At 50.7% G+C, this 71584-nt stretch overlaps 1 protein-coding gene across 2 annotated transcripts; it reads left to right on the top strand.

Annotated features, from left to right (window-relative positions):
• The first annotated feature begins 16612 nt into the window (after positions 1-16612).
• On the top strand, positions 16613-59507 carry LOC127566695 (leupaxin-like). Of its 2 annotated transcripts, none has more exons than XM_052009261.1 (9): positions 16613-16757; positions 26989-27185; positions 30735-30817; positions 34725-34824; positions 35462-35644; positions 40694-40867; positions 43412-43493; positions 45289-45437; positions 58490-59506. In XM_052009261.1, exons 1-9 carry the CDS (start codon positions 16745-16747, stop codon positions 58754-58756), a joined length of 1248 nt encoding a protein of 415 aa, XP_051865221.1. In that variant the 5' UTR covers positions 16613-16744; the 3' UTR covers positions 58757-59506. The 2 variants fall into 2 exon arrangements, with proteins under 2 accessions (XP_051865221.1, XP_051865220.1); XM_052009260.1 differs by lacking the exon at positions 16613-16757 and adding an exon at positions 23982-24076 and having other exon boundaries at positions 58490-59507.
• The last annotated feature ends 12077 nt before the right edge of the window (positions 59508-71584 follow it).

Raw genomic sequence — 71584 nt, 5'->3', positions numbered from 1 at the left:
CCCTGTCTCTCTCTCTCTCCCTGTCTCTCTCTCTCTGTCTCTCTCTCTCCCCCTGTCTCTCTCTCCCTGCCTCTCTCTCTCTCTCTCCGTCTCTCTCTCTCTCTCCCCTGTCTCTCTCTCTCTCTCCCCCTGTCTCTCTCTCTCTCTCTCCGTCTCTCTCTCTCCCTGTCTCTCTCTCTCTCCGTCTCTCTCTCTCTCCGTCTCTCTCTCTCTCCCTGTCTCTCTCTCTCTCCGTCTCTCTCTCTCTCCCTGTCTCTCTCTCCCCCTGTCTCTCTCTCCCCCTGTCTCTCTCTCTCCCCCTGTCTCTCTCTCTCCCCCTGTCTCTCTCTCTCCCCCTGTCTCTCTCTCTCTCTGTCTCTCTCTCTCTCTCCCTGTCTCTCTCTCCGTCTCTCTCTCTCCCCGTCTCTCTCTCTCTCTCCGTCTCTCTCTCTCTCTCCCTGTCTCTCTCTCTCTCTCTCCGTCTCTCTGTCTCTCTCCCTGTCTCTCTCTCTCCCCGTCTCCCTCTCTCTCTCTCCGTCTCTCTCTCTCTCCCCCCTCTCTCTCTCTCCCTGTCTCTCTCTCTCCGTCTCTCTCTCTCTCCCCGTCTCTCTCTCTCTCTCCCCGTCTCTCTCTCTCTCCCCGTCTCTCTCTCTCTCCCCGTCTCTCTCTCTCTCTCTCCCTGTCTCTCTCTTTCCCTGTATCTCTCTCTCTCCCCTGTCTCTCTCCCTCTCCCCCTCCCTCCCTCTCCCTGTCTCTCTCTCTCTCCCCGTCTCTCTCTCTCTCTCTCCCTGTCTCTCTCTTTCCCTGTATCTCTCTCTCTCCCCTGTCTCTCTCCCTCTCCCTCTCCCTGTCTCTCTCTCTCTCCCCGTCTCTCTCCCTTTCACTCCCTCTCCCCGTTTCTCTCTCCCTCCCCTCTCTCTCCCTCCCCTCTCTCTCTCCTCTCTCTCTCCCTCCCCTCTCTCTCTCTCTCTCTCTCTCCCTCCCGCCCCCCCCCCCCCCCCCCCCCCCCCCGCTCTGTGCCTGCCCGGAGTGTGTGCATGAAGGCCCCACAGCTGCCCTCTGCCCGGCTGCGGCGTGCCCGGGAGCGCGGTTAACCGTGAGGGGCATGCGGACCCCCCACGGGATGGCCGGGTTAAATCCACCCCGTGAGAGTGTGCGCCCAACCCCTGCTGCCTGGGAGAAGCGGACAGTGCGGTGCGGAGGAGGAGGGCAGGATGTGGTCAGGGGTGAGTCTGCACACCCCTCCTCCCCTTCCCCTTCCCCACCCAGACATCCCGCGGCGTTAGCTCAGGGGCGGTGTAAGCCTGCTGCTTCCTTCAACCAACTGTCCCCAAATCAACCTCGCCAAAAATAAATGATCTGCTCGTTTACTCTCACACCGGCCGTGCATGTTTGCGTGGATTGCTTTGTGGGTTGTGGCACGGAGCGGGCATGCCGTCTTCCCTCAGTGATCGACCAGAATCACTGCCCCCCCCCACCCTCTGCCCTCGACCCCACCCCCCTCCCTCCCTGGGCGCCCTATCACGGCAAGCGACCGGCTCACAGCTGCGGACGAGAGGCCGGGGAATCCCAGTCGAGTCCTGGCGAAGGAAAGGTCCCGGCCCGGAATGCCGAGGGTATGTGCTGCCCGTCCTGCTGAGTTCCTCCAGCACTTTGCGTGTGTGCAGGGAGGGGTGTCGTCGCTAGGAGATGTTGGCAGGGCAAGCGGCAGCTGGGGAGGCAAAAGGGGTGCTCGGTCGACATTTGAGGTTGAGACTGCTCCAGGAATGGTAAATTGGTTCATTGTTGTGGAAAAACCTGGGGAAATTGGTTTATTCCTGTCACAGGTACTGAGGTACAGTGAAAAACTTGGGTATATTGGTTTATTGTTGTCACTTGTACCGAGGTCCAGTGAAAAACTTGTCTTACATGCCGATCGTACAGGTCAATTCATTACACAGTGCAGTTACATTGAGTTAGTATTGGCATTGGTTTATTACTGTCACTTGTACCGAGGTTCAGTGAAAAACTTGTCTTGCACACCGATCGTACAGGTCAATTACACTGAGTCAGTAGAGGGTGCATTGATGTAGTACAGGTAAAAACAATAACAGTACAGAGTAAAGTGTTACAGCAACAGAGGAAGTGCAGTGCAGGCAGACAATATGGTGCAAGGTCACAACAAGGTAGACTGAGGTACAGAGTGCATTGATGTAGTACAGGGTAAAATAATAACAGTACAGAGTAAAGTGTTACAGCTGCAGAAGGTGCAGTCCAGGTAGACAATAAGGTGCAAGGGCCATGACGAGGGAGATTGTGAGGTCAAGAGTCCATCGTCTTACTAGGGGACAAGTTCAATAGTCTTATGACAGTGGGATAGAAGCTGTTTTTGAGCTTGGTGGTACGTGCTTTCAGGCTTTTGTATCTTCTGCCCGATGGGAGGAGGGAGACGAGAGAGTGCTTGGGGGAAGCTGTTAAATTGGCTTATCATTGTCACTTGTACCAAGGTACAGTGAAAAACTTGTCTTGCATACCGTCCATACAGATCAATTCATTACACAGTGCATTGAGGTAGTACTGGGTAAAAACACTAACAAGAATGCAGAGTAAAGTGTCACAGCTACAGAGAAAGTGCAGTGCAGGCAGACAATAAGGTGCAAAGTCATAATAAGGTAGATTAGGTCAACAGCCCATTTTATTGTACAAGGGGACTGCTCAATAGTCTTATCACCGTGGGGTAGAAGCTGCCCTTAAGCCTGGTGGTACGTGTCCTCAGGGTCCTGTACCTTCTACCTGGTGGCAGGGTGGGGGAGAGAGCTGGCAGTGTGGGGCAGGGGTGGGATCAGATGGGGAGGAGATGTGCAGATGAAAGCTGGCAGAGCGGAGGGGAGCATTGAAGATGGCACCAAGGTGGAGAGGCCACTGTGCGTGGGAGAGGCCTGAGATTTCAATGTGCTGTTCGACACCCCCTCTGTGGACCCGTTCATCTCTGCCAACGGGACGTCAAACTGTCTTGACCTCTCCGCGTCCCTTTCTCCCTCCTGACATCGACCGTCCACCCTGTCTCTGCCTCTCATAATGTCAAACGCTTCTACAAGGTCGCTCCCTCATTCCCCTCTGTTCCGAGGAATCAGAATCAGGTTTATCCCCACTGACGTGTGTCGTGAAATGTGTAGTTTTGTGGCAACGGTACATTGCAAGACGTGAAAATTACCGTAAGTTACAAAACTAAATAAATAATGCAAAAGAGGACCAGGGAGGTGGTGGTCGTGGACCGTTCAGAAATCTGACGGCGGAGGGGAAGAAGCTGTTCATCGAATCGTCGAGTGTGGGTCTTCAGGCTCCTGCACCTCCTCCCGCCCCGCCGATGGTAGTAACGAGAAGAGAGCACGTCCTGGGACAGTGAGAGGTCCTTGGTGATGGATACCATAGAACAATACGGCACAATACAGGCCCTTTGGCCCACCGTGTTGTGCTGACCTTTAAACCACGCCTAAGGCTATCTAACCCCTTCCTCCCACATATCCCCCCTATTTTAAATTCCTCCATATGCTAATTGAACAATCCCTTGAACTTGGCCAGCGTACCTGCCTCCACCACCACCCCAGGCAGCGCATCCCATGCCCCAACCACTCTCTGGGTAAAAAAAAATCCTTCCTCTGATAACTCCCTTGAACTTCCCACCCATTACTTTAAAGCTATGCACTCTCGTATTGAGCATTGGTGCCTTGGGAAAGAGGCGCTGGCTGTCGACTCTATTCCTCTTAATATTTTGTACACCTCTATCATGTCTCCCCTCATCTTCCTTCTCTACAAACAGTAAAGCCCTCGCTCCCTTAGTCTCTCCTCATAATCCATGCTCTCCAAACCAGGCAGCATCCTGGTAAATCTCCTCTGCACTCTTCCAAAGCTTCCACATCCTTCCTATAATGAGGCGACCAGAACTGGACACAGTGCTCCAAGTGTGGTCTAACCAGAGTTTTTTAGAGCTGCATCATTACCTCGCTGCTCTTAAACTCGATCCCACAACTTATGAAAGCGAACATCCCATAAGGTTTCTTAACTACCCTATCCACCCGTGAGGCAACTTTCAGGGATATGTGGATATGAACCCCCAGATCCCTCTGCTCCTCCACACTCTGCAGAATCGTGCCATTAACATTGTCCTCTGCCTTGGAGTTTGTCCTCCTCGTTTAGCCAGCCTCTCCCTGTAACTCACGCCCTTTAGTCCTGGCAACATCCTCGTAAATCTGCTCTGCACGCTTCCCAGTTTAACCGCATCCTTCCTGGAACAAGATGACCAAAACTGTGCACAGTACTCCAAGTACAGCCTCACCAACCACTTGTATAACTGTAACATAATAGAAGCCTACAGCACAGTACAGGCCCTTCGGCCCACAATGTTGTGCTGACATTTCATCCTGCTCTAATATCTATCTAACCCTTCCCTGCCACATAGCCTCCCATTTTTCTATCATTCATGTGTCTATCTAGGAGTCTCTTAAATGTCCCTAATGTATCTGCCCCCACAACCTCTGCCGGCAGTGGGTTCCACACACCCACCACTCTCTGTGTAATAAAACTTACCCTTGACATCCCCCTTATACCTTCCTCCAATCACCTTAAAATGATGTCCCGTCTTGTTAGCCATTTTTGCCCTGGGAAAAAGTCTCTGACTGTCCACTCGATCTATGCCTCTTATCATCTTGTGCGCCTCTATCAAGTCACCTCTCCTCCTCCTTCCATACAAAGAAAAAAGCCCCAGCTCACTCAACCTATCCTCATGAGACATGGTCTCCAATCCAGGCAGCATCCTGGTAAATCTCCTCTGCACCCTCCCTAAAGCTCCCACATCTTTCCTATTATGAAGTGACCACATAATGTCCGAACTCCTTCACTCAGTGCCCTGACTAACGAAGGCCAGCGTGCTAAGCGCCTTCTTCACTGCCCCTGCCTACCTGTGAAGCTTCCAGGAGGAAGGGAGGGGAGAAGGTGCAGTCCTGGGAGCTCTGGGAGTCCATGGGTTTACAGCGGATATCAATGGGAATACTTATCGCCTGATGTGGAGGCAGAGGCATCCAGAAGAGGGGAGAGGGATGTGTCGGAGGGTCTGGGTGAGTCTAATGGCAGGGCGCAGACCGGTGACGAGGGTGATGCAATTGATTGGTTCCACACCAATGCGGCCGTTGAGGTCATACAGCATGGAAACAGGGTCTTCTGCCCAACAGGTCCATGCCGGCACATATTCCCAGCTCAGCTGGTCCCATTGTGCCTGCGTCTGGGCCCACAACCTTTCCCTTTTGCCTGTACCAATGTCCCTTTAAATGTTAACGTACCAGCCTCGACCACTTCCTCTGGCAGCTCTTTCCATGTACCCACCATCCTCTGGGTGAAAAAGTTACCCCTCGGGTCCTATTAAATCTTTATCCCCTCGCAGCTCAAACCTGTGCCCTCTAGTTCTTGATTCCCCAGCCCTGGGAAGAAAGACTGTGCATATTCACCCTATTGGTGAATTGGTTTATTATTGTCACTTGTACCGAGGTCCAGTGAAAAACTTGTCTTGCAAACCGATCGTACAGGTTAATTCATTACACAGTGCAGTTACATTGAGTCAGTATTGGAGTGCATTGAGGTAGTATCATAGCTACAGGGAAGTGCAGTGCAGGTAGACGATAAGGTGCAAGGCCGCAACAATGTAGGTCTATGCCCCTCGTGGTTTTATACACCTCTATAAGGTCACCTCTCAGTCTCCTATGCTCCAATGAAAGCAGTCCCAACTTCCCTCCGTAACTCAGTCCCTCGAGTCTGGCAATGTCCTCCTAAGTCTTCCACTGCACTTTTTCCAGCAGAAAGGCATTTTTCCTGTAGCGGGGCGACCAAAACAACACAATACTGCAAATGCAGCCTCACCAACGTCTCGTCCAACTACAGTATAACCTCCCAACTAATATACTCAGTGTGCCCTGACTGATGAAGGCCAGCGTGCCACAAGCCTTCTTCACCACCCTGTCTACCTGTGACACCACGTTCAAGGAACCAGGAGGAAACAAAGGAGTTCAGCCACTGGAATGTGGATGGAAGTCACGATGATGCTGGGGGAACTCAGCAGGCCAGGCAGCGTCGGTGGAGAAAAGCAGGCGGTCAACGTTTCTGCTCAGGGACCCTTCCTCAGGACTGAAGATAGGAAAAGCAGAAACCCAATATATAGGAGGGGAAACCAGAGCAGTGATAGGTAGACACAAGAGGAGGCGGGGTGGGCACAAGGTGATGATAGATGCAGGTAAGAGAGTGATGGGCAGTTGCGGCGGGGGGGGGGGGGGGAGGAGGGGAGAGCAGGTCCACCGGGGGCTGGGTCACAGGTAAGGAGAGAGGGAGGGGGAAAGGGGGGTAGAAAAAAGAGAGAGAGGCCAGGAAAGACAAGGATCCGATAGAGGTGTTCAAGAGGCATAGATCGAGTGGACAGTCAGAGACTTTTTCCCAGGGCGACAACAACTAACACGAGGGGGCATCATTTTAAGGTGATTGGAGGAAGGTATAAGTTTTTTACACAGAGAGTGGTGGGTGCGTGGAACTCACTGCCTGCCGAGGTTGTGGGGTCAGATACATTAGGGACATTTAAGAGACTCTTAGCCACACGAATGATAGAGAAATGGAGGGCGATGTGGGAGGGAAGGGTTAGATAGATCTCAGAGCAGGATAACATGTCAGCACAACATTGTGGGCCGAAGGGCCTGTACTGAGCTGTAGTGTTCTGTGTTCTGAGAAGCTCCTATATATTGGGCTTCCCCTTTTCCTACCTTCAGTCCTGAAGAAGGGTCCCTGACCCGAAACGTTGACCGCCTGCTTTTCTCCACGGATGCTGCCTGGCCTGCTGAGTTCCCCCAGCGTCACCGAGTTTTTCATCAAGGGACCATGTACCTGTACTCCCGAGGTCCCTCTGTTCCACAGCACTCCCCGGCGCCCTCCCTTTCACTGGGAAAGTCCGACCCTGATTTGTTTTCCCCCGAAATGCAACACCCGGCGCTTATCCGAATTAGAACCATAGAACCATAGAAAACTACAGAACCATAGAAAAGCCATTCGGCCCTCCTAGTCTGTGCCGAAATATTATTCTGCTAGTTCCATCTATCTGCCCCCAACCCATACCCCTCCAGACCTCTCTCGTCCATGTATCTATCCAATTTACTGTTAAAATTTAAGAGCGAGCCCGCATTTACCACATCAGATGGCAGCCCATTCTCCATTTAAACTGCATTTGCCGTTCCTCAGCCCACTTTCCCAGCTGATCAAGTTCCCTCCGTCATACCCGGACGACCACCTTCATTGTCAATGGCACCATCTGTGTTAGCGTCGTTCACCTGTCCCCAGTAAACCTTTCACCCGGCGTGTATCCAGCATCTGCCCGCCTCTGTATTCAGACATCCGGAGGCTCTGCTTCCACCCCTCTCGGGTAAAGGATAGTTCCACACCACCGTGAGGGAACTAACTCGCCACACGATCATCTTCAGTGGGCGATCCTTGACTTTCAGGTCTCCCCGGTCAAACAGCCGTCCGCTTATTTTCTCATCGGCACATCTCGGGACGTGACCGGCGGTTCTCTGAGCAAAATCGTTGAAATAGGTTGTGAATAGCCGAGGGCCAAGCACCTCGACGTGTTGTCCCGATTTTAAGTTCCCACTCCTGTCTACTGCAAAGTAACACAGTGCCACAGATTACTTCTGTTAACACGCCTCTGTTAGCCGTATACTGCGGGAGAATTCTCCTCAAACTCTCATGTAGAGTCTTTAACGGAGGTCTCCGCAGTGCAAAGGAGCGGACAGTAATTTATACAGATATTGTCACGCACACTTAATGAATTCGGCTCCACGAGTTTCAGTCAGGCCTCAGAGATCCAGAGACAGACATCGCACCTATTGTCCAACATAACTGGGTTATAATCAAGAGATTCAAAGACAGGTCTCACCCTTATTGTTTAGGACAAGCTTCCCACTCGTTTATTGTGTAGTATAACTGGCCTGCAACCAAGGTTCCGGACACAGTAACTAACAGCTATCCCTGAGTCAGCAGCTTGCGTGCTCTTGCTTGCGAGGTATTTTTCCATCAGCTATATGTACAGTTACAGTCAGTCACAGTTTCTTCACCCTTTACTTCCTCAGATGGCCCTCACCAGTCACAGCCCGCTCACCTGAGAAGGATGCGTTCATTCCCAATTCTCAATCCGTGCGCTCCAAACGCAGTGGACAACCCCCCGGGACGGAGCTCAACAGAAAGCTTTCTGGGAGTCCAAAGGCACCACAGTCACCGATGGGCCCCTTCCTTATTCCCCCAGTCACATCGTCAAGGACCCCCCACCCCGGATAATCCATCCAACGCCATTTCCCTCTTATAACCCGCACGCCGACTCTGCCCAATCCGTGGCTCTCTCCTCTTACACCCTTCATTGTAGATTCCAGAATTCCTCCTACAACCCCCCCCCCCCCCCGAGGCCTCCTCTCGCCACCGCCCTCTTCCCCTTCCGAAACAGCCGGGGTCACGTTCACCACTCCGGAATCCACAGGAACAGATCTCAATGTGAGGACAGGCAGCAATTTCTCCAGCACGATTATTCTCAACACTGGTGCCCCACAAGGCTGCGTCCTCAGCCCTCTACTCTACTACCTATACACTCACCAGATTCTGTTCTAACTTCGTCTACAGGTTTTCTGGTGATACCACCGTTGTAGGCCGTATCTCAAACAACAATGAGTCGGGGTACAGGAAGGAGATAGAGAGCTTAGTGGAATGGTGTCATGACAACAATCTTTCCCTCAATGTCAACAAAAGAGCTGATCATTGACTTCAGGAAAGGGGGCGGTGTACATGCACCTGTCTACATCAAAGGTGCTGAGGTCAAGAGTGTTGACAGCTTCAAGTTCCTGGGAGTGAGCATCACCAATAGACTGTCCTGGTCCAACCACCAGATGACACGACCAAGAAATCTCACCAGCGCCTCTACTTTCTCAGGAGGTTTAAGAAATTTGGCATGTCCCCTTTGACACTCACCAACTTTTGTCGATGCACAATAGAAAGCATCCTATCTGGATGTCTCACGGCTTGGTACGGCAACTGCTCTGCCCGGGACCGCAAGAAACTGCAGAGAGTTGTGGACACAGCCCAGCGCGTCACAGAAACCAGCCTCACCTCCTTGGACTCTGTCTTTACCTCTAACTCTCTTGGTGAAGCAGCCAACATAATCAAAGACCCCACCCACCCGGGGCATTCTCTCTTCTCTCCTCTTCCCAGGTAGAAGATACAGGAGCCTGAGGGCACGTACCACCAGGCTCAAGGACAGCTTCTACCCCACTGTGATGACTATTGAACAATGTGGAACCTTGACCTCACGATCTACCTTGTTGTGACCTTGCACCTTATTGCACTGCACTTTCTCTGTAGCTGTGACACTTTACTGTGTACTGTTACTGTTTTTACCTGTACTACCTCAATGCACTCTGTACTAACGCAATGTAACTGCACTGTGTAATGAATTGACCTGTACGATCGGTTTGCAAGACACTTTTTCACTGTACCTCTGTACAAGTGACAATAATAAACCAATACCAAGAAGGGAAGGAAGCGTAGGGACCCGTGCTAATTAGCGATTGGTAACCAATGATTTGGATGCGAATGCACAAGGCTTGATCAGCAAGTTTGTGGATGACACGAAATTGGGAGGTTTTGATAGTGAAAACGGATATTGTAGATTACGGGGTGGGGGCGATCTTAATCAGTTCGGGAAGTGGACCGAGGAGCGGTAAATGGATTTCAATACAGATGAGTGTGAACTGATGCATTTCGTAAAGGCAAACCCGCGTAGGACTTATACCATGAATGGTAGAGCACTAGGTAGTGTAATGGAACAGAGGGACCCAGGAGTACAAGTGCATAGTTCCCTGAAAGTGGCTTCACAGGTAGACAGGGCGGTAAAGAAGGCGTTTAGCACGCTGGTCTTCATCAGTCAGGGCACCGAGTAGAGGAGTTGGGACATTATTGTTGCCGTTGTGAAAGTCGTTTGTGAGGCCAGACCGTGTGCAGTTCTGGTCGCCCTGTTACAGGAAAGACGTGGTTAAACTGGAAAGAGCGCAGAGGAGATTTACCACGATGTTGCCAGGACTGGAGGGCCCGAGTTATAGGGAGAGGTTGGCCAGGCTAAGTATTTATTCTTGGACTGTAGGCGAATGAGGGGAGACCTTATAGAAGCCCCCAATGATATTTGCCTCCACCACCCTATCAGGCAACGCATTCCAGGCATCCACCGCGCTCTCAGTAAAAAACGTACCCCTCACGTCTGTTCTGAACCTACCCCCTCTTACCTTAAACGCGTGCCCTCTGGTATTGGATCGCTCAATAATGACGGAAAAAATATTGCTTGTCCACCCTATCTATGCCCCTTATAATTTTATACACTTCCAGCAGATCACCCCTCAGCCTCCGCTGCTCCAGAGAAAAGAGCCCAAGCATGTCCAGACTCTCCTGATAGCACATGCCCTCTAATCCAGGCAGGCAGCGTCCCGGTAAACCTCCTCTGCACCCTCTCTAAAGCCTCGATATCCTTCCTATAGTGAGGTGACCAGAACTGCAGGCAGTGCTCTAAATACGGCCTAACCAGATTTCTACAGAGATGAATCATAACTTCCTGACTCCTGTACTCAGTACCCCGACTAATGAAAGCAAGTATTCCATAAGCCTCCTTAACCACCTTATCTACCATTGTAGCCACTGACTTGCACCCCAAGGTCTCTCTGCTCTTCACCACTGTTATGGGTCTTGCCCTCAAGGGTGGACTGCCTCTTGACATTAGCCCTACCAAGGTGCAACCTCACATTTATCGGGGTTAAACTCCAGCGTAGGACTTGTACCGTGAACTCTAGGGCACTAGGGGAATGTCATGGAACAGAGGGACCCAAGTGCATAGCTCGCTGATGGTGGAATTTTGTTTTGTTTGTTAACACAGACACAAAGCGCGGTTTACCCCTCCTTCAGTAAAGCTTTCTCGCAGACGGAACAGACAGCAGGTACTGGAATCCGGAGCAACTATCTGCGGGAGGAACCGAGCGGGTCGGGCAGCATCTGTGTGTGGAGGGGAAAGGAACTGTCGAGGTTTGGGGTTCAGGACTAGTTTCCTTTGTCTGTGGGGGATGCACATTTAACGGCTTTTCCTTCCAACAGACGGCGCCACAGGTAGACAGGGTGGTGAATAAAAGGCGTTGGGCACGCTGGCCATCAGTCAGGGCACCGAGTACAGGTGTTAAGGAAATTATGTGTGTATGTGTGTGTGGGGGGGGGGGGGGGAGCGGTGGCAAGTTTTGTTTACACAGAGAGCTGTGGGTGCATGGAATGTGCTGCCAGGGGTGGGGGGTGGAGGAAGATACGATACAGGCGTTCAAGAGGCTCGTAGACAGGCAATGGGTGTGTGGGAAATAGGAGGGTGTGAACATTGTGTAGGCAGAAGGGATGAGTTTAGTCGGGCATTTGATTCCAAGTTTAACAGTAACATCGTGGGCTGAAGGGTCTGTTCCTGTGCTATGTTCTTTGTTCCATAACGTTGCAGTTGTACCCGTCGTTGGCGAGGCCGTCCTCGGAGCACTGTGTCCGGTGTTGGTCGCCCCGCTATAGGAAAGACGTGGTTAAACTGGCAAGTGTACAGAGAGGATTTACGAGGATGTTGCCGGGACTGAGTTACAGGGAGAGGTCGGCCGGGCTCGGTCTTTATTCCGGAGCAGAATGAGGGGCGAACTTGTAGACGTGCGTAAACATAGAACATAGAAAACCTGCAGCACAATTCAGGCCCTTCGGTCCACAAAGCGGTGCCGAACATGTCCCTACCCTAGGAATTACTAGGCTTACCCATAGCCTTCTATTTTACTCAGCTCCATGTACCGATCTAACAGTCTCTGGAAAGACCCTATCGTATCCTTCTCCACCACCGTTTCCGGCAGCCCATTTCCCACACTCACCACTCTCTGAGTAAAACAAATTACCCCTGACATCTCCTCTGTACCTACTCCCCAGCACCTTAAACCTATGTCCTCTTGTGGCCACCATTTCAGCCCTGGGGAAAAGCCTCTGACTGTGCACAAGATCAATGCCTCTCATCATCTTATACACCTCTATCAGGTCCCCCCTCATCCTCCGTCTCTCCAAGGAGAAAAGGCCGAGTTCCCTCAACCTGCTTTCATAAGGCACGCTCCGCATTCCAGGCAGCATCCTTGTAAATCTCCTCTGCACAGTCTCTTCCACATCCTTCCTGTAGTCAGACGACCAGAACTGAGCACAGTACTCCATGTGGGGTCTGACCAGGGACCTATACAGCTGCAACAATACCTCTCGGCTCCTAAATTCAATTCCACGATTGATGAAGGGCAAAAATATGGGCAGAGATAAGGTCTTTTCCCCAAGGGTAGGGGAGTCCAAATCTATGGGGCAAAGGTTTAAGGTATCAGAGGTTTATTATCACTTACGAAGCACGGAGGTGCCGAGCTTGGAGCACAGGAAAATGAGGGGCGAATTCACAGAAATGTATCAAGTCAGGATGCGGTCAGAATTATTTCCCAGATGTCAGAGTAGTTGGGGTGTCCGCACTTGGAGTTCTGTGTGCAGTTTCAGTCACCCTGTTAGAGGAAAGACCTGGTTAAACTGGGAAGAGCACAGAGAGGGTTTACAAGGACGTTGCCAGGACTGGAGGGGCTGAGTTATAGGGAGAGGTTGGCCAGGCCAGGTCTTTATTCCTGGGAAGGTAGGAGAACGAGGGACGACCTTATCGAAGTGTTCAAAATTATGAGGGGCAGAGGTAACAGTCTTTTCCGCAGGGTGGGTGGGGGTGGTTCTAAAACTAGGGGCAGAGGATCAGGGGGAGAGGAGAAAGGGACCTGAGGGGCAACTTCTTCACCCAGAGGGCGGTGAGTGTATGGAACCAGCTGCCAGAGGAAGTGGGTGATGTAGGTACAACAGGATCATGTAAGAAGCACTTGGATCGGTACACGGAGGGGCTGGCCTTGGAGGGATATGGGCCGAATGCAGGAAATTGCGACCGGCTGGGGTGGGCACCGTGGTGGGCAGGGACTGGTTGGGCCGAAGGGCCTGCATCCGCGCTGTGTTTGCTCTGTGTCTCCATTTTCCAGAAGAGCTCTTGATTCTTTTCACAGGACAGAAGGAGACGTTCGGCCTATCGTGTCCATGCCAGCAGTCTACGTTCCTGAATCCACCCCCGCAACCCTCAGGTCCCCATCAATCCACCCACAACAAGGTCACAACAAGGTAGACCGTGAGGTCAAGAGTCCATCTCATCGTATAAGGGAACCGTTCAATAATCTTATCACCGTGGGGTAGAAGCTGTCCTTGAGCCTGGTGGGACGTGCCCTCAGGCTCCTGTATCTTCTACCCGATGGGAAAAGAGAGAAGGGGGAATGTCCCGGGTGGGTGGGGTCTTTGATTATGCCGGCTGCTTCACCGAGGCAGCGAGAGGTAAAGGCAGAACCCACGGAGGGGAGGCTGGTGTTCGTGATGCGCTGGACTGTGTCCACAACTCTCTGCAGCTTCTTGCGGTCCTGGGCAGAGCAGTTGCCGTACCAAGCCGTGATACATCCAGATAGGATGCTCTCCATGGTGCATCGGCAGGTGACTGTCAGGGGGGACATGCCAAATTTCTTTAGCCTCCTGAGGAAGTAGAGGCGCTGGTGAGCTTTCTTGGCCGTTGTCTCTCCGTGGTTGGACCAGGACAGACTATTGGTGAGGTTCACTGCTGGGAACTTGAAGCTCTCAACCCTCTCGACCTCAGCACCTCTGATTTAGACAGGTGATGTAGACACCTGCATCTCCCTGTTGCCAGCCTCTTCAGCTCCCCCTCCCACACTGATGTCATCCCTCGGCCTCCTCCACTGCCAGGAGAATTCCAAGCGCAAATTGGAGGAACAGCGCCTCAATTTCCGTCTGGGAACCTTGCAGCCTAACGGCATTAACATTGAATTCTCCCACTTTCGGTAATCCACACCCCCCTTCCCCACAAAACCCTCCCATCACCATGATTCTTCTCTTCTTACCTTTCCTAGACTCTTTTTTCTACCTTTTTCCCCCCTCTGTCTCCTTACCTGTGACCCATCCCCTGGTGGATCTGCTCTCCCCTCCTCCCCCTCACCTGCCCACCTGTATCTACCTATCACCACCTTGTGCCCATCCCGCCTCCCCTCTTCTGTCCACCTATCACTGCTCTGATTTTCCTTCCTATATATTGGAGAAAAGCAGGCGGTCAACGTTGCGGCTCGGGACCCTTCTTCGGGACTGAAGGTATGAGAAGGGTCCCGACCCGCAACGTTGACCGCCTGCTTTTCTCCACGGATTCTGCCCGGCCTGCTGAGTTCCTCCGGCATCCTCGTGTTTTACCTCCAGCGGACTGCATGCTGCTCCGGAACCCCCGGCCTCTGCAGTCTCCTAGGTCACGTTGTTTGCCAATTCTATGGATGAAAACTCTTCACCCTCTTCCTGATATGTCAACGCTTTCTTTTGGAAAAAAAACTCAGCCAGTGAGGCAGCATCTACGGGGAGAATTGGACGGGACGATGTTTTGAAGTCGGAATCAGTATTGTTATCACTGACATAAGACGTGAAATGTGTTGTTTTGCGGCAGCGGTACAGTGCAAAGACATAAAAAATATATAATTTACCAAAAAAAAGGGAATAATGAGGTTGTGTTCATGGACCTTTCAGGAATTTGACGGCGGATTCCAAGCGTCTGCAGCCTCCTGTGTCTCCACAGTTAATCCTCTGTTGGCTCGTTTTGTTGCAGAGAATTACAAGGAGAGTGGGAGAAGGGGGCATTGAGCCCGCTGGGACCATGCTGATTGGTTTGCAAATACAATCCAGAGGGGTCCCATCGCACACCGGCCCCCCGCCCCCCCCCCACCCCCCGGTTTCCACCACACCGTTCCTTCAGATCAGCAGGTAACTTGTCGTTGAATCCGCCTCCGCTGCTCCGTCTGGCGACGTGGGCGCGAATCAGAATCAGATTTGTTATCACTGACTTGAACGACGTGAAATATGTTATTTTGCAGCAGTACAGTGCAAAGACGTAAAAAATCTATACATTACAATAAGCAAATAAACAGTCCCAAAAAAAGGAATAATGAGGAGGTGTTCACGGGATCACGGGCCGTTCAGAAATCTGATGGTGGAGGGGAAGAAGCTGTTCCTGAATCATTTGAGTGTGGGTCTTCAGGCTCCTGTACCTCCTCCCCGATGATAGTAACGAGAAGAGGGCATTTCCCGGGTGGTGAGGGTCCTTAGTGATGGATGATACCTTCTTGAGGCAGCGACTCTTGAAGATGCCCTCGATGGCGTAGGGGTAGGTGCCTTGTGCTTGTGATGGAGCCGGCTGAGTCTACGACCACCTGTGGCCTCTTTCCGATCAGACAGTACGTCTTACAAGGAGAGGTTGAGCCAGCTGGGGCTCTTCTCTTTGGAGAGACGCAGGGTGAGAGGCGACCTGATAGAGGTGTGTAAGATTGTGAGGGGCGTAGTTAGAGCGGAGAGCCAACACCTCTTCCCCAGCCCAATACCAGAGAAAATCGGTTTAAGGCGAGTGGAGGAGAGTTTAGGGGAGATGTCAGATACACAGAGAGTGGTGGGTGCCTGGAATGCGCTGCCGGCGTGGCGGTAGAGGCTTATGCAACGGGGAAATTTAAAAGACTCTCAAATAGGCACGTGGAAGTAAGCAAAAAATTGAAGGTTATGGGCTGTGTAGGAGGGAAGGGTTAGATTGATCGTGGAGTATGTTTATGGAGGTCAACAGAACATCGTGGGCCGAAGGGCCACGTAACTGTGCTGTAGTGTTCTGGAAGATAGAACACCGAACACTACAGCTCAGTACAGGCCCTTCGGCCCACAATGTTGTCCCGACATTTTATCCTGCTCTACGACCTATCTAACCCTTCCCTCCCACATCGCCCCCTATTTTTCTATCATTCATGTGTCTATCTAAGAATGCCTTAAACGTCCGTAATGTATCTGCCCCCACCACCTCTGCCGGCAGTGCGTTCCACGCACCCACCAATTTCTGTGTAAAAAAAAACTTACTCCGGACATCCCCCTTATACCTTCCTCCGATCACCCTAAAATTATGCCCCCTCGTGTTAGCCATTGTCGCCCTGGGAAAAAATCTCTGACTGTCCACTCGATCTGTGCCTCTTGTGCACCTCTGTTAAGTTACCTCTCACCCTTTCCCCCCCCCCAAAAGAGAAAAACCCTAGCTTGCTCAACCTATATATGTATGTGTTCTACATACTAAAAGGCATAGGTTGAAGGTGAGATAGGGAAAAGTTTAACGATTTATTTTCGACGAGCGTTTCTATTTTTAAATACAGGGAGAGGGGAGGTTCCTGGAACCCATTGGCAGAGAAATCAGTGGTAACAGATTGGACGGAAACGTTCATGAGACACACGGACCCAGACATTTGAACATGCAGGGAATTGGGGTGGGTTGCTGGTGGAGGGTGCGCTCTGTACGCGCAGACAGCGTCCCAGGCGCTGAGATTGGACTCCACCATGGCGAGCGCCAACAGAACTGAAACCTCGACTCCGCGGCGTAAAGGGAACCTGGTTACTCCACAGTTCAACGCCTCCGGGGCCAACCACAGAGGGGCGACGCAGTCAGATGTCTGCTCGTCGTCCAATCAAAACCTGTCGGGCGGTGGAGCGGAGTCCCAGCTCGGAAGGACCAAGCTCGGAGGAGAGGTGGTGACTGAACGCAAGGGATGCAATGGATGAACTGGGTAAGTTAGCGAGGTGGGCAGAGGAGTGGGGAGGGAGGTGGGTGTCTGGTACTGGTGGTGGTTGGGATGAGGGTGCTGTGTGAGTGTGTGTGTGTGTGTGTGTGTGTGTGTGTGTACCTGTGCCTGTGTGTGTGTGTTTCTGTGACTGTGTGTATGTGCGTTCGTGTGTGTCTGTGTATATCTGCTTGTGTGTGCGCCTGTGTGTGTGTGTGTGTGTGACTGTGTGTGTGTGTGTGAGACTGTGTGTGTCTGTGTGTGACTGTGTGCGTGTGTGTGTCTGTGTGTGTGCGTGTGTGTCTGTGCGTTGGTGTGTCTGTGTGGGTGTGTGTGTCTGTCTGTGTGTCTGTGACTGTGTATGCGTGTGCGCGCGCGCGGGTGTGTGTGTGTGTGTGTGTGTGTGTGTGTGTGTGTGTGTGAAGGGTGCGAACAACATCCATGAAGGCGAGGGGACGTGCTGCGCGGGGGATCGGGTGGGGCTGGATGCTGGAGGTCAAAGGTACCGTGGCAACCCACGGAACCGTGAAACCGACGTGCGGTAGGGCACGGGGGCAGGGCTCTTGCGGAGGGGCTGCCTCGGCGCATCAGCCCTGAAAACTGCCATGTGGGCTCTAGAGAAATGGAGCTGTTGTGTACGGGCTCCCTTGGGTTGGGGAGAAAACACGAGCAGAAAAGTGAGAGGCATTTCCAAGAGCTTCAGTGTTTGCGGTTTGTAGCTTGTGAGCCAGATGCAGGAATGGACGCGGTGCATCTCGCTGTACATCTGACTGTGGTTTGTGACCTGGGGGAGTTGACGTCTCGTTCCTCTGCTCTTAGTCACGGTGCACAGTAAAGAGGAAGGGCGGGGGGGGGGGGGGTGGGGGGGCGCCAGAGGCAAGAACAGTCAGAACCATCTGTCAACGTTGCTGGGCGCTCCGTAATGTCCGTCCTTGTTGGATCCAGTCGCCTGTTTTGGAATGAATTTCACCTTTTTTTCAGTGACACCTCGACCTCCGACCACCCCTACCCCCCAGGTCCCCCTGCAAAAAGCAAAATGCTAAAGCAAAAAGAAATGACCCAAATATGCAGAACAGAGCGGCTTCCGTTTGTGTGGGCAATTCACTTCCTTCGACTAGGATCAAGATGAGTAATCAGTTCTGCAGCTCATCACGGGGAGAACGGGTGTTGTAACAGTTGCATTGGCCAACAGTTGTATCAGATGTTGCGGATCGTGGCTTGTGAAGGCAAATCTCCCTGCTATCAACGAACTCGCATAGGTTTCAGTGTGTGTGTGTGTGTGTGTGTGTGTGTGTGTGTGTGTGTGTGTGTGTGTGTGTGTGTGTGTGTGTGTGTTTGTCTTGCATGTGTGCGTGTGTGCGTCTGTGTGTCTGCCAGTGTGTTTGTGTGTTGATTATGTGGTACTGTGTGAGAAAAACACGGTAATACACACACACAAACACACACACACACACACACACACACACACACACACATAGAACCACACACACATGCACAGACAAACACAGACAGACACGTACACAGACACACGCACACCCACACAGGCAGACACAGACGCAGACACAAACACATAGGCACACAGAGACACAGATACATACACACAGAGAAACAAACACAGACGCACGCATAAACACACATAGACACGCACAGACAAAGACAGACAAACAGACACACGGAGTGAGATAAACACAGACACAGACAGTCAGATGAACACACACACACAGACAGACACACATAAACAGACAGACACACAGGCACACACAGACACACACACACACACACACTCAGACACAGACATACATAACACCCACAGACATACACACACACACACACACACACAGACAAACACAGACACACACGCAGACACACACACAACATACACACAGACATACAGACACATACACAGATAAACACACAATACACACAGACACACACATACAGAAAGACATACATATGCACAGGCACGCACAGACACACAGACCGACAGACACACACAGAAGCACACACACACACACACACACACACACACACACACACACACACACACACACACACACACACCTCAGAACACTATGCAAATGATGCATTACACTGTCTGTTTCGACGTACATCCGACTAGTAAAGATATCTTATCTTACACACTCTCTCTCTCTCTCTCTCCCCCTCACACACACACACACACACACACACACACACACACACACACACACACACACACACACACACACACAGACACACACACACACACACACATATAAACAATCCTGTAAATGACCCGGTCTTTGTCCCCTTGGCACAGCCATTGGGGACCAGTGCAACAGTCACAGAGCCACACGGCGCGGAAGCAGGCCAATCGGCCCACACAAGTACCGACCTACATGCATCCTGCTCTCCGGCATCCCTCAGCCATCCAAGTGCTGGTCCAGACGAGTGTTGAATGTGCTCAGAGTCTGCGCCTCAGAACGCAATGTGTTCCAGTTTCCAGGAGGATCTTCTCCAGATCCTGTCCAAACCTCTGGTCCCGTTACCAGTCACTTCAACTCCCCCTCCTACAGTGGTGATAGGTAGATGCAGGTAAGAGATATTGATAGGCAGGTGCGGGGGGAGGGTGGGGAGAGCAGATCCACCTGGCGTATTGGTATTGGTTTATTATTGTCACTTGTACCAAGGTACTGTGAAAAGCTTGTCTTGCACACCGATCGTACAGGTCAATTCATTACACAGTGTAGTTACATTGAGTTAGTATTGGTATTGGTTTATTATTGTCACCTGTACCGAGGTACAGTGAAAAACTGGTCTTGCATACCGATCATACAGGTCAATTCATTTCATAATGCAGTACATTGAGTTAGTACAGAGTGCATTGATGTAACACAGGTAAAAAGAAACAATAACAGTACAGGGTAAAGTGTCACAGCTACAGAGAAAGTGCAGTGCAGGTAGACAATAAGGTGCAAGGCCACAACAAGGTACATTGTGAGGTACAGGGTGCATTGAGGTAGTACAGGTAAAAAACAATAACAGTACAAAGTAAGGTGTCACAGCGACAGAGGAAGTGCAGTGCAGGCAGACAATAAGGTGCAATGTCAAAGGTATGGCTCAAAGGAATGGCTCAAAGGTTGGAACAATAAAGAGAGGACAAAAGGCTGGTAAAGGGAAGAAGAGAACACGGATTGTGGGTGGGGGTTGTTGAGGGTAAATTGGGGGGGGGGGTGTTGGGATTACCTAAAGTGGGAGAATTCAATGTTCATGCCGTTAGGCTGCAAGATTCCACACCAGTCAGCTCGGCAACTGTCCCAGGGGAAAATCACAACGGAGCACACGGAGGCGTACTGCACGGAAGCAGGCGCTTCGGCCCAACTCCTCCCTGCTGAGCCGGTCCCATTTCCCTGCATTGGAGCCACATCTTTCCACACATTTCCCATCCATGTACCAGTCCGAGAGTCTTCTAAACGCGGTAATTGTAGCCGCCTCTCTCACTTCCTCTGGCGGCTCGTTCCACACACCCGCCAACATCTTTTGTGCGAGAAACGTTGCCCCTCAGGTCCCCTTTAAAATGGTGTTTCCCTCTCACCTTCAGTCTATACCCTCCAGTGTCAGACTCCCCGACCCCAGGGGAAAGACTGTGACCATTCACTATATCTAGGCCCCCCATGATATCTATGAACCTCCATAAGGTCACCCCTCAGCCTCCTTTGCTCCAGTGAAATCAGTCCCAGCCCCTGTCCAGCCTCTCCTTCTGACTCAAGCCCTACGGTCCGACCAACACCCCCGTGAATCTATTCCGCACCGTCACATCTTCCCTGTGGCGCGGCGCCCGGAACTGGACACAGTATCCAAGACGTGGTCTGACCAACGATCTGTGCAACTTTAACCCGACGTCCCAACTCCCGTATTCAATGCCTCGGCCGACAAGGGCAGACATCTTATTCGCCACCCTGTCTTCCCTTGTCGTTACTTTCAGGGAACTTTGGACGTCTACCCTAAGGTCTCACTGTTCATTCACACCCCCAGGGCCCTGCCGTTCACTGCGTGTGAGTCCTGGCCTGGTTTAACTTACTGAAATGCACCACTTCGCGCTTGTCGGAGTGAAATTCCGTCAGATATTCATTCACCCACTTTCCTATTTGATCCAACTCCTGATGTGAACCGAGACAACCTTCCTCACCGCCCACCGACCCTGTTGTAAACTGAGACATCCTTCCTCACTGCCCAACGACCCTGTTGTAAATTGAGACAACCTTCCTCACTGCCCACCGACCTTGTTGTAAATTGAGACAAACTTCCTCACTGCCCACCGACCTTGTTGTAAACTGAGACAAACTTCCTCACTGCCCACCGACCTTGTTGTAAACTGAGACAGGTAAACTGAGACACTGACGACCATTCTGCAAATTTTTGTATCACCTGCAAACTTAGAGAAATCCAATCAGGCAAAGGTAACATGGTTCTGCGAAAAGAGAATGATTGAGGAAGGACACGGAAGTTTGGAGAGGATGCAAAAGAGGTTTTCCGGGATGCTGCCTGGATTAGAGAGCACGAACTATAAGGAGAGGTCGGACAGATTTGGGTTATTTTCTCTGGAACGGCGAGGTTGATGGGAGACCTGATAGAGGTTTATAAGACTATGAGAGGCATGGATGGAGTAGACAGCTGGTAAATTTTTCCCCATTGTTTGAAATGTCTAATACCAGCCAGTATCCACTTAAGGAGAGGGGGGAATGTCCAAAGGAGATGTGTGGGGCCAGTGTTTCTACGCAGAGAGTGGTTGGTTCCTGGAATGTACTGCCAGGGGTGGCGGTGGAGGCATACACGACGGAGGCAAATATTGAAGAGGTTCTCAGATATTCACATGGATGTGCACAGACTGGGGAAATACGGGCAGAAGGGATTAGTGTAGTTTGACGTTGAATTACTAGTTTAATTAGCTCGGTACAGCATGGTGGGCCGAAGAGCCTGTTCCTGTGCTGCACTGTTCTATGTTCCAGTGAACCCACGCCGAAGATAAACAAGCCCGTTGAACGAAGTAGATGAAAAGCCCTGAGGCAGAGTTCTTCCACCTGAAACATTAGCTCTTCTCTTCCCACAGATGCGCTGATCATTGCCGGCGTGTTCTGTTTTCAGTTCTGTACTGAGTACATTTCCAGAAGGCCTGTGATACTGTGTTGCATCAACGCCTGCTGCGTGAAACAAAATCTCACGGTGTAGGCGGTAATGTCAAAGAGTTTACTGTCACACGCAGAAGCCCATGTGTGCACAGGTGCAGTGAGAAACGTACTTGCAGCAGCATCACAGACACAGAGCATCTGATAAGCAGCATTCACAAGAAAAAGAACATAAGTTAAACATACATCATACACAGGTTTAGCAAGACATAACACAGTCGGAACAAAATTAAAACCAAGTCCATTTTAGTGCAAGGTGGTCAGAGGGTCTAACTGTTGTGATGGAGGTGTTTGTCGGTTGTTTATTGTAGATTACGGGGGGGGGGGGATATTGATCAGTTGGAAGTGGGCCGAGGTGTGGAAAATAGATTTCAATACAGATAAGAGTGAGGTGATGCATTGTATAAAGTCAATCCAGCGTAGGACACGTACTATGAACGGCAGGGCTCTAGGGGGTGTAATGGAACAGAAGGACCCAGGGCTAAAAGTATATAGTTCGTTGAAAGGGGCGTCACAGGTAGACAGGGTGATGAAAAAGGAGTTTAGCACACTGGCCCTCATCAGTCAGGGCACTAGGTGCAGGAATTGCGACATTATTGCTGCGGTTGTATCGGTCGTTGGTGAGGCCACAGTTGGAGTGCCGTGTTCAGTTTTGCTCACCCTGTTAGAGGAAAGATATGGTTACACTGGAAAGATTGCACGGAAGATTTACGAGAACATTGGCAGAACTCGAGGGCCTGAGTTATAGGGAGAGGTTGGCGAATGAGGGGCGACCTTATAGAAGCTTATAAAATTATAAAAGGCAGTCTTTTCCCCAGGGTAGGGGAGTCCAAAACTCGGGTCCATAGGATTAGAGTGAGAGGGGAAATATTTAAAAGAGACCTGAGGGGCAACTTCTTCACGCAGAGGGTGGTGTGTATGGAACGAGCTGCCAGAGGAACTGGGTGAGGCAGGTACAACAGTATCATGTAAGAAGAACGTGGATTGGTACACGGGAGGGGCCGAACGCAAGGAATTGGCACTGGCCGGGTCGGCCCGGACTGGTTGGGCCTTAGGGATTGTATTCGTGCTGTGTTGCTCTGTGACTCTTAGAACCGAATGGTTGAAGGGAAGTAGCTGTTCCTGAACTTGGTGGTGTTGGGACTTTAGGCTTCTGTACCTCCTGCCCAATGGTCGCTGAAGAGAAGATGGCGCGGCCCGGATGCTGGGTGTGTGTGTGGGGGGGGGGGGGGTGTCGGTGCGGGGGTAATCTTTGTTAATGAATGTTGTGAAGACAACCGTAAGGAGGTTATCTTTGAGATGTATAAGGCATTGGCGAGACCCCGTTTGGTACATTTTTAATCGCCAAGGTGCAGGAGACTACGGGCTGAGGACTGGAAGACAGGATTAGAGGGGTAACATGCGTCGGGAAGGATATGGTGGGCTAACATATGTTGCCCAGGAGACTCATCCTCCCAGTACCGTTGGAGGGACCAGTTGTCGGAGCGTCCGGCCCAGGCAAACCACTCCCGGCCTTCAGACCGGGTGAAAGGCCAACTGAGACTCATGTTGTGTCAGCCATCCGCTTCAAGCTGCCTGACGTGCATTTCACAACCATCCATCCCGGGGCAATACAGCACTGATGCAGGCCCTTCGGCCCATCCAGTCCGTGCCGACCACGGGGGCCACCCGGCCAGTCCCAGTTTCCTGCGTTCGGCCCATATCCCTCCAAGCCCCGCCCTTCCGTGTGCCTAACCAAGTCCTTCTTAAATAATACTGTTGTACCTGCCTCAAACACTTCCTCTGGCAGCTCGTTCCATAAACTCTGCGTGGAAAAGTTGCCCCTCAAGTTCCTTTTAAATCTTTCCCCTCTCACCCCGAGTCTGTGTCACCTCAGTTTTGGACTCCCCTACCCCGGGGAAAAGACTGTCACCTATCCATGCCTCTCATAATCTTAAATACCTACAAGGTCCCCCCTCGTTCTCCTACGTTCCAAGGAATAAAGACCTCGCCTGGCCGACCTCTCCCTGTAACTCAGCCCCTCTAGTCCTGGCAACATCCTCGTAAACCTTTCCTGCGCTCTTCCCCAGTGTACCACGGGGAACAACTTAACGTAGAAAATGACGGGCAGTCAGGTCTTCCGAGACGGGGACGAGAAGCGATTTCTTCACCCAGGCGGCGGTGAGTCATTGGAGTTCTCCACCGACGAGGGCCGTTAGAAGCCCAGTCTCTGAAAATATTTAACTTGGAGCTGAATGTTTTTTGTTCAGTTACAGGCAGTAGATAGTCAGAGGCTTTTCCCCAGGGCTGAAATTGTGGCCACAAGAGGACATAGGTTTAAGGTGCCGGGGAGTAGGTACAGAGGAGATGTCAGGGGTAAGTTCTTTACTCAGAGAGTGGTGAGTGCGTGGAATGGGCTGCCGGAAACGGTGGTGGAGGCGGATACGATAGGGTCTTTCAAGAGACTGTTAGATCGGTACAGGGAGCTGAGTAACATAGAGGGCTATGGGTAAGCCTAGTAATTTCTAGGGTTGGGACATGTTCAGCACAGCTTTGTGGGCCGAAGGGCCTGAATTGTGCTGTAGTTTTTCTATGTTATTGGGGGAGCCAACGGGCGCGGGGTTAGTGGCTGAATGTGGCACTGGCGTACAACATTTGCCGGGATCTCCTGGAAAGGCAGAGACATGCTCGGACCCTGCTGCTTCATATCTCAGTAAATGGAACGAGAGGTACGAAGGGTTTTTGGGAACCAAAACTCGAAAACTCGAGGGCACCTGTTTAAAGTGGGAGGGGGGAGACTTTAAAGGGGAACTTTTTTTTCACCCGGAGGGTGGTGGGTGTGTGGAACGAGTTGCTGCAGGAAGTGGGAGAGATCTAATCTTTGCTGTTGAATTATTCAAATAGAAAACAGAACAGTCCAGCACTGAACAGACCATTCGGCCCACGATGTTGTGCCGATCTTGATGCCAATTTATACTAAATATCATTCTGCGGATCATCCATATCCTCTCTATTCCCTTCATATTCACGTGTCTACTTTCCGTGATATTTATTAATGACATGTAGGGGTAGAAGGCTGGGTTTGCAAGTTTGCAGACGACACAAAGGTCGGTGGTGTTGCGGATCGTGTGGAGGGCTGTCGAAGCTGACAGAGGGATATTGATAGGATGCAGAGCTGAGCTGAGAAGTGGCAGATGGAGTTCAATCCGGAGAAGTGTGAGGTGGTGCACTTTGGAAGGACAAACCCCAAGGCGGAGTACAAGGTTAATGGCAGGATTCTGGGCAGTGTGGAGGAGCAGAGGGATCTGGGGGTTCACATCCACAGATCACTGAAAGTTGCCTCACAGGTGGATAGGGTAGTTAAGAAATCTTATGGGATGTTAGCTTTCATAAGTCGTGGGATCGAGTTTAAGAGCCGCGTGGTAATGATGCAGCTCTAAAAAAAACTCTTGTTAGACCACACTTAGAGGACTGTGTCCATTTCTGGTCTCCTCATTATAGGAAGGATGTGGAAGCGTTGGAAAGGGAGCAGGGGAGATTTACCAGGATGCTGTCTGGATTGGAGAGTATGGATTATGGGGAGAGACTAAGGGAGCTAGGGCTTTACTCTTTGGAGAGAAGGAGGATGAGGGGAGACATGAAAGAGGTGTACAAAATATTAAGAGGAATAGATAGAGTGGACAGCCAGCGCCTCTTTCCCAGGGCACCGATGCTCAATACAAGAGTGCATGGCTTTAAAGTAATGGGTGGGAAGTTCAAGGGAGATATCAGAGGGAGGTTTTTCACCCAGAGAGTGCATGGTGCATGGAATGCTCTGCCTGGGGTGGTGGTGGAGGCAGGTACACTGGTCAAGTTCAAGAGGTTGTTAGATAAGCATACGGAGGAATTTAAGATAGAGGGATATGTGGGAGGAAGGGGTTAGATAGTCAGGCTTGGTTTAAAGATCGGCACAACATTGTGGGCCGAAGGGTCTGTATTGTGCTGTACTGTTCTATGGTTTCTATGGTGACTATTTATAAAAAAACACCAAACTGCCTCCTTCCACCACTACCCCTGGTGACACATTCCAGGCACCTACCGCTCACTGTGTAAAGAAAACATGTCCCTCACGTCGCCTTTAAATCTCCCCCCCCCCCCCAACCTTAAAATTATGTTCTCTGGTGTTTGACGTTTCTACCCTGGGGAACAGACTCTGATCGTCTTCCCTATCTGCGCCTCTCTTAATTTTATAAACCTCTATCAGGTCTTCCCTCAGCCTCCGAATCTCCAGGGAGAGCAACCCAAGTTTGCCCAACCTCTCCTTACAGCTCAGACCCTCGAATCCAGACAGCACCCCGGTAAACCTCTTCTGCAGTTTCCCCACATCCTTCCTGTAATGGGGGCGACCAGAACTGCACACAACGCTCCAAGTACGGTGTGACTAAAGATTTATACAGCTGCAGCGTGACTTCCTTAACACCCCTACCGACGAAGGCAAGCATCTTTACCACCTTGCGTAGCCACTCTCAGTGAACTACGGAGGCACGGTAGCATAGTGGTTAGCGTAATGCTTTTACAGCGCCAGAGATCTGCGTTCAATTCCCGCTGCTGCCTGTAAGGAGTTTGTACGTTCTCCCCGTGTCTGCGTGGGTTTCCTCCGGGTGCTCCGGTTTCCTCCCACATTACAAAGACGTACGGGGTTAGGAGCTGTGGACATGCTATGTTGACGCTGGAAGAGTGGCGACACTTGCGGGCTGCTCTCCAGCACACTCTTAGCAACGCAAAAAGATGCATTTTACTGTGTGTTTCGATGTACATGTGACTAATAAATATCTTATCTTAAATCTTATCAACTATATACTTTCTCCTTTCATTTGACCTCCCGAAGTGCAAAACCTCACACTTGCCCGGATTAATCGCCATCTGCCCAGATCTGTAACTGATCTTCCGCTGTATTATTTGATAGTCAATCAAATAATCAAATTAGATAATCAAAACAATACACTGTCCAGGAATCTCCGTGTCATCCCCAAGCTTTCTGATCCACCAGTCGATATTTTCCGCACACATTTCACTTAATAGGCGTTGGTCCTGATATCTACCTTGCTTTTCAGATCTATTACTGGCTGAACTTGAGCAGACGTCGGTGAGCGACGCCCGAACCTGCGCGGATCCCTCGACTCTGTCTGGCTTTGACTTCCTGACAGCGTTTGCCACAGAGGGCAGTTCGCAGGAGGCGCCTGTCGACGCCAGAGAGCCGAAACTGCTGGCCCCAGTTGGCCGTCGAGAGGAGTCATCCTCCGTGAATCAAGTAAGAGACGATTTCACGGTTGATGGAACTTCACGCGGAAGGAAGAGAGGTTTATTATTGTAGTATGTGCTGAGGGACAGTGAAAAACTTGCCTTGCATAGCGATCGTACAGATCAATTCATTACACAGTGCGTTGAGGTAGTACAGAGTAAAACAACAACAGAATAGAAAAACTACAGCACAATTCAGGCCCTTCGGCCCACTAACCTGTGCCGAACATGTCCCTACCCTAGAAATTACTAGGCTTACACACAACCCTCTATTTTATTCAGCTCCAATTACCTATACAACAATCTCTGGAAAGACCCTATCGTATCCGCCTCCACCACGGTTTCCGGCAGCCCGTTCCACGCACTCACCATTCTCTGAGTAAAAAACTTACCCCTGACATCTCCTCTATATCTACTCCCCAGCACCTTAAACCTATGTCCTCTTGTGGTCACCATTTCAGCCCTGGAGAAAAGCCTATGACTATCCACCCGATCAATGCCTCTCATCATCTTATACACCTCTATCAGGTCCCCCCTCATCCTCCGTCTCTCCAAGGAGAAAAGACCGAGTTCCCTCAACCTGTGTTCATAAGGCATGCTCTGCATTCCAGGCAGCATCCTTGTAAATCTCCTCTGCACCCTCTCTATGGCTTCCACGTTCTTCCTGTAGTGAGGCGACCAGAACTGAGCACAATATCCCAAGTGGGGTCTGTCCAGGGTCCTATATAGCTGCAACAATACCTCACGGCTCCTAAATTCAATTCCACCGTTGATAAAGGACAATACACCATATGCCTTCTTAACCACAGTCAACCTGCGCAGCCGCTTTGAGCGTCCCATGGACTCGGACCCCAAGATCCCTCTGATCCTCCACACTGCCATGTCTTACCAACATAACAAAAAAAAATCAAAGTCCATTGCAGTACAAGGTGATCAAAGTGGTGCCAGTGTTGCTTTACTGAGGGTTGTGCATGTTGGTTCAGGAACCGGATGGTTGAAGGGAAGTGGCTGTTCCAGAATCTGGTGGTGTGGGGATTTCATGCTCTCTTTTCTCTCTCTTGTTGGCATTCTTCGTCCACCTTCTCCCCTTCTCTCTCCCTCCTTTTGCTCTCTGTACCCCTCGCTTGTTCCTTATCTCCATTTATCTCAGTGTCTACCATTCAACTGTTCCGCTCTTGCTCTTTCGCTCCCTCTCTCTTCTTCGCCTCTCTCTCTCCCCCTCTGTGTGTCACTCTCTCTCTCCACTCTCTCTTTCTCTCTCTCTCTCTCTCTCTCTCTCTCTCTCCTGTCACCGCGTCTTGGTTTCTGTCTATTGAAAATAGAACACAGAACAGTTAGCACAGGACAGGACGTGATACCGACCTTTATGAACACATGCTCCATGATCAATCTAACCCTTCCCTCCTACACAACCCATTACCCTCCATTTTTCTTACATCTATGTGCCTATCTAAGAGTCTTTTAGATGTCCCTATTACACCACCCACTACTAACACCCACGACAGTGTGTTCCAGGCACCCACCACTCTCTGAGTAAAGAGCTTACCTCTGACATCTCCCCTAAACTTCCTCTGACCTTAAACTTATGTCCTCTGGCTTTGGCCATTGCCGTCCTGGGAAAAATGTGCTGGCTGCCCCTCATAATCTTGTACACTTATATCAAGTCACCTCTCATCCTGCGTCGCTCCAAAGAGAAAAGCCCCAGCTCGCTTAAACTTTCCTTATAAGGCATGCTCTCCAATCCAGGCAGCGTCCTGGTAAATCTCATGTGCACCCTCTCTAAAGCTTCCACATTCTACCTATAATGAGGGGACCAGAACTGAACACAATACTCAACGTGTGGTCTGACCAGAGCTGCAACATCAGCTCGCGGCTGTTGAGGTAATCCCCTGACTAATGAAGACCGACACACCACACGCCTTCTTAATCACACCGTCAACTTGTGCGGCAACATTGAGGGATCTATGGACGTGGACCACAAGATCCCTCTGTTCCTCCACACTGCTCAGAATCCTGCCATTAAACTTGTACTCCGCCTTCGTTCATTCTTCCAAAAGGTATCACTTCACACTTCTGCGGATTGAACTCCATCCGCTACTTCTCCGCCCAACTCTGCATCCTGCCCCATAGCCCGCTGTAAGCTACTACAACCTTCTACATTACCCACACCACATCCAACCTTCGTGTCATCCGCAAACTTACTAACCCACCATACCAAATCCTCATCCATTTATAATATTCGCAAAGAGCAGGGGTAGAACATAACACATTCCGCCATCTCCAACGGGACCCGACCAGCAAGCATATGTTCCCCTCCCCACCTCTTTCTGACTTTCGCAGTGACCGCGCTCTCCGCGGCTCCCTCGTTCACTCCGAACCCCGCCCCCCCCCACCCCACCCATCCCGCTCCCACCCCAGGAACTTTCCACTGCTATAGGTTCAACACCTGCACCGACACCACACACATCACCTCCATCCAGGGACCTAAACAGTCCTTTCAGGTGAGGCAGAGATTCACCTGCACCTCACTTAATATCATCTACTGCATTCGGTGCTCCAAGTGTGGCCTCCTCTACATTGGCGAGACAAATACAGACCAGGTGACAGTTTCGCAGAACACCTGCGCTCTGTCCGTAACCGCGATCTGCATCTCCCCGTTGCCGGTCACTTCAGCTCCCCCTCCCACACTATCGCTGATATGTCAGTCCTCGGCCTCCTCCACTGCCAGGAGAATTTCAAGCGCAAACTGGAGGAACAGCGCCTCATTTTCCGTCTTGGAACCTTGCAGCCTGACGGCATGAATGGTGAATTCTCCCACTTTAGGTAATCCCCACACCCCTTCCCCGCAACACCCTCCCATCACCATGCTTCTCTTCTTTTCTAGCCCTTTTCTCCATCTCTCCCCTGAGCTTTGACCCATGCCCGGGTGGATCAGGTCTCCACTCCCCCGCACCTGCCAATCACACTATCTCTCATCTGCATCTACCAATCACCACCCTGTGCCCACCCCGCCTCCCCTCTGTTGTGCACCTATCACTGCTCAGCTTTCCCCTCCTAGATATTGGGCTTCCCCTTTTCCTATCTTTAGTCCTGAAGAAGGGTCCTGACCCGAAACGTCGACCGCCTGCTTTTCTCCACGGATGCTGCCTGGTCCGCTGAGTTCCTTTAGCGTCACCGTGTTTTTCATCCAGATTCCAGTATCTTCAGTTTCTCTAGTTTTTCTATAGAACATTCGACCCACGATGTTGTGCCGAAGATTGATGTCAATTGCCCCGTAGCCTGCCCACGTTGCTAAACCTCTCCCTCTCGCTTTGCATCTCTGTGCGATCAATTTCTCTCCACCTTTCTGCATGTCTAATTCTCCCGACTCTCATTTTTCCCCCTCGCTACCCTGCTCTCTCTTCCTGACCCACTGACAAGTTGAACGTTTACCCGACACGTTTCAAAGGTTTTTGGAGTTTTGTAGGCATGGATCAGGCGATCTGGATAGTTGAAACCATGACCGAGTCTGCTGCCTGCGCACCAACTAAGATATGTTCCATTAACTTTCTATCTCCAGTTTAAGCCGGTCTACTTCTCACTTCTCGATGACTCCGGCGGAATAACCAGAGAAGGAGAGCGGCCGAATGATGGCTTTGGCAGGTGAGTTGCAGTCCACAGAAAGAATAGATGTTCTCCCAAGTCCGCCGCTCCCTGAAAGTTGCCACGCAAGTCGACAGGGTAACAAAGAAGGCGTACAGCATGGTTGCCTTCATTAGTCGAAGCACTGAGTTCAAAAGAACCAGAGTCAGTTTTGTTACCGATGGAGGACGTGAATTTCTTGCTTTGTGGCGAAGATATACAATCTGTAAGTCAGATTACAATGGTCAGATAGTTGCGTTGCAGCTTTATAAGATTCTGCTGAGGCCGCAACTGGAGTATTGCATTCAATTCTAGTCGCCACAGTACAGGAAGGAAGCGGAGGCTTTGGAAAGGGTGCAGAAGTGGTTCACCAGGATGTTGCCTCGATTAGAGGGCATGAGCAAAAAGAGACATCTTTTGCGCAGAGTGTTCTGGAAGGCAGCCCGCAAGGCGTGGTTTAAAGGTCGGCAAAACATGGTGGGCCGAAGGTCCTGTATTGTATGGTTCTATGGTTAAGTGTCGCCACGCTTCCGGCGCCAACATAGCATGCCCACAACTTCTTAGCCCGTGCGTCTTTGGGAACATGGGAGGAAACCGGATCACCCGGAGGAAACCCACGCAGACACGGGGAGAACGTACAAACTCCTTTCGGACAGCGGCCGGAATCGAACCCGGGTCGCTGGCGCTGTAACAGTGTAACGCTAACCGCTACACTAGTTGCCTGGAATGCTGTTTCAGAAGAAGTGGGGGGAAGCAGGTACAAGGGACAGTACACTGTTCATGGCAAGACTCTTGACCGTGTTAATGTGCAGGGAGGTCTTGGGGTCCAAGTCCATTCCTCCCTGAAAGTGGCCGCACAAGTCGACATGGTGGCAAAGAAGGCGTACGGCATGGGTGCCTTCATTAGTCAAGGCACTCAGTTCAACAGGACCAGAATCAGATTTATTATCACTGACATTGGACGTGAATTTCTTTGTCAGATGGTAAAGCCATAACATCTGCAAATCACATTGTGATAGTCAGATGGTTGTGTTGCAACTTTATAAATCTCTGCCGAGGCGGCGTCTGGAGGACTGCATTCGATTCTGGTCGCCCCTATTATCGGAAGGACGCGGGGGCTGTGGAGCGGGTGACCGTCCGCCTGACCTACGCCCCTCATGATCTCAGAAACCTCCATCAAATCACCCCTCAGCCTCCTTCGCTCCAGGAAAAGCAGTCCCAGACTGTACGGTCTCTCCTGCATAACTCAAGCCTTCCAGCCCCGGCAACAACCTCGTGAACCTGTCTTGGATACACTGAAGAACTGGGCGTCCACCGTCCTCTTGGGCACTGAATTCCAAGGCGTCTCTGTTTTGTTGGGGTGGAAGGGATATTTTCTCACCTCTGCTCCGAATGGAGTACTCCTTGCTTTAAGGTTGTAAATCCTGTTTCCAGACAGTCCGACCAGTGGGAACGTCGTCTTTGCCCCGACCCGATCTGGCCCTGAAATAATCTCAGTACATTTCACCCGCCCACCCTCATTCTTCTCAGCTTTGCTTAGTTTTGATGGTATTGGCTTATTGATATTGGTTTATTATCGTCACTTGTACCGAGGTACAGTGAAAAGCTTGTCTTACAAACCGATTGTACAGGTCAATTCATTACACAGTGCAGTTACATTGAGTTAGTACAGTGTGCATTGATGTAGTACAGGTAAAAACAATAACAGTGCAGAGAAAAGTGTCACAGCTACAGAGAAAGTGCAGTGCAATAATGTGCGAGGTCACAACAAGGTAGATCGTGAGGTCAAGATTCCACATTGTTCAATAGTCTTATCACAGTTGGGTAGAAGCTGCCCTGTTTAGTTTCTGCCTCCGTGACAAGTACATGAATCTCAGGAACCTACAGCACCTCGTCATCCTTCGTTGCGCGCCTTCTGCCGCGATACCCAGGTGGGAACGATACCCAACATTCCAGGTGACACCTCGGCAGCCGCAAGGCTCCCACGTCAACCGGGTGAACGCAACACCGGAGGCGGATGCAGCTGGAGGGTTTGCAGACGGACACCAAATTTGGCGCTGTCAGTTTGACAGCGGAGAAGTTTGTCTGAATTGCAACAGGATCCAGAACAACGGGGGAAGTAGGCAAAGGAGGGGAAGATAGAATCGAGCTCGGACAAGTTCGAGGTGTTGGATTTTTTTTTGGGGGGAGGAGTTAAACCAGGGGAGGACTTAGGCAGTGAATGGCAGGGCCCCGGGGAAAGCTGTAAGGCAGAGAGGCCCAGGTGCATAGTGTCCTGGGACTGGTGCCACAGGGAGTCGCGGGGGTGAAGATGGCGCTTGGCGCGTTGGCCTCCGTCGGTCCTAGTACAGGAATTGGGACATGATGATGTAAACTGCACAAGATGTTGGCGTGACATTATCTGGAGTACTGTACGCATCTCTGGTCGCCCAGCTGTAAGGAGACCCTCATCAAGCTGGACAGGGCGCAGGAAAAGATGCACAAGAATGCTACCGGGACTGGAGCAGTGCACAAAAAGTGCTGGAGGATCCCAGCAGGTCGGGCAGCATCCACGGAGGGAAATAGTCGACGTTTCAGGCCGAGACCCTTCATAAAGACTGGAAAGGAAGAAGGCAGAAGCCAGAATAAGAAGGTGCGGGGGGGGGGGGGGGGGAGGGGGAGTAGCACAGGCTGGCAGGGGATAGATGATTTCAGGTGAGAGGAGGAAGGTAGTGGGTGGGGGAGAGGGGAGAAGGCGTAATAAGCTGAGAGGTGATAGGTAGGAGAGGCCGAGAGCCGAGAGCTGGAGGAAACCGGTAGGAGAAGGCAGTGGACATGGAATACAGGATAGGGGAGTAGAGGAGATGGGAAGGTCATCAAGGCGGGGGAAAGGGAGCCATAGGGATAAGGGAAGACAAAGGAGTGGGTAGGGGAGAGAAAGAAGGGATGAGGTCACAGGAAGTTAGAGAAGTTGATGTTAAGGCCATCAGGTTGGAGATTCCCCAGGCGGAAGCCCAACCCTCCTATTTCTTTCCCCTCCCCCCACTCCTTTGTCTTCCCTGATTCCTGTGGCTCCCTTCCCCCGCCTCGATGCACTGCCCATCCCCTCTCCTCCCCCTCCCCCATCTTTTTATTCCACGGTCCACGGCCCTCTCCTACCGGATTCCTCTTTCTTCAGCCGTTTGCCTCTTCTACCAATCACCTCTCAGATTACATTTTCTCCCCCTCCCTCCCCTACCCATCTCCCTTCCCCCTTCTCACCTGGACTCGCCTATCACCTGAATTCACCTCTCCCCTACCTGCCTATGCTCCTCCCTCTCCCCCTACCTTCTTATCCCGGCTTCTGCCCTCTTACTATCCAGTCCCCTTGAAGGGTCTCGGCCCGAAACGTCGACTGTTTGTTTCCCTCTGTGGAGGCTGCTGAGTTCCTCAAGCATTTTGTTTTGCGTGTATGCTGCTCCAGATACATCCAGCATTTGCAGAATCTCTTGTGTCTCTGTTACCGGGACCTGAAGGGGTTTTAAGGATAAATTGCATCGAAATTCCCGAAGGGGCACTGGGAAGCTAAGGGGTGACGTTGTGGAGGGTTATGACTTCATAAGGCACATGGATCTGGTGGATGGCCACAGTCTGTTCTCCAGGGTGGGGGAGTCTGAAACTAGAGGGCACAGGTTTAAGGTGAGAGGGGAAAGACAAAAGGGGACCTGAGGGGCAACTTCTTCAAACAGAGGGCGGTCGGTATATGGAAGGAGCGTTCAGAGGAAGCGGGATAATTACAGCGTTCGGAAGACATTTGGACATTTTTTTGCACGGATGGGAAAGGTTTCGAGGGATACGGGCCCAACGTGGGAAATGGGACAGGCTCAGTTGGCACCTCAGTCGGCCTGTCCCCGTGCTGTGTAACCCTTGAGTCCAACAACTAGACCCGCCTGTTTCTCCTCTCTTGCAGAACCTCTGCGGAGCCGCCCCCGGACGGCGGAGGAACCACGCTACTGAGCCCAACGTCAGCCGCCAGGGAGCTGGACAACATCATGGCAGACCTCGCCGGCGTAAGTAGTGTGATTACCGGGAGACGTTCTCCTGCTACCAGTCCGCCCATACTAGGTCTAATCGCAGCTCGGGAGACCCCAAACCTGCCCTTGCACTGGACGCCCGCGCGTCCGTCGGCAGGATCAGGGCGTCACAAGCTGAAGTGTTGAGACTCTGGAAAATTATTCCACCTTAAGACACGAAATCGTCCCGACCCAGAGAGCCAATGGTTCTATCTTTTACCCGACACTATGATTTCACGAATTTACCTTAAATACTAGTTAGAACGGAGAACGGTACAGCACGGGAACATGCCCTTGCGACCACGATGCGGTGCCAAGCTAGTTAAACCAATGACACCGAATTAAACGAATCCCTTCTCCTCACGCAGGATCCATATTCCTCCATTCTCTGCAGGCTCATGTGCTAATTAAACTCTTAAACACCGCTATCGGATCGGCCTCTATCACCAGCCCCGGTAGCGCATACCAGGCCTGGTCTTACATCCAGTTGGTGCCGGTTGAGCGGGCCGAATGGCATCCCTCCCTGACACTCAGAACAATGTCAGTCACTGGACCCGTCGTTCAGATCGAGAAGCGTCCCTCTGGTACACCGTTTGCCTCCCCTTCCCCGTAACCCGCCTCTCTCCTGTCTCAGGTGCTCAGCCCCACGGAACCGTCGCCGACCCCGGCGGCCCCCGCCCCCGCAGCAGCGGCGAAGGAACCGGAGAGCTCGCTGGACACCATGCTGGGGACCCTGCAGTCTGACCTCAAGCGGCTGGGAGTGAGCACTGGCGCCAAGGGGATCTGCGCCGCGTGCAAAAAGCCCATCCTTGGAACGGTTAGTGTGTGTGTGTGTGTGTGTGTGTGTGTGTGTGTGTGTGTGTGTGTGTGTGTGTGTCTGTGAGGTGTGTGTGTGTGTCCATATATATCTGTGTGTATGTGCTTGTGTCTATGTACGTGTGGCTGTGAGGTGTGTATACATATATGTCTGTGTATGTGCGTGTCTGTGAGGTGTGTGCCCATGTGTGTGAGGTGTGTGTCTGTGTGTGTGAGGTGTGTGTGTCTGTGAGGTGTGTGTGTCTGTGAGGTGTGTGTGTGTGCGCGCGCGCGCGTGTGTGTGTGTGTGTGTGTGTGTGTGTGTGTTGGGGTGTGTGGGGGGATTGTGGTGGGTTGGTGGGGTGGCTGGCAACACCCCGTGGATGGCTTGGGGGTGTGGGGAAAACTTGAAGTTTCCCTACACTGAACTTGGCGAGTGAAGCGACCGTGACGTGGATTGTGTTGCAGTCGGCACCTTGTCCATTGGGACAGATTCAGAAGAGTAAAAACAAAGATTTCTTTATTAGTCACATGTGCGTCGAAACACACAGTGAAATGCACCCTTTGCGTAGAGTGTTCTGGGGGGCAGCCTGCTAGTGTTGCCACGCTTCCTGCGCCAACATAGCACGCCCGCAACTTCCTAACCCGTTGGTCTTTGAAACGTGGGAGGAAACCGGAGCACCCGGAGGAAACCCACGCAGACACGGGGAGAACGTACGTTTGAACCCGGGTCGCTGGCGCTGTAATAGCGTTACGCTAACCGCTACGTTACCGTGCCTCCCTCTAAGCGACAACTGGACGAGTCCACAGCTCCCTGAAAGTGATCGCACATATCGATAACGAATGTGCGTAAATAAGGTGGAAGAGAAGGCGTGTGGCATTAGTCGAGGCACCGAGTTCAAGGATCGGGAAGTTACGTCGCAGCTTTATAAAACTCTCGTTAGGCCGCATCTGGAGTATTGCGTTCAGTTCTGGCCGCCCCCATTGTAGGAAGGACGTGGAGGCCTTGGAGAGGGCGGCTGTGAATGCTGGGGTTCCGCAGGGATCCATACTGGGACCTCCGCTGTTGTGAAATATGACTTGGATGAAAATGTGAATGGGTGGGTTAGTAAATTCTCAGAAGGTACATACATTGGTAGTGTTGTAGATGGCGTAGTAGATTGTCAGTAGATACAGCGGTACATAGATCAGTTGCAGATACGGGCAGAGGTTTGGCATATGGAGTTAAATCGGGCCACGTGTGAGGTGTTGCATGTTGGGACATCAAACGTAAAGGGACAATACACTGTTACTGGCAAGACTCTTAACAGTGTTGATGTACGGAGAGGTGTTAGGGTCCAGGTTCATAGCTCCCTGAAAGTGGCTGCAAGGGTTGACAGGGTCGTAAAGAAGGCGTGCGGCACGCTTGCCTTTACTCGTCGAGACACTGAGTTCAAGAGTCGGGAAGTAATGCTGCAAGTTTATAAGACTCTAGTTGGCTGCATGTGGAGTATTGCATTCAGTTCTGGTCGCTCCCATTGTAGGAAGGGTGCGGAGGCTTTCGAGAGGGTGCAGAAGGGGTTTACCAGGATGCTGCCTGGATTAGAGGGTATGTACTATAAGATAAGACGTATCTTTTGAGCAGGGTGTTCTGGGGGAAAGGGGCAGACCACAAGTGTAGCCACTCTTCCGGCTCCAACATAGCACGTTCACACACATTCCTAACCCGTATGACGTTGGGAATGCGTGAGGAAACCGGAACACCCGGACGGAAACCCGCGCCGAAACACGGGGAGAACGTACATACTCCTGACAGACAGCGGCCGGAATTGAACCCGGGTCGCTGGCGCTGTAATAGCCTTACGCTGACCACTACACTATAGTGCCTGGAATGCTGTTCCAGGGGAATTGGTGGAAGCAGATTCAACAACAATGTTTAAAAGGCATTCAGACAAGCACTTGAGCAGACATGGGAATGGGGGGTGGGGGGGGGGGGCGGGTGGGGTGATATTGACCATGATCAAACTTGTTTTCTCTGGAGCGCCTGAGGCGGAGAGGAGACCAGATAGAGGTTTATAAGATTATTGAGAGGCATAGATAGAACATCCTTGGTTTACACCTTCTACAGCGTAACCCCTGGACGATCTCGCAAGCCCAGTCTGCTTAACGTCTCCTGATTGGACAATGCCACCACCCCCCCCCCCCCAAAGCGCCAAGGCGAGAACCTTGGCCGGACGCTCTCTATCATGTGCAGTCCCTTCCTCTGTGACGGGTACCAGACCTGCGCACAATAGTCCAGCTGCTGCCTCACCAGGACCAGATACCATTTCAGGAAGTCGTTCTCTCCTCTTGCAGTCCGAGCCTCTGGCGATCGTTAGCTTCCATGACTGTTTGCAGTGCCTTCAGGCTGAACTGACAGTGGCTTGTGTGCAGATGCACTCAAGTGCATCCGACCCCTATTACCCTTCACCCCTCTCTCGATTGTTGTTGTAGCTGGCACCATGGCTGCTGGTGGAAGGGATATTATTTCCGAGGCGGAAAGACTTGATAACACCACTCGTGCTGTCTCCCAGCACCAGATGTCAGCCCACATTTGGTCTCTTGATAGATAGAGTAAGACGGCACGGAAACAGGCCCTTCGGCCCAACTCGTCCGTGCCGGCCAAGATCCCCATCCAAGCGAGTGCCATTTTCCCGCGCTTGACCCATATCGCTCATGAACCTTTCCTGTCCACGTACCGGCCCAGATGTATCTCAAATTGTATTGATATGGGTATTGGTTTATTATTGTCACTTGTACCGAGGTACAGTGAAAAACTTGTCTTGCATAGCAATCGTACAGGTCAATTCATTACATAATGCAGATACATTGAGATAGTACAGAGCTCATTGAGGTATTACAGGTAAAAACAATATCAGTACAGCTACAGAGAAAGTATATTTCAGGTAGACAATAAAGTGCAAGGTCACAACAAGGTAGATTGTGAGGTTAAGAGTCCATCTCATCGTGCAAGGGAACCGTTCAATAGTCTTATCACCGTGGGATAGAAGCTGTCCTTGAGCCTGGTGGTACGTGCCCTCAGGCTCCTGTATCTTCTGTCTGATGGGAGAAGAGAGAATGACCCAGGTGGGTGGGGTGTTTGATTATGCTGGCTGCTTCACCAAAGTAGCGAGAGGTAAAGACAAAAGAGTTCAAGGAGGAGAGGCTGGTTTCCTTGATGCGCTGGGCTTGTGTCCACAACTCTCTGCAGTTTCTTGCGATCCTAGGCAGAGCAGTTGCCGTACCAAGCTGTGATGTATCTGGATAGGATGCTTTCTATGGTGCATCGATAACAGTTGGTGAGTGTCAAAGGGGACATGCCAAATTTCTTCAGTGTCATGAGGAATTAGAGGGGCTGGTGAGCTTTCTTGGCCGTGGCGTCTCCGTGGTTGGATCAGGACAGGCTGTTGGTGATGTGTCACCGTCCCCTTTCCTGAAATAAATGACCAGCTCTTTTGTTTTGCTGACATTAAGGGGAATGTTGTCATGACACCATGTCACGAGGCTCTCTATCTCCTTCCTGTACTCTGACTCATCGTTATTTGAGACACAGCCCACTATGGTGGTGTCATCTGTAGATTGAGTTAGAGCAGAATCTGGCCACGCAGTGGCGAATGTATAGGGAGTAGAGTAGAGGGCTGAGGATGCAGCCTTGTAGTGCACCAGTGCTGAGAATAATCGTGCCGGAGGTGGTGCTGTCTATCCTCACTGACTGCGATCTGTTGGTCAGAAAGTCAAGGATCTAGTTGCAGAGGGAGGTGTTGAGTCCCAGGTCTCGGAATTTGGTGGTGAGTTTGTTTGGAATTATAGTATTGAAGGCAGAGCTGTAGTCAATAAACAATAGTCTAATATAGGTGTCTTTACTGTTCAGATGCTCCAGAGCTGAGTGTAGGGCCAGGGAGATGGCGACTGTTACGGCAGTAGGCGAACTGCAATGGGGCCAGTTTGTCTGGGAGGCTGGAGTTGATGCGCGTCATGACCATGAAGCACTTCATGATGGTGTACCCGCTTCTACCACTTCGTCTGACTGCTCGTTCCACACACTCACCACCCTCTGTGTCAAAAACTTGTCCCTCGGTTCACCTTTAAATCTTCCCCCTCTCACCTTGAACCAATGTCCTCTTGTTTTTGACACCCTTTCCCTGGGAAATGGCTTTAGGGTGAAAGGGGAAACGTTTAGGGGGAACATTAGAGGGAACTTCTTCACTCAAAGCGTGGTGGGAGTGTGGAACGGGCTGTCATCTGATGTGGTAAATGCGGGCTCGCTCTTAACTTTTAAGAGTAAATTGGATAGATACGTGGACAAGAGAGGTCTGGAGGGGTATGGGCTGGGGGCAGGACTAGCAGAATAATGTTTCGGCACAGACTGGAAAGGCCGAATGACCTGTTTTCTGTGCTGTAGTTTTCTATGGTTCTATGAATAGGCTCAGTGCATTCACCCTATCCCCGACCGTCCTGATTTTATACACATCTGCGAGGCCATCCCTCCGTCTTCTGCAGTAGAAGGAAGGAAGTCCCAGGTTGCCCAATCTCTCCCGACAACTCAGGACATTGGTTCCTGGCAACTTTCGCAGAACATTTACTCGCGCTCTCTCCAGCTTAATTACATCTTACCTATAATAGCGTAACTACAAATTGAACTCAATAGTCCAGGTTTCGGCTCAACGACGTCGTGTACAATTGCAACATAACATCCCAACTCCTGTACTCAATGCCCTGAGCGATGAAGGCCAGCTCGCCGAACGCCCTCTTCACCACCCTGTCTGTGGCACCACTTTCAGTGAACTATGTACCTGTACTCCCAGGTCCTTCTGTTCTACAATACTCCCCGCAGTTACCGTGAGAGTCCTGCCCTGGATTTGACTTTCCAAAATGCAACACCTCGCATTGTTGATTAAGTGTTTGTAATTTATGGTAATTTTACGTCTTTCCACTGTTACTACTGCCGCAAAACGACAAATTTCACATCATCTACGTTAGTGATAACGGATTTGATTCTGATTCTGGTGATGAAGCCCCGCCTTCGTTTCTTCCCACTCCCCCCTCCTACCAGATTGTCACGGCGATCGGTCTCACCTGGCACCCGGAGCACTTCGTCTGCGCACACTGCGAGGAAGAGATCGGGCAGAACGGGTTTTACGAGCGGGACGGCCGGGCCTATTGCAACAAGGATTACCAGAAGCTCTTCTCGCCCCCGTGTGCCTACTGCAGAGGACCTATCGTGGACGTAAGTCGGCAGAAACCAAACAGAGGTTGATCTTTCTCCGTGAGCTCCACAACGTGTTGAACTGTCTCAGGGTACCGGTGAGATTGGGAACGGGGTATAACGTGCACCCATTGTTCATTGAAGTTCAGGGGGGTAGGTTCAGGAGTACACGCAGGCAGGTGATAGGTGAGTTCAGGTGATCGGCGAGCCCAGGTGCAAGGAGGAAGGCAGGTGGGTGGAGGCATAACAAGCTGAGAGGCGATCGGTAGAAGAGGTAAAGGGCTAAAGAAGCAGTAATCCGGTAGGAGAGGGCTGTGGACCATGGAAATGGGAAGTGATACGCTTTGGAAGATCGAAGTTGAAGGCAGGACTCTTAGCAGTGTGGAGGACAGAAGGATCTTGGGATCGACGTCCACAGATCCCTCAAGATTACTGCGCAGGTCGATAGGGTTGCTAAGAAGCTGTATGGTGTGTTGGCCTTCGTTCGCCGGGGGACTGAGTTCAAGAACCGTGAGATAACGTTGCAGGTCTGTAGAACCCTGGTTAGACAACACTTGGAGTATTTCGTTCAGTTCTGGTTGCCTCATTATAGGAAGGATGTGGAAGCTTAAGAGACGGTGCATAGGAGATTTACCAGGACGCTGCTTGGATTGGAGAGCAGGTCCTATGAGGATACTTTGAGCGAGCTGGGTCTCTTCGCTTTGGAGAGGAGGATGGTGAGAGGTGACTTGATAAAGGGGTAAAAGACGATAGGAGGCACAGATCGAGTCAGAGACTTTTTCCCAGGGAGAAAATAGCTAACACGAGGGGACATAATTTTAAGGTGATTGGAGGGAGGTATAGGGGAGATGTCAGAAGTAAGTTTTTTTACATAGGGAGCGGTGGGTGCGTGGAACGCACTTCCGGTAGAGGCGGTGGGGGAAGATACATTAGAGACATGTAAGAGACTCTTATATAGACACATGGATGACAGAAAAATGGAGGGCTATGTGGGAAAGAAGGATTAGATAGATCTTAGAGCAGGATAAAATGTAGGCACAACGTCGTGCGCTGTAATATTCTGCGTCCTGTGTTCTATGACCACCTCATGTTTAAGCCCACTCCAGACAGACAATGTTCTATTAACCGGCCTTTACCACTCCGCTCTCACCTCATCTTTTGACCTCCAATGTCTGTCGTTTCCGTCACGTCGCAAACCTTCCTTTTTCTCGCCCCGCCCTCATTCCTCCGTCACGTAACCGTGTTCCGTGTAAAACCAGTGTCAATTCTGATGACGGCAAAGTCGTCGACCTGGAGTATCGCACACTCCCTTCAACCTTAAAAATTTCCTGCCTTTCCCAGTTAAGGGTCTTTAACGTTAACCTGGTTATTTTCCCCACAGAAGCTGACCGACCCGCTTACTACATCGTTAGATTGGTTTATTACTGTCACATGTACCGCGATACAGTGACAAACGTGTCTTGCATACCGTCCGCATAGATCTATTCATTACACAGTGCAAGATAGATCAAGATATCTTTATGAGTCACATGTACATTGAAACACACAGTGAAATACATCATTTGCGTCGAGTGTTCTGGGCCAGCCCGCAAGTGTCGCCACGCTTCCGGCGCCAACATAGCATGCCCACAACTTCCTAACCCGTATGTCTTTTGGAATGTGGGAGGAAACCGGAGCACCCGGAGGAAACCCACGCAGACACGGGGAGAACGTACTAACTCCTTATAGACAGCGGCCAGAATTGAACCCGGGTGTCTGGCGCTGTAATAGTGTTACGTTATCCGCTACACTACCGTTCCTGACCTGCACTGAGGCAGTACAAAAACAAAATGCAGAATAAAGTGTCACAGTTACAAAGAAAGGGCAGTGCAGGCAGACAATAGATTGCAAGGTAGATTGTGAGTCAAGGGTCCATATTATCGTACTAGGGCACCGTTGAACAGTGGGATAGAAGCTCTCCTTGAGCCTGCTGGTACGTGCTTTCAGGCTTTTGTATCTTCTGCCCGATGGGACGGGGAGAACAGAGAATGTCCCTGGGTGGACGGGGTCTCTGATTATGTCGGCTGATTTACCGAGATAGCGGGAAATGTAGACTGAGTCCACGGAGGGGAGGCTGGTGTCTATGATGTGCTGGGCCGTGTCAACAGCTCTATGCAGTTTCTTGTGGTCCGGGGCAAAGCAGTTGCCATACCAAGCCGTGATGCATCCGGATAGGATGCTTTCTATGGTGCATCGATAAAAATTGGCGCGGGTCCACGAGGACATGCCAAATTTCTGTGGCCAGTTAGAGTATTTCCGCATCATCTGTTTCGTTTCAGTTTGTCAACATTTGCAGCTTTTTCTTTGGAAATCAGTGTAAACTGTGGACACAGTGGAGAACAGCTGGACTCAGATGTAAGAGGAGCAATTGGACAATAGTTCAACATTTCCATTTCGTGCGCAAGCAACCGAGATTACTTTCGACCTCGGCAAAGACCAGCTGTTGATAATAGTTGACTAATATCTACATATTTCCGATAGGTTCAGGGACTGATATTCATTTCTTTTCGTTTTGCTTAATTACAGAAAATCCTTACGGCCTTAGACAAGACCTGGCACCCGGAGCACTTTTTCTGCGCCAACTGTGGTGACATATTTGGCTCCGACGGTAAGTGTCCTCAGAACTTCTGGGATCCCGAACTGATGTTAAGGAGTCTCAGGGCGAGGCGTTCCCTCTTGATAACCATGGGCGTAAACCTTTCCCACCCATGGACCTGTCCAAGTGCCTTTTTAAACACTGTAATTGTACCCGCCTTCATCACCTCCTGTGGTGGCTCGGTGTTTGACGTTTCTACCCCGGGGAACAGATTCTAACGTTCTATCCTATCCCTGCCTCTCATAACTAAAGAAAAACCTCTATCAGGTTTCCCCTCAGCCTCCGACGCTCAAGGGAGAACAACCCAAGTCTGTCCAACCTCTTCTGATAGCGCAGACCCTCTAATCCAGGCAGCATCCCGGTGAACCTCTTCTGCACCCTCTCCAAAGTCTTCACATCCTTCCTGTAATGGGGCTACCGGAACCGCACGCAATATTTTAGGACTCTACCTCGTCTGCTGGTGGATTGTATTACCCCTTTTTTTTCCTTATGCGCACACCTGCATCTCTTAAACTCCGCCAGGGACTCGTTTGATCCCAGCTGCCTGTACCTGACACATGCCTGCCTTTTATCCTGAACAGGTCCTCAATATCCCTCGTCAACCAGGGTTCCCTACTCCTGCCAACCCTGCCCTCAACCACTCTTAACTGAATGTGTACTCTGAAGGATTGCAAGGATGCCTCAGGATTGTAAGGATGCGTCCGATATTGAGAGATAGGCGATTTCAAAGCGAGCAGTTAACCCACAACGGCCATTACATATCAGATAAAATGAGATACAATATCTTTAATATTGGCATTGGTAGTGGTTTATTATTGTCACGTACCGAGGTACAGTGAAAAACGTGCCTTGCATACCGATCGTACAGGTCAATTTATTACACAGTGCAGTTACATTGAGTTAATATTGGTATTGGTATATTATTGTCACTTGTACCGAGGTACAGTGAAAAACTTGTCTTGCATACCGTTCGTACAGATCAATTCATTACACAGTGCAGTTATACTGAGTTAGTACAGAGTGCATTGAGGTAGTACAGGGTAAAAAAAAATACACAATACAGATTGAAGTGTCACAGCTACAGGGAAGCGCAGTGCAGGCAGACAATAAGGTGCAAGCTTACAACAAGGTAGATTGTGAGGTCAAGAGTCCATCTCATCGTATAAGGGAACCGTTCAATGGTCTTATCACTGTGGGATAAAAGCTGTCATTGAGCCTGTTGGTCCGTGCCCTCAGGCTCCTGTATCTTCTGCCTGATGGGAGAGGAGAGAAGAGGCAATGACTCGGGTGGGTGTAGTCTTTGATCATGCTGGCTGCTTCACGTGTACATCGAAACACACAGTGAAATGCATCCTTTTGCGTGGGGTGTTCTGGGGATAGCCCGCAAATGTCGCCACGCTTCCGGCGCCAACATAACATGCTCTCAACTTCCTAACCCGTAGGTCTTTGGAATATGGGACGGAACCGCAGCACCCGGAGGGAAATACCATAGAACCATAGAACCATACAGCACAAAACAGGCCCTTCGGCCCACCATGTTGTGCCGTCCACGGGGAGAACGTACAAACTCCTTACAGACAGCGGCCGGAATCGAACCCGAGTCGCTGGCGCTGTAAATAGCGTTAGGCTACCCGCTGCAGGGAGCAGGTGCAGGCAAAACCATTCGTCCACCGCGCCTGCTCTCCCATTCAGCTTGTTCACCCAACACATGTGCTTGTTTTCACTGTGCACCCCTTCTCCCCACAACTCCTCCACATCCCCACCCCCCTCCCCCATCACCCTTCCACCCCCACCTCAATCTCCTCAGGTTACCACGAGAAGGACGGGAAAGCTTACTGCCGCAAGGACTACTTCAGCATGTTCGCGCCCAAATGCGGCTGCTGCGCCCGGCCAGTCCTCGACAACTACCTGTCAGCGCTCAACAGCGTCTGGCACCCGGAGTGCTTCGTTTGCCGGGTAGGTGGCGGTGGTCGGGGGTGGGGAGGGGCGGGAGTGGGCCCTTTTGTCTCTTCGCGTCCCGGAGGTGGAAGGACCTGGGTACGAGCGTGAGTCCCGCAGACGTCCCAGAGACGTCACGCAAAGAGCAGGGCAGTACAGCACAGGACGAGGCCCTTCGGCCCACCAGATCTGTGCCTACCATAATGCTAAATTCAAATAAACTTATCTGCTTGCACACGATCCAAATCCCTCCGTTCACTGCCTATTCATGTGACCATCCCAATGTCCCGTGAACGCCACTGTCGCATCTGCTTCCACCGCCTCAACTGGCTGCACCCCCGGTACCCCAAATTCTGCGGGTGAAATAAAACTTCTCGCCCAAATCTCCTTTCGATTTACTTCCTCTCACCTTAAGGCCATGCCCTTCAATTATTGTTGTAAAAATAACAGAATGCAGGGGGGTCCTGACCAGAAACGTTGACCTCCTGTTTTTCTCCGCCGATGCTGCCTGACTTGCCGAGTTCCTCCAGCATCCTGTTGTTTTTTTTTTCAGCTCTATTTCAGCATCATTTGTCTTTCTTGTCTCTCTAGTATTAATTTCCACCCTGGGAGAAAGACTCTGACTCCCTACCTTATCCATGTCTCTCATAAATTTATAAATCTCTATCAGGTCACCCGTCAGACTCCGACGGGTGACCTGATAGAGAGAAAAAAAAAACAAGTTTGTCCAACCTCCCCTTTTTGCCAGTGCTCTATAATCCAGGCAGCATCCTGGCGAACCTTTTCTGCACCCTCTGCAAGATCTCCACATCTTTCCTGTAACGAGACGACCAAAATTACACACAATACTCCTACAAGAGCATCCAAACCAATGTTTTATACAGCTGCAACATGAATCTTACCCTTGCCAGGAAGGCAAGCATGCCGTACGCCTTCTTTACTACCTATCTATTTGTCAGGCCACTTTCAGGGACCTATGGACCTGGACCCCAATATCTCTCTGTACATCAACGCTGTTAAAGGTCCCGTTATTAACAGTGTACTGTCCCCTTACATTTGCCCTCCCGAAGTGCAATACATTGCACTTTGCCCGGATTAAGCTCCATCTGCCATATCTCCGTAAATATCTGTAACTGATCCATAACCAGGCGCATCCTTTGGCAACCATCCTCGTTATCCACAACTCCACAAACGTATGCGTCATTCACAAATCTCATTTCGAGGCGACAGCTTCATACCGAGAAGTGGAGAAAATACTCGGCAGATTAGGCAGCAACTGCATCAGTAAAGGCCACAATGGATCTGGGGCCAGGCAAAGAACCTGGTCAGGTGACAGAACTATCGGTGGGCGAGCATTTCGGAGACAGTGACCAAAACTCCCTGACTTTTCCCAAAGCCATGGACAGGGATAGGAGCAGACGATATGGGAAAGTTCTTAATTTAATTGAGTGCTAATTACGCTGGTATTAGGGCAGGAACTTGGGAGCGTAAATTGCAAACAGATGTTCTCAGGAATGCAGAATTCAGCGATGCAGAAATGTGTAGGTTGTACAGGGACCACTTGCATGACGTTCTGGATGGGTTTGTCCCACTGAGACAGGGAAAGGATGGTAGGGTGAAGATGGTTGACACGAGAGGTGGAATATTTAGTTCAGAGCATGAAGGAAGCATACTTAAGATTCAGGAAGCAAAACCATCAGACAGAGCTCTGGAGAATTATAAGGTAGCGGTGAAGGAGCTTAAGAATTAACTTAGGACAGCTAGAAGGGACACGAGAAGATGGTGAGTAGGACTGAGGAAAACCCCAAGGCATTCTACATGTACGTGAGGAACACGGGTATGACTAGAGTGACGGTAGGGCTGCTCAGGGATAAAGAAGGGAACATGTGTCTGGAAGCGGAGGAGGTAGGGAAGGTCCTTAATGAATATTTTGCTTCAGTGTTCACCATGGGGAGAGATTTACAGAAATGTGAGGTGAGCGCAGAACAGGCTAACGTTCTGGCGCATATTGAGGTTAAGAAAGAGGAGGCATTGGAGCTTCCCAGATACATCAGGATAGATAAGTCCCCGAGGCCGGACGGGATATACCCAGGTTACTAAGGGAACCGAGGGACGAGATTGCCGGGGTGTTGACGATGATCTTTGCCTCCTCCCTGGCCACAGGAGTGGTACCAGAGGATTGGAGGATGGCAAATGTTTGCCTCATTTTCAATAAAGGTAATAGGGATAATCCTAGGAGTTACAGACCCGTGAGTCTTACGTCAGTGGTGGGCAAACTATTGAACAGGATTCTTAGGGACAGGATTTACGAGATTTGGAGAAGCATAGTCTTATTAGGGATAGTCAGCGTGGCTTTGTGAGGGGAAGGTTACTCCTTGAGGACCGTTACTAGTGGTGTTCCACAGGGATCTGTTCGAGGACCCCTGGTCTATGTGATTTTTATAAATGATGGATCAGGAAGAGGAGGAGTGGGTTAGTAAGTTTGTTGATCACACGAAAGTTGGATGTGTTGTGGATAGTGTAGAAGCTTGTCTTCAGTTGCAATGGGATATTGACAGGATGCAGAGCTGGGTAGAAAAGTGGCAGATGGAGTTCAATCCGCAGAAGTATGAAACGATACACTTCGGGAGATCGAATTTGAAGGCAGAATACACGGTTAATGGTAGGATTCTTAGCTGTGTGGAGGAACAGAGGGATTTTGGGGTCCACCTTAATAGATCCCTCAAGGTTGCCACGCAGGTCTATAGGGTGGTTAAGAAGGCGTATGGTGTGCTGGACGTCACTAGTCGGGGGATTGAGTTCAAAAGCCGCGAGGTAATGTTACACCTCTATAGAACTCTGGTTGGTCCACACATGCAGCATTGTGTACAGTTCGGTTCGCCTCATTATAGCAAGGATGTGGAAGCTTTGGGGAGGGTGCAGAGGAGATTTACTAGCATGCTGCCTGGAACAGAAAACATGTCTCATGAGGAAAAGTGAAGCGAGCTGGGTCTTTTCTCATTGGAAAGTCGGAGGTTGACAAGCGACTTGATAGAGGAGAATATGATTATGAGGGGCCTAGATAGAGTGTCAGAGGTTGGTTTCTTCCACAGAGAGTGGTGGGTGCCTGGAACGCACCGCCGGGGGTGGTGGGAGATGCTGATACAATAAGGACATTAAAAACATTCTAAGATAGGCATATGGATGTCAGAAAAATGACGGTTATGGGATGTGTAGGAGGGAAGAGTTAGATTGATCATGGAGTAGGTTTGTATAGGTCGGCGCAACATCGTGGGCCGAAGGACCCGTACTGTGCTGTACTGTTCCAACTGCAGAGAGGTACACGGTCAACATAAAATAGAGAAGGCCATTCAGCTGATCTTCCTCCAGCTCTAGCACAAGGCCCACAATCCCCTGCTGCTTTCGGAAGCCAAACACCTCACGTTTCAGCTCGTCAGTTTGTGTCCGCTCCAAAAAGGGGGCGTCGGTCTGAAACTCTGTATGTCTTCCCCTCAGCTTCTGAATGTTTCCACACTTCCACTGGCCGGGAGGCGGGTGGGGGGGGGGGGGGTGGCGGGGTAGGGTGGTAAGAGGGATGGGGTGGAGGAAGGGGACACATTTCGCAGTTGCTATGGTGATGGCGGGGACCAGGGAAGCCTTGTTTTCCAGCGACATCTGTCACGGCAGAACGGCGACAAGCGTTGGTGGTCGATGGCGGTGATCAGAGTTGAGTAAAACGTTGGGCAGACCTCCCAAGGACCTCCCCATTCGAGGATATTCATGTCCCTTCGGACCACCGAGTCTCTGCCGATTATCAATCACCCATATGCAATGGCAGAGTATGGTATTAATGGTAGGACTCTTAGCAGTGTGGAGAATCAGAGGGATCTTGGGGTCCGAGTCCATAAGACGCTCAAAGCGGCTGCGCAGGACTCTGTGGTTAAGAAGGCATATGGTGTATTGTCCTTCATCAATCGGGGAATTGAATTTAGGAGCCGTGAGGCATTGTTGCAGCTATATAGGTCCCTGATCAGACCCCACTTGGAGTACTGTGCTCAGTTCTGGTCGCCTCACTACAGGAAGGGTGTGGAAGCCATAGAAAGGGTGCAGAGGAGATTTACAAGGATGCTGCCTGGATTGGGGAGCATGCTTTATGAAAGCAGGTTGAGGGAACTCGGCCTTTTCTCCTTGGAGAGACGGAGGATGAGGGGGGACCTGACAGAGGGATATAAGATGATGAGAGGCATTGATTGTGTGCACAGTCAGAGGCTTTACCTCAGGGCTGAAATGGTGACCACAAGAGGACAGAGGTTTAAGGTGCTGCGGAGTAGGTACAGAGGAGATGTCAGGGGTAAGTTTTTACTCAGAGAGTGGTGAGTGCGTGGAATGGGCTGCCGGAAACACTGGTGGAGGCGGATACGATAGGGTCTGTTCAGAAACTTTCGGATAGGTACATGGAACTGAGAAAAATAGAGGGCTATAGGCAAGCCTAGTAATTTCTAGGGTAGGGATATGTTCGGCACGGCTTTGTAGGCCGAAGGGCCTGAATTGTGTTGTAGGTTTTCTATATTTCTATGTTCTATCAGTTGTACAAGTCGTTGGTGAGGCCACACTTGGAGCACGTGTACAGTTTTGGCCGCCCAGTTATAGGAAAGAGGAGATTAAACTGGAAAGAGCACAGAGAAGGTTTACGAGGATGTTGCCAGGACTGAAGGTCCTGATATATAGGGAGAGGTTGGCCAGGCGTGGTCTTACTCCTTGGAGCGTAGGAGAATGAGGGGCGAGCTTTTGGAGGTTCATAAAATCTAAAGGGGCATCGATAAGGTGGACGGTGACAGTCTTTTCCCCGGCGTGAGTGAGTCCAAAACTAGGGAGGCAGAGGCTTAAGGTGAGAGGGGAAAGATTTTAAAGGGACCTGAAGGGTAACTTTTTAACGCAAGGGGTGGTGAGGAAATAGAACGAGCTGTCAGAGGAAGTGGTTGAAGCAGGTACTACAATGCCATTTAAGAAGCACTCGAACCGGTGCACGGAGGGGCGGGGCTTGGAGGGCTTTGGGCCGAATGTAGGAAATTTAGCTGGGCAGACACCGTGGTCGGCATGGACTGGTTGGGCCGAAGGGCCTGATTTCGTGCTGTATTGTTACCTGAATTTGTGACCCAGCGGTGCCTTTAGGTACAGCCGCCGTGGCGAACACAATTCTGCAGAAGTGAGCTGTGGTCGCCCTACCCAGGAAACCCTCTCTGAGCCACCTCATGGTGGTTAACTCTCAACGTTCGCTTCCTCTCTCCACTTCCAGGCCGGATCACCTTCTGCATCTGGGCGGTTTGTGCTTTTTTCCGCTGAAGGCGGCAGCAGTAATTGTTTCAGCTCATCCTGGTGACAGGTGAAATCTGCCTTCTCACCGACAGCTGACCAAAGACAGCTCTGCAGAAGCGCGTCACATGTTGATGCAGCCTTGCTGTTCCTGACCCCGGTGCTGTGGCCGAGGGTAGCGCAGCTGCCTCGCAGCGCCTGCGTGGTATACCGCACGGGCACAGGCCTTTCGGCCCAGCTGCTCCATGCCAACCAAGATACCCCATCCAAGCTCGTCTCATTTGCCATCGTTTCGCCCACAACCTTCCCAAACCTCTCCAATCCATGCACGTACCCAATTGTCTTTTAGAAGTTCCTATTGAACCTGACTCAACCACTTACACTGAATGCTCACAACATCATTTGTTTCAGAAGAATTGCCCCTCAAATTCCTTTTGAATTTTTCCACTCTCAACATAAACTAGGGAGCAGAGCTTTAGGGTGAGAGGGGAAAGGGACCTGAGGGTCAATCTCTTCACGCAGAGGGTGGTGAATATATGGAACGAGCTGCCAGAGGAAGTGGGTGAGACAGGTTCAACAGGATCATATCAGAAGCACTTGGATAGGTAAATGGACGCCTGGAGGGATATGGGCCGAACGCAGGAAACTGGGACCAGCTGTGTGGGCACCGTGGTCGGCATGGACTGGTTGGGCCGAAGGGCCTGTATCCGTGCTGGGTTGCTCTGGGACTGTAAAGGTAGCGCACATTGAATGGAGTGGGTGACTGAAGCTCCGCTCTCATGTAGAAGATCAGTCTTCCTTGTTTCCCTGTGACAGGAGCCAAGGACCCAAGTGTCCTCCCCGGGACTCTTTTGGCCGATGGGCCTTCCTCGGCTCCCATAATGCAGTGTGCAGGGCCACAGGCTTCAGCCTCGCTCGCATGTCCCTTGATCAATTAACGAATAGCCGTTGTTCCCTTGTGCCCATGCCATAGAACATAGAAAATTTAACATTACATCACTGGACAGGCTATTCGGCCCATCGATGCTGTGCCGGCCTTGATGACAATTTACACTTAAACCCCACCAAACTGCATGCTTCCGCTGCGACCCCTGTAACCCATTCCAGGCACCCAACGCACTTTGTGTCAAAACACTTGTCCCTCACGTCGCCTTTAAGTTTCCCCTCTCTAACCTGAAAAGCACGTCCTCTGGTGTTTGACAGGGGAATAGATTCTGACCGTCAAACCTATCTGTGCCTCTCATAATTAAAAAATAATAAAACGTCAATCGTCTCCTCTCTGCCGCCGTCCCTCGAGGGAGAACAGCTCAACTTTGTGCAACCACTGTTGATGGATCAGACCCGCCAATCCAGGCAGCATCCTGGTGAACCTCTTCTGCACCCTCTCCAACCCTCATCCTTCCTGAACGGGATGACCAGGACTGCACACAATACTCCAAGTGCGGTCTGACTGAAGTCTTATTTCGAGGGTCTAAAATTTCTTCCCGGGCCCCCGGTACCACATTACAAAGGCAGAATGACTTGCCTTATTTCTTTATCCCCGTGACACCACCGATGGGCTCGGCTGAATCCAATGTAGCAACTCTTTCGGCTGAGTCACTAATCAGCATAGGCTGATTAGGGACAGTCAGCATGGCTTTGTGAGGGGCAACTCGTGCCTCACGAGCCTGATTGAATTCTTTGAGGATGTGACAAAGCACATTGATGAAGGTAGAGCAGCGGATGTGGTGTGCATGGATTTTAATAAGGCGTTTGATAAGGTTCCTCATGGAAGGTTCATTCAGAAAATCAGGAAGCATGTGATCCAGTGAAACTTCGCTGTGTGGATTCAGAATTGGGTCGCCCATAGAAGACAGGGTGGTGGTAGATGACGCGTATTCTGCCTGGAGGTCAGTGACCAGTGGTGTTCCGCAGGGATCTGTTCTGGGACCCCCTGCTCTTTGTGATTTTTATAAATGACTTGGATGAGGATGTGGAAGGGTGGGTTAGTAAATTTGCTGATGATACGAAGGTTGGTGGTGTTGTGGACAGTGTAGACGGTTGCTGTAGATTACAACAGGACATTGATAGGATGCAGAGCTGGGCTGAGAAGTGGCAGATGGTGCTCAACCCGGATAAGTGTGAAGTGATACACTTCGGGAGATCGAATTTGAAGGCAGAACACAAGGTTAATGGCAGGACGTTTAGCAGTGTGGAGGAATATAGGGATCTTGGGGTCCACGTCCGTAGATCCCTGAAGGTTGCCACGCAGGTCGATAGGGTTGTAACGAAGGCGTATGGGGTGTTGGCCTTCATTCGTCGGGGTATTGAGTTCAAGAGCCGCGAGGTGATGTTGCAGCTCTATAGAACTCTGGTGAGACCACACTTGGAGTATTGTGTTCAGTTCTGGTCGCCTCATGATAGAAGGATGTGCAAACTCCAGAGAGGGTGCAGAGGAGATTTACAGGACGCTGCCTGGATTGGAGAGCATGTATTATGAGGATAGGTTGAGTGAGATCGGGCTTTGGAGAGAAGAAAGATGAAAGGTGAATTGATAGAGGTGTACATGATGATAAGAGGCATAGCTCGAATGGACAGTCAGAGACTTCTTCCCAGGGCGACAATGGCTTCACCCTAGGGGACATAATTGTAAGGTGATTGGAGGAAGGTATAAGAGGGATGTCAGCGGTAATTTTTTTATGCAGATGGGTGCGTGGAACACACTGCCGGCAGAGGTTGTGGGGGCAGATACGTTAGGGACATTCAAGAGAGTCTTTGATAGATACATGAATGATAGAGAAATGGAGGTCTATATGGGAAGGAAGGGTTAGATTGATCTTAGAGCAGGATAAAATGTCTGTACAACATTGTGGGCCGAAGGGCCTGTACTGTGCTTTAGTGTTCTATGTTCTATGTGCTCCCCTTTTGCAAGTCTGATGGGTCGAATGCTGCACCCCCAGGCCCTGGAAACTGCCCGGTTTACTTGCAAATCCGCCCAAGAAGCCGACAGGGCGCCACAGAGTTGCAGGGAACAAGCTCAGTGGGTTGCCTGTCAGCCACTGTCCTGCCCTACTCTCTCGAAACCCTCCTCATGGGTCCACGTGTCCGCAGAGCACGCTCCAGTTTCCGAGGGAGAGCCCCAGTTTACCGTGCTACACATTCGATGGCCCAAGTAACAGGCAACAAAGGACATCCAACAGTACAGCACAGGAACAGGCCCTTCGGCCCACCGTGTTGTGCCGAACTAATTAAGCTAACGACACCTAATTAAGCCAATCCTTCGCCTGCGCAATATCCATAATGCCACCGATCTCTGCACACTTATGTGCCTGCGAGCTACGTTAACTCTATCGAACCTACCTCCATCAGCACCCCTGGGAGCCCATTCCAGGAACCCACAGCTCTCTGTTAAAAAAAATACTTGTCCCGCACATCTCCACCCTCACCTTAAATGTATGTCCTCTAGTATTAGACGTTTCGACCGTGGGGGGAATAGATACCGTCTGTCTGCTTTGTCTACGCCTCTCATAATCTCACAAATTTCTATCAGCCTCCGCCGCTCCAGAGAAAGCAACCCTAAATTGGTCCAACCTCTCCTCATAGCTCATGCCCTCTAATCCAGGCAGCATCCTGGCGAACCTCTTCTGCACCCCCTACAAAGCCTCCGCGTCCTTCCTGTAACGGGGCGACCAGAGTTGAATAATCCAGATGCGACCTAACCAGAGTTTTATTAAGCTGCTTTTGTGAAGCCTACTGCTGTTACCCGAATATCCCACTCGACGGGCCTCACAGCCGCTGTTGTTGCCACCCAACGGTCTTCCGGGGGTTGAATATTGCCCCTCACCCCGCGGGCTTTCTCCTGAGCGACAGTGCGACTGGCAGTGATTCACCTGCCGGGGAGGGGCAGATGATCCGGAAATCAGAGGAATCTCACTAGTCCCATCCCCCCCTGATTTCTCTGCAGTCCATCCCCTCACATGCCCATCACAGAGAAATTGAGCGCGGATACAGGCCCTTCGGCCCATCCAATAAATGCCGACCACTGTCCCACTCAGCTCGTCCCAAGCTCTTGAGTTCTGCCGATATCTCTCCAAACCTGCCCCTCCATGTGCCTATCCAAGTGCATCTTAAATTATACTGTTGTACCTGCTTCAACCGCTTCCTCTGACAGCTCGTTCCATATACTCACCACCCTCTGCGTGAAAAAGTTGTCCCTCGGGTCCCCTTTAAATCTTTCCCCTCTCACCTTAAGCCTCTGCCCGCTGGTTTTGGGCTCCCCAGCCCTGAGGAAAAGACTCTTACTGTCCAACTTATCAATTCCTCTCATAATTTTAAACACTTCCATCAGGTCGCCCATCGTTCTCCTGTTTCTTCTATCCAAGTCCCTGGACGCGCTGAATGTCCGCCCAAATCCCCACCCAATAAGCTCAGACGGCTGAATGCTCTCTGCTAGGTCCCAGTTAACCAGCGGGATGGGCGGATTGGCCTCGGGCTCGCATGTGACCAGCTGTATAAGACGTTGGTGAGGCCACTTCTGGAGTGGCCTCACGGTGCACAGTTCTGGTCGCCCTGCAATTGGAAGGGTTTTGGTAAACTGGAGAGGGGGCGGAAAAGATTCAGGAGGAATTACCCGAGACTGGAGATTTAAGGAGAGGCTGGACAGGTTGGGTCTGCTTTTAAACCATCCAACCATAAAACAATACAGCACAATACAGGCCCTTCGGTCCACCATGTTGTGCCGACCTTTAATCCTCGTTTAAGACTATCTAACCCCTTCCTTCTATATATCCCCCTATTCTAAATTCCTCCATATGCTTATCTAACGATCTCTTGAACTTGACCAGTGTACCTGCCTCCACCACCAGCCCTGGCAGCTCATCCCATGCCCCAACTATTCTCTGGGTGAAAACCTCCCTCTGATAGTTTAAAGCCATGCCCTCTTGTATTTAGCATTGGTGCCCTGGGAAAGAGGAGCTGGCTGTCTAATCTATCTATTCTTCTTTATATTTTGTGCACCTCTATCATGTCTTCCCTCATCCGCCTTCTCTCCAAAGAGTAAAGCCCTAGCTGCACGGATGCCGCCTGGTCTGCTGAGTTCCTCCAGAATCACCGTGGTTTTCATCTTCAACTCCCCCTCCCACACTGATACGTCAGTCCTCGGCCTCCTCCACTGCCAGGAGAATTCCAAGCGCAAACTGGAGGAACAGCGCCTCAATTTCCGTCTTGGAACATTGCAGCCTAGCGGCATGAACATTGAATTCTCCCACTTTCGGTAATCCCCACCCCCCTTCCCCACAACACCCTCCCATCACCTTGATTATTCTCTTCTTACCTTTCCTAGACTCTTTTTTCTACCTTATTCCCCCTCTCACTCCTTACCTGTGACCCATCCCCTGGTGGATCTGCTCTCCCCTCCTCCCCCAGACCTGCCCATCACTATCTCTTACCTGCATCTACCTATCACCACCTTGTGCCCACCTCACCTCTCCTCTTTTGTCCACCTATCACTGCTCTGCTTTTCCCTCCTATGCATCGGGCTTCCCCTTTTCCTATCCTCAGCCCTGAAGAAGGGCCCTGACCCGAAACGACGACAGCCTGCTTTTCTCCACGGCTGCTGCCTGGCCTGCTGAGTTCCTCCGCCGTTATCATGTTTTTCATCTTCAACTCCCCCAACCACTGCTCCTCCCTTAACTTCATGGACTGCATCCGGTGCTCCAAGTGTGGCCTCTTCTACATCAGTGAGACCAAGCGCATACCAGGTGACCGTTTCGCAGAACACCTGCGCTCCGTCCTTCACCGCGACCTGCATCTCCCCGTTGCCGGTCACTTCAACTCCCTCTCCCACAGTACCACTGATATGTCAGTGCTCGGCCTCCTCCACTGCCAGGAGACTTCCAAGCGCAAACTGGAGGAACAGCGCCTCATTTTCCGTCTTGGAATCTTGCAGCCTGACAACATCTACATTGAAGTCTCCAACTTAATGTAATCCCCACCCCCTTTCCCCACAAACCCACACCAACAATGCTTCTTCCCTTCTTCCCTTCCCGGCATCTTTTCTCTACCCTCTTTCATTCATTACCTTTGACCCATTCCCTGGTAGATGTGCTCGCCCCTCCTCCCCCCACCTATCACTATCTCTTAACTACATCTACCTATCACCACCTTGTTCCTACCCCGCCTCCCCTCTTTTGTTCACGTACCGCTGCTCTGCTTTTCCCTCCTATACATTTGTCTCCTTTTCCTACCTACAGTCCTGAAGAAGGGTTGCTGACCTGGAATTTTGACCGCCTGCTTTTGTCCACGGATGCTGCCTGGCCTGCTGAGTTCCTCCGGCGTTATCGTGTTTTTCATCCAGAATCTAGCATTTTAGAGTATTCTGTTCAGTTCTGATCGCATCATTATAGGACGGATGTGGAAGCTTTAGAGAGGGTGCAGAGGAGATTTACCAGGAGGCTACCTGGATTGGAGAGTGTCTTATGAGGATAGGTTGAGTGAGCTGGGGGGTTTGCTCTTTGGAGAGGAGGAGGATGAGAGGTGACTTGATTGAGCTGTACAAGAGGTACAGAACATTCAGAGGCTTTTTCCCAGGGCGACAATGGTTAACAGGACTGTGCATAATTTTAAGGTGATTAGACGAATATATGGGGCAATATCAGGGGTAAGATATTTATATAGTGAGTAGTGGGTGCGTGGAACGCATTGCCTGCCGAGGTGGTGGGGGAAGATACATTAGGGACATGTAAGAGACTCTTATATAGACAGATTAATGGAGAGCATTGGGGCGCTATGTGGGAGGTAAGGGTCAGATAAATGTTAGAGTAGGATAAAACGTCGGCACAACATTGTAGGCCGAAGTGCCTGTAACTGTGCTGTAATGTTCGGTGTCCCATGTTGTACCTGCTGTCCTTTGTTTCTCACGTTGGGTCTGTGTTTCCCTGGAGCACAGCAGGCTGTGTGTGTGGGGGGGAGTGACCTGATAGAGGTTTACAAAATCACGAGGGGCATAGACGAGGTGGACGGCCACACGCTTTTTACCCCCAGGGTAGGGGAGTCCAAAACCACAGGGAATAGTTTTAAAGTGGGAGGGGAAAGATTTGAAGGGGACCTGAGGGTCAGTTTTTTCCACACAGCGGCCGGTGCGTGTGTGGAACGAGCTGCCAGAGGAAGTGGAGAGGCGGGTACAAATACAGCGTTCAAAATACCTTTCCACAGGTACTTAGGAACAGGCGTGAGGGATGTGGTCCAAACGTGGGGAAATGGGAGGAGGTCAGGTCGGAAAGTCGGTCAGCATGGACAAGTAGGGCTGAAGGGCCGGTTTCCGCGCTGGCAAGCTCTGTGACTCGATGTGACACCCTCACAGGGCTAACTGACCATTGCCGCCTCCCTGGCTGAAACATCCGACGGGCTGACCTGCAACGGAACCATCTCTACGGGCCGAAAGGCCTTCTGGTTCCCTTCTGAGGCGCTCCCCTCCGGCTGATCGCCAACGCCCCGCTGGGACTATTGGCCAGCCGAGACGTCCCCTGGCGGCGGAATTTGTGTGTGTGTGTGTGTGTGTGTGTGTGTGTGTGTGTGTGTGTGTGTGTGTGTGTGTGTGTGTGTGAGAGAGAGAGAGAGAGAGAGAGAGAGAGAGTGTGTAAGATAAGATAAGATATCTTTACTAGTCGGATGTACGTCGAAACACACAGTGTAATGCATCATTTGCATAGTGTTCTGAGGTGTGTGTGTGTGTGTGTGTGCAAGAGACCCACAGGCGCCGGTGACGTTGCTCCCTCTTTACGCCCCCCCCCCCGCCACAGGACTGCCTGACTCCCTTCACCAGCTCCAGTTTCTTCGAGGTGGAAGGGATGCCCTACTGCGAGCTTCACTACCACCAACGCCAAGGCACGCTGTGCAGCGCCTGCCAGAAGCCCATCGCCGGCCGCTGCATCGCCGCCATGGGCAGGAAGTTCCACCCGGAGCACTTCGTTTGCGCCTTCTGCCTCAAGCAGCTCTGCAAGGGGGTCTTCAAGGAAAATAACGACAAGCCTTATTGCAACGCCTGCTTCAACAAGCTGTTCCTCTAGCAGCGCAGGATCTCCCTCCCACCCTGCACCCTCTGCACACTCCGCTTCCCCCCCTCCCCCCCCCCCCCCGCCGGTCCCCAGCTCACCGCAAACGAAGTTCCTCCTCAATCCCACCCTCCCGGCCACCCCCTCCCCCACTTCCTGACAAACAGTCCCTCTGCGCAGTGGCCACCAGGAGTAGAAACCGGAGTGGATCTCCAGATACCTGATTGTTCTTTCACCGCAGCGCCGTTTCCCTGCACGGACGCCGTCAGCCCCGAGAAACAGAAGCCACCGCGGTAAACGGGGGCTTCTGCAGCCCCGCGTGGGTGGGAATGGAAAACACTCACCCCTCTTTGGGTGAAGAGATTTCTCCCCTTTTCAGTCCTGAATGGCAGGGCCATCGTTTAGAGAAGGCGACCCTCGATTCCTGACACCCCGGCCAAGGGAAATGCTCAGCCCTGTGTCTGTCCCCGAAAGAATTCAGCACACATCTACCGGCTCACCTCTCACTCTGTGAGAGTGAGACCGGAATCTACTTAACCTCTTGTCAGGCGAGGAATCACCCGTCCGGGATCTCGTCCTGTGCTCTTCTGTCGGATGCATGAGAGCGAGAACAGTCTGCGCACTATGGGATGTCACTGGGACCCAGTAAAAATATATTTTACGGCAATCCCTTTGAAATAAATGGCACCGCGCCTTTTTTTTGCTAACTGTTTGCCTTACCTTCTTTACCGTGTTAAATTACCAGCGACTTACCATCCAACCACCAACTCCATCCAATCTCTCCCTACTTGCCAAATCAATCTCTTCATTTTGTTAAACCAGTCCATGGTTGTCATACGTACCGAGGCACAATGAAAAACTTCTGTTTTGCATGCCATCCATATGCATAATTTCATTACACAGTGCTTTTAGGTAGTACAACGGAAAAGCAATAACAAAATGCAGACTCCAGTGTTACAGTTACAGAAGAAGTGCAGTGCGGGCAGACAATAATGTGCAAGGTCATAACGAGGTAGATTATGAAGTCAAGAGTCCACCTTATCGTAGTAGGGGACCGTTCAATGGTCTTACAACAATGGGATAGAAGATGTTCTTGAGCCTGGTGGGACGTGCTTTCAGGCTTTTGTATCTTCTGCCCGACGGGAGAGGGGAGAAGAGAGAATGTCCGAGTTACTGGGGTCTTTGATTATGTGCTCTGCTAAGCCGAGGTAGAGAAGTGTAGACGGAGTCCACGGAGGGGAGGCTGGTATCCGTGATGTGCTGGGCTGTGTCCAAAACTCTCTGACGTTTCTTGCGTTCCCAGGCAGAGCAGTTGCCGTACCAAGCTGTGATGCATCCGGATAGGATGCGTTCTATGGTGCATCGTTAAAAATTGGCCAGGGTCAAAGGGGACATGCCGAGTTTCTTCAGCCTCCTGAGGAAGTGGAGGTGCTGGTGAGATTTGTAGGCCGTGGCGTTCACGTGGTTGGGCCGGGACAGATGTTCACACATGTGAACTTTAAGGTCTCAACCCGCTTGACCGTGGATGTAGATAGGAGAATGTGCGCCGTCCCCCTAACTGAAATCAATGACCAGCTCTTTTCTCTTGATGGCGTTGAGGGAAAAGTTGCTGTCACGACACCACGCCACTAGGAGGTCTGCGCACCACCAGGAGGTCTGACGCCTTCCTGTACTCTTCGTTATTTGAAATTCGCCCACTACGGTGGTGCCACCTGCAAACCTGTGGATGCGTGTCCACGTCCTCTTGAAACTGGACAACTGGTTCCACCTCCTCTGTCCTGTCCCCTTCAATCCGGCTGCCTTCACCTCCCCGAAACCACTCCGCGTCCTCCTCACAGCCCACAGCGTCACCCAGCGTTTCTCCACCAGCAGATTTCGATGCAGTGAGCTCCGTCTCCTCCTCCGTCAGACCGACAAGACCGTGAAGGAGGGCAGGGAAGAGATGGGGATTAAATTATGAAACGTCGTTAAAGGGACACATTGTAGATGCAGCGTAAACCAATCTGCTGGAGGAACTCAGCCGGTGTGGGGGACGAAATGGGTCATTCGCCGTTTCGGGTGGAGGCCCTTCATCTGGATTGAAAGATAGAGGGAAGATAGTGAGTGGTTGAGGAAGGTACATTAACAACACTTAAAATACACCTGGACAGGTGCACAGATGGGAAAGGTTTAGAGGGATTTGGGACAAATGTGTGCAAGTGGGACTTGCTTGGATGGGCACCGCGATCAGCTTGGACCTTAGGCCGAATGGCCTGCTTCCGTGCTCCTTGACTCCGTGATTCCAAGTGTATCGAGCTGGGGGTGGGGGGTGGGGGAGGTGGCGGGGCAAGAGCTGGCAAGCGATGTGAATCCGGGCGAGGAGGGGTGATAGGCAGCTGGAGGAGGTAACGATCCGAGTAGCGACGGAGGCTGGGAGGTGATAGGTGGAGCGCTGCAGATGACGGAATCTAATAAGGAGGAAGGTGGAGCACGGAACCGAGGGAGGTGGTGGGGGGGGGGGAAAGATGGGAACAGTCGGGGGGTGGTGTGGGGGAAGAGGGGAGCCAGTTGGAGCAGTGTGCAGGTGATGGGCGGACGGAGTGGGGGGGAGGATGGGGGTGATGGGTGGTGGACTTTGGTGCAGGAATAACTGCGCAGATCAGGAGGAAGATTAAAGGGACAGAAGGGGGAGAACGTTCATGCCGTCGGGTTGTAGACCGTCAAGAGGGAATACGGGGCGGCTGTTCCCATAGTTTGCGTTCGGCCTCACTCTGGCAACGGAGGAGGCCGAGAGACAGACGCGTCGGCGTGGGATTGGGGAGGGGAATTAAAATGACTGGCCATCAAGAGCTCCAGCTGGGCGTGAAGGACGGAGCGCAGCTGGGAGATGGAGCTGGATCAGGAGGATCACAGCCAAATGGTTGACTTTCCGGGACGTCATCCCGCAAGTCCGGATTCTGCTCCCGAAGCTTCAGCGGAGCCTGTGGAGGAGAAGAGGGGAGAGGCGGGACGTTGAAGTGACAGCTAACCTTGTTCTGTTCGCAACCTGAACTGGGCGCATTTGGCGGAGGGCGCCCGGTGCCCAACGCCGAGAAAAGTCAAGTAAATTAACCGGAATGAGTGTGTGGGGGCCTAGGTGAAGAGGAAGCGCGTTGAACTCCATGGACCTTTGTCCCCGGTGTTATTGAGAAGAATGCAGGCTTCTTCCCACATTGGCAAGCGTTTAATGATCTTCCATGACTGCCGTTCAGAATGTGGGGGTGAGCCGTCTACTTGAACGCCCGTGGCCTTGCGAGTTCCCCCATAGTCTTGTTGGTGTAGGGGGAATGGGGTGGGGGGGGGGAGCGAGAGGAAATTCTATCACTTGGACCCAGCAAGGACGGAGGAATAGTGATGGATTTCCAAGGCACGCACAGTGTGCGAAGCTTTGCGGGACCTGCAGGTGGCGATGTTCCCCTTTCCCTGCCTCCCCTGTCCATCTGGCGTAGTGCGCTGTCGGCCGACGTCGATGTTGCGCATGACGTATTAGGCATGTCGATGGCAGGAAGCAATGCTTAGGATGGGGAGCCGGGTGGATGGGAAGTCAGTCAAGTGGGATGCTTTTGCCTGGGTGGGTGGAGCTTCTTGAATGGAACTAAACGGCATGAAATCAGGCCCTTCGGCCCACCGTGCTAACCATCAAGCACCCATTGACACCAACCCCACACTGATGATAGGATCATCAGGTTGTACATCACAGGAATGGGCCTTCCGCCTAACGCGTCCATGATAACTCTTTTGTCCATCCGTGACAATCTCATTTGCCAACATAAGATTGGTAAATCGGTTTACTGCTCTCACTTATACCGAGGTGCAGTGAAAAACTTGTCTTGCATATCGGTCATAAAGATCAATTCATTACACAGTGCATTGAGGTAGTACAAGGGAAAACAACAACAGAAGGCAGAGTAAAGTGTCACAGCTACTGGGAAAGTGCAGTGCAGACAGACAATAAAATGCAAGGTCATAACGAGGTAGATTGTGGGGTCAGATTCCAACTTCGCGTGCTCGGGAACCGTTCAATAGTCTTTTAACAGTGGGATAGAAACTGTTCTTGAGCCTGGTTGTACGTGCTTTTACGTTTTTGTATGTACAGCCTGATGGGAGGGGGAAGAAGAGAGAATGTCCGGGGTGGGTGGGGTCTTTGATTATGCCCGCTGCTTTACCGGGGCAGCAAAAAGTGTAGACGGAGTGCAAGGAGGGGAGGCTGGTTTCCGTGACGCGCTGAGCTGTGTCCACAACTCTCTGCAGTTTTCTGCGGTCCCGGGCAGAGCAGTTGCCGTGCCAAGCCGTGATGCATCCAGATAGGATGGTTTCTACGGCGCATCGATAAAAAAAACTGCTGTTTTTGTATCTTTCACCCAATGGGAATGGAGTGAAGAGAGCTTTCCGTACCGTGCCTGTGTGTGTAAATGCCTCCTGAAATAGTGAGTGTATCTGATTCCGCCGTCTCGCCTGACAGTGAGTTCCAGATATAAACCTCTCTTTGAGTTAATCATTAAATCCCTCAGATCCCTTTTAAAACCCCGTCCTCTCCAGGGAACCTCTTGCTTTTGTTACCCACACCATGGGATTGTGTCGAGCCTCTTCACGTATGTTTTTGTCCTGTCCCCTTTGGGAAAAATATTGTAAAGACATTTTTAACATTATTTCATCTGTATTGAATATTGATTTACAACCTCACCCTATTACTGCAATTTTTGGGTTATCAATGATGAAATCTCGTCATTTATCTGCTTTTGTTCGTCGTATGATCGCTTTGGTCACATTAATGGCCACGCGATCCATTTTGTTCAAATGGAAGGATCCAATAACCCCCACCACTTTTCAGTGGTTTTCTCAAACTATAGCATGTTTAAACTTAAAAAAAAGGAGTGGTACTGTTGATCCTTCGCTTAAATTTGAGGAAGTTTGGAGACCATTTATTCAATATTTCCATTTGATATAAGCTGACCTTTTTCAGATCTCTCTCAATAACTTTTGAATGCAGAGGAGCGGAGTTGACGACATATTTTTTAATTGAAGAAATATCCGTCGTTTTTTTGATGTTTTTGTTTGTTTATTTGGTTTATTATCCATAGAACCATAGAACCATAGAAAACTACAGCAGAGAAAACATGGCATTTGGCCCTTCTAGTCTGTGCCGAAATATTATTCTGCTAGTCCCATCTACCTGCCCCCAGCCCGTACCCCTCCAGACCTCTCTCGTCCATGTATCCATCCAATTTACTCTTAAAAGTTAAGAGCGATCCCGTATTTACCACATCAGATGGCAGCCGGTTCCACACTCCCACCACTCTCTGAGTGAAGAAGTTCCCTCTAATGTTCCCCCTAAACCTTTTCCCTTTCACCCTAAAGCCATGCCCTCTCGTACTTATTTCTCCTAATCTAGGTGGAAAGAGCCTACTCGCATTAACTCTCTCTACTTTTGTTTTGATTTGGGGGTTCTTCTTTCATAGAATTAAATTTCATTTCTTTTCAATCTTTCCTTTGGTATTTGTTCACTCAATAAGAGAGCGGGAGGTCTAGATTACTTTTTTTTTACTCCTTGTGATTATATATTTTAAATGTTTTGATTGCTATCCTAATATCTTTGCACCGTATGTATAATTACTTTTTTTATATATATATATTGTATAATATATAATATATATTAATATATATATAATATATATATATTAATATATATAATATATATATATAATATAATATAATATATAATGTATAATATTTTATATATATATATATATATATATATATATATACTGATTTGAAAATTAATAAAAAGATTGAAAAAGAAAGAGCTTCCTGACTGTCGTTGAAGCTGTCAAGTGGGGAGTGCTCTATCGCCCTCCTGACATGAGCCTTGGAGCTGATGGTCAAGTTTTGGGGAGTTAGTGGGTGAGGTACTCGCTGTACCATGACCAACCTCTGACCTACTCTTGCAGCCACCTTTGTGATCATGGCTACACTAGGTTATTCGAAGCGTGGTTTCCTCACGGTTCAACCACCATAAAGTCAAGGAAGGGTCTCCCTTTACGCGCCCTGAGTGAGAAGGCCGGGAGGGAGACTGCGACATTCCGGCTTCAACAGAGCTCATTGTTGGGAGCCGATCTGGTTTGACGTGCTTGAGTCGCTGAATGCGGCTCAATTTGTCGGATTGTGAGTTCGGATCCGGAACCTGCTGTTCCCGCAATAAGGCTACAGAGGGCGCAGTGTCCCACCTTGATGTGGTTTGGCTGCTGAATTCAGGCTCAACGAGAGGAGATGGTTCATGAGATCACGGCAACCTTTCGGCCCACCTTTTTCCATGCACACATACCGTCATGCCAATTTGCCACTGTAAGCCCTTATCCCTCCACACCTTTCCTGTCCAAGTATTAGTATTGGTATTAGTTTATTATTGTCACTTGTGCCGAGGTGCAGTGAAAATCTCGTCTTGCACACCGATCGTACAGGTCAATTCATCACACAGTGCAGTTACATTGAGTTAGTATTGGTATTGGTTTATTTTTGTCAGTTGTACCGAGGTACAGTGAAAAGCTGGAATTGTAAACCGTTCGTACAGGTCAATTCATTGCACAGTGCACTGAGGTAGTACAGGGTTAAAAAAAATAACAGAATGCAGAATAAAGTGTCACAGATACAGAGAAAGTGTAGTGCAGGCAGACAAGAATGTGCAAAGTGACAGCAAGGTTGATTGTGAGGTTAGAGTCCATCTAATCGTATAATGTAACCAACCATTCAATAGTCTTATCACAGTAGGATAGAAGCTGTCCTTGAGCCTGGTGGTATGTGTTCTCAGGCTCCTGTATCTTCTGCCTGATGGGAGAGGAGAGAAGAGAGAATGACCCGGGTGGTTGGGGTCTTCAGTTATGATGCCTGCATAAATTTGGCACGTCTCTGTTGACGCTCACCGATTTTTATCGATGCACCACAGAAGCATCCTATCCGGATGCATCGCGGCTCGGTACGACTACTGCTCTGCCTGAGACCGCAAGAAACCGCAGAGAGTTGCGGACACGGCCCAGCGCGTCACGGAAACCAGCCTCCCCTCCGTGGACCCTGTCTACACTGACCGCTGCTTCCGGAAAGCAGGAAACATAATCAGAGACCCTACCCACCCCGAACATTATTTTTTCTCGCCCCACTTCGCCTCTCGGGTAGAAGATCCAAATGCTAGAGAACATGTACCATAAATCGCAAGGACAGCTTCTATCCCGCTGTTATCAGACTCTTGGACGGACCTCTTGTCCGTTCAAGGGCGGTGCAGTAGCATAGCAGTCAGCGTGACGCTAATATAGCGCCAGCGACCCGGGTTCAATTCTCACTGTTGCCTGTGAAGAGTTTGTACGTTCTCCCCGGTATCTGCGTGGGTTTCCTCCGGGTGCTCCAGTTTCCTCCCACATTCCAAAGACGTACGGGTTAGGAGCTGTGGTCATGCTCTGTTGGCGCCGTTAGAGTGGCGACACTTGCGGGCTGCTCTCCAGAACACTATCAGCAACGCAAAAAGACGTATTTCACTGTGTGTTTCGCTGTACACGTGACTGTTAAATAAATATCTTTAATATCTGTGTGATAAAGATGATCTCTTGATCTCGCAATCTTACTCGCCATGGCCCTTGCACATCATCTGCCAACCTGCAGTATAATTTCTCGGTAAATGTAACACTTTGTTCCACATTCTGTTATTGTTTTCCTTTTGTACTACCTCGATGTACTTATGTATGGCATTATATGTCTGGAGGCCACGCAAACAACAGATTTTCACTGTATCTCTGTACATATGACAATAATAAACTAATTTCCAAAAGTTGGGATGTCATGTTGCAACTGTATAAAACTTACGTTGGCCGATTTTGGAACATTGTGTGCAGCGCTGGTCGGCTTTGTGGAGGCTTTGAAGAGGGTGCAGAAGAGGTTCGTTGGGATATTGCCTTGATTAGAAGGGTGTGTGCTATAAGGAGAGGTTGGACAAACTTGGGTTGTTTTCTCTGGGGCGTCGGAGGCTGATGGGAGACCTGATAGAGGTTTACGAGATTATGCGTTGGCACAGATTGAGTGGGCAGTCAGAGACTTCTTCCGCCAGGGTTGAAATGTCAAATGCTGGAGCGGAAGACCTTGAAAGTGATAAGATATCTTCATTATGCACACGTGCATGGAGACACACAGTGAAATGCATCTTTTGCGTAGAGTGTTCTGGGGGCAACCCCCAAGTGTCGCCACTCTTCCGGCGCCAACATACCATGCCCACGTCTTCTAAACCGTACGTCTTTGGAATGTGGGAGGAAGCCGGAGCACCCGGAGTAAACCTATGAAGACACAGGGAGAACTTACAAACTCCTTGCAGCCAGCGACAGCAATTGAACCCGGGTCGCTGGCGCTGTAATAAGCGTTACACTAACCGCTTCAAAGTTTAAAGGAGATTAACGAGGAGAGCGGCGGGGAGCTGGAATAGGCTGCCAGGGGTTGGCGGTGGAAGCAGATACGACAGCAACGTTTAAGGGTCATTTATGCAGACACATGAACAGGCAGGGAATGGACCATGCGCAGGCAGATGGGGCCAGGTTAAATTGGAGCTGTGCAGGAACAGACACGGTGGGCATAAGGACCAGTTACTGTGTTATGTCCTGCGGTCTAACTACCGTCCCCCATCCGGGGCAACATCCGGGTGAATCTGCTCTGCATTCTCTGCAGCTGACGACATACACCGTGCTTATACCATGTTTCCAAAGCCTGGTCCTGGGGCTGCGTATGCTTCACAGGGGGCCTGGATAAATTATTCCCTTTCCCATTTAATCATCTTAGCGAGCTATATAATGTATTACAATAACAGAAATTGTTGGAAGAAATCACAGCGCCTGAAATGTTAACGTTTGCCGTTCGGGGTCCATCATCAGAACTGAGAAAGGAGAGATACAAGTTAGTCCAGGTGGCAGAGATGGTGGGGTTTGGGGGGGGGGGGGGTGAGGAATGGAGGGAATGGGGTGGTCTGTAGGTGAAACATTCTCTGATGTGGAGAAATAATGCGGCAGTTAAGAGATAGTTAATCCCCTTCGTCTACATAATGCGCCGTTGATGTAGAATCTGTGTAGAATCATTGGAGAATAAAGTGCAGAGCAAGCGGAGAGTTGTGGAACAGAGAGACCTTGGGGTGCAGATACATAGTTCCTTCAAAGTGGCGACCCAGGTAGGCAGGGCGGTGAAGAAGGCGTTTAGCACTTTGGCCTTCAGCGGTCAGTGAAAGTTGCCTCACAGGTGGATAGGGTAGTTAAGAAAGCTGATGGGATATTAGCTTTCATATGTCGTGAGATCAAGTTTAAGAGCCGCGAGGTAATGTTGCAGCTCTCCAAAGATCTGGCTAGACCACACTTGTACCATGCCCAGTTCTGGTCGCCTCATTATAGGAAGGATGTGGAAGCGTTGGAAAGGGTGCAGAGGAGATTTACCAGGATGCTGCCTGGATTAAAAAGTATGGATTATGAGGAGAGACTAAAGGAGCTAAGGATTTACCATTGGAAAGGAGGATGAGGGGAGAAATGATAGAGGTGTACAAAATATTAATAGATAGAGTGGACAGCCAGCGCCTCTTTCCCCGGGCACCAAGAGAGCATGGCTTTAAGGTAATGGGTAGGAAGTTCAAGGGAGACATCAGAGGGAGGATTTTCACCCAGAGAGTGGTTGGGGCATGGAATGTGTTGCCTGGGGTAGTGGTGGAGGCTGATACGTTGGTCAAGTTCAAGAGATTGTTCGATAAGCATATGGAGGAATTTAAAATAAGGGGATACGTGGGAGGAAGGGGTTAGATAGCCTTAGGCATGGTTTAAAGGTCGGCACATCTTTGTGGGCCGAAGGGCCTGTTTTGTGCTGTATTGTTGTATGGTTCTCTGGTCAGAGTGCAGGAGTTGTAATGCCATGTTAAAGTTGTGGGAGAATGGGGCTGAGAAAAAAAAAATCAGCCGTGGTTGGCGGTGTTGAGTCGATGGACGAACGGCCTAATTCTGCACCTGTATTTTCTGGTCCAGTCTGTGTCATGAGAATCACTCTGCCAGAGGAACTCAGCGGCTGAATGCGGAATTCTCGAACAGAGTGGAACCAAATGAAAAAAAAAACGGTGAAAGCGGCAGCGGGCAAAAGTGCCCTGTCTGACTGTCAACAGAAAAAGTTTGCTAAAGTTGAGAATTCGATACAGAGTCCCGCCGACTACAACGCCCCCTGACGGAAGATGAGGGGTCACGGCATCAAAGACCAATACAGCACAGAAACAGACCCTTCGGCCCATCCGGTCCATGCCGATCAAGGTTCCCATCTATGCTAGTCCCCATTTTCTCGCGTTTTGTCCATATTCTCCAACTCTGGGACACTCGCCGCGTGTATTCACCCTATCTGTGCTCCTGACGCTTTTCTGAACTTCCACGATGTGCACTTCTGCACATTCAGACTCCTACGGCTCACGGGATTAGGGCCTAGCCAGGTGAACCTCTCCCTATAACCCTGTCCCTCGAGTCCTGGGAACATCGTTGTAAAAATCCCCTGTGCACTATTTACAGCTTAGTCTTTCCAACAGCAGGGCGAGCAAAACTGGACACAAATACGCCAGTTGAGGCCCCACCAGATACTTGTACAATGGCAACATATATTGTCCCAACTCCGATACTAAGTGCCCTGACCGATGAAGGCCAGCATTCCAAACGCCTTTACCACCACCCTATCTACCTGTGACTCCCCACGGGGTACGGTTGTAACAGTGCAAATGTGATTCGCATCAACGAGCTAATTATTCGGCCAGCGACCCAGGTTCAATTCCCTCCGCTGTCTGCGAGGAGTTTATACGTTCTCCCTGTGTGTCTGCGTGGGTTTCCCTCCGGGTACTCCGGTTTCCTCCCACATTCCAAGGACGTACGGGCTAGGAAGTTGTGGGCATGCTATATTGGCGCCGGAAGCGTGGCGACACTTGTGGGCTGCCCCCCAGTACATTCAGTGACTCACAAAGACGAGTTTCACTGTGTGTTTCGATATACATGTGGCTAATAAATAAATATCTTATCTTAGCCATCTTATCTTCGTGAGTTACGTCTCTCACTGGAAGGTAGTAGCGTGCACAGCATCTTTCCTAACTCTCTGGTGAGAAGGCAGAACGACCTTGCCGTTTCCCAGCCAACAAAGTAAAGGAGATCAATGATCGACCTCGAGGAACAACCGAGCCTCCCGCTGTTCCCACACCAGTGGCCAGGAGAGCGGCTCCCTTCAATCCGCATGTGTCCTGCTGGCCGGGACCTAACACCTCGCCTTGCATCAGTGTTCCCGCTTACAAGGGGTGACTGCTTTGGGTAAATGAGCGGAGTGTGTGATGTGCCTTTGTGATGTGAATTCATCCGTGCCAACGCCGATTAATCTGTGTCCTCCCATCCGTCTCCGTTCCTTTGACGGGAAAGAAAAGGCCCTTTGTTGATCAATTTCTTTTTTTCTGTTGACAACGAAAAGTTGCCAGGTCTGGCCATAGCCTAGTAGATCTCCTCTGAATTGTTCCCCGGTGAACACATCCTCGCGGAAAAAAAACAGGTGTCCCAAATTACACCGAGTTATTAACCAGTTGATCCAATTTGCGTTGTGTACAGTTCCAACATTAACCTCATAAACCCTAACCCCATACCTCGGCTAACGGAGGCAATTGACTCGCCTGTCTTTTAAACTAGCTTTTTGACCTGCCCTGCTCCGGTTCAGGATCCGTGCAGGGATATTCCAATGGACCATAACTGCTGACGTTGAGACATCTTATTTTGTTTTCAGAAAAGTTCATATCCAGCGGCGACAATTTCGTTTTTACCGAGTCCGTGTGCGCGTTCATTGTTGAGGTGCGAGATGTTTTTTTTTCGTTTTTGTAACAGAAACTAGAGTAAGACTCACACGGTAAACGGTCGGGCCCTGGGGAGTGTTGTGGAACAGAGACCTCGGAATGCAGGTACATAGTTCCTTCAAAGCGGCAACACAGATAGACAGGTCGGTGAAGAAGGCGTTTTTGGCACGGTGGCCTTCATCAGCCAGAGTGCAGGAGTTGTGATGCCACGTTAAAGCTGTACAAGGCGTTCTTAAGGCCAGATCTGCAGTAATGTGTACAGTTCTGGTCGCCCTGCTGCACGCCGTTGCCCTGGAGAGGGTGCAAATAAATTACGAGGATGTTCCACGGACTGGAGATCTTTGGAGAGAATGGAGAGGCTGGGACATTTTTCTCTGAAAGCAGAGGAGGTTGAGGGGTGACCTTATGGAGGTTTATAAAATCATGAGGGAAGTATAGAAAGTGGGCTGTCTTTTCCCAAGGTAGGAGAGTTCAAAACTGGAGGGCTGAGGTTTAGTGTGAGACGGGGAAAGATGCAAAGGGGACCCGAGGGGGCTCCTTGTCACGCGGAGGCTGGTGGGTGTGTGGAATGAGCTGCCAGAGGAAGTGGTTGAGGCAGGCAGAATGACAACACTTAAAAGTCATTCGATAGGTTCATGGACAGGAAAGGTTCAGAAGGATGTGGGTCACAAGCAAGAAAATGTGACGAGCTCAGTTGGGCAACTTTGTTGGCACGGAGCAATTGGGCTGAAGGGCCTATTTCTGTGCTATGTAGCTCGACCACTTTATGACTCTAAAAATCTATTATCACCCGTGTTGGCACTGAGGAGATCAAATTCCAAGTTACTGACCTGAGCCAGTCCCATTTGCCCGCGTTTGGCCCGTATCCCTCTGAACCCTTCCTGTCCATGTATCTGTCCAAGTGTCTTTAAAACGTTGTGAATTGTCCCCGCCACTCCCACATCCTCTGGAAGCTCAATCCATATACC

This window comes from Pristis pectinata, chromosome 44 (assembly GCF_009764475.1).
Source record: "Pristis pectinata isolate sPriPec2 chromosome 44, sPriPec2.1.pri, whole genome shotgun sequence".
In the NCBI taxonomy this organism is placed as follows: domain Eukaryota; kingdom Metazoa; phylum Chordata; class Chondrichthyes; order Rhinopristiformes; family Pristidae; genus Pristis; species Pristis pectinata.
Note: the sequence above shows the minus strand (reverse complement) of the source record. Positions and strands in the feature narration are given on the sequence as shown.

Coding starts and splice junctions, on each gene's coding strand:
- LOC127566695 (XM_052009260.1), top strand. CDS start 24,016: ATGACGGGCAGTCAGGTCTTCCGAGACGGGGACGAGAAGCGATTTCTT. Junction 27,186..30,734: donor AGTCATCCTCCGTGAATCAA/GTAAGAGACGAT, acceptor TTCTATCTCCAG/TTTAAGCCGGTCTACTTCTC. Junction 40,868..43,411: donor GCAGAGGACCTATCGTGGAC/GTAAGTCGGCAG, acceptor GCTTAATTACAG/AAAATCCTTACGGCCTTAGA.